At 31.0% G+C, this 71,607-nt stretch overlaps 4 protein-coding genes and 1 long non-coding RNA gene across 6 annotated transcripts; 1 reads left to right on the top strand and 4 right to left on the bottom strand.

The window, feature by feature from the left end:
- Positions 1 to 22,909: 22,909 nt before the first annotated feature.
- XK-2 (xylulose kinase-2) lies at positions 22,910 to 26,681 on the top strand. The gene is made up of 11 exons (XM_083077159.1): positions 22,910 to 23,134; positions 23,214 to 23,868; positions 23,986 to 24,074; positions 24,415 to 24,479; positions 24,693 to 24,748; positions 24,969 to 25,089; positions 25,198 to 25,272; positions 25,337 to 25,390; positions 25,486 to 25,577; positions 25,667 to 25,841; positions 26,310 to 26,681. Exons 1-11 carry the CDS (start codon positions 23,076 to 23,078, stop codon positions 26,540 to 26,542), a joined length of 1,674 nt encoding a protein of 557 aa, XP_082933285.1. The 5' UTR covers positions 22,910 to 23,075; the 3' UTR covers positions 26,543 to 26,681.
- Positions 26,682 to 28,309: 1,628 nt separating this feature from the next.
- On the bottom strand, positions 28,310 to 30,027 carry LOC109797116 (tubulin alpha chain). Of its 2 annotated transcripts, XM_083077160.1 has the most exons (4): positions 29,836 to 30,027; positions 29,146 to 29,751; positions 28,617 to 29,075; positions 28,310 to 28,531 (listed from the first exon to the last, which is right to left on the bottom strand). In XM_083077160.1, the coding sequence occupies exons 1-4, from the start codon at positions 29,926 to 29,928 to the stop codon at positions 28,358 to 28,360; spliced, it is 1,332 nt and encodes a 443-aa protein (XP_082933286.1). In that variant the 5' UTR covers positions 29,929 to 30,027; the 3' UTR covers positions 28,310 to 28,357. The 2 variants fall into 2 exon arrangements, with proteins under 2 accessions (XP_082933286.1, XP_020212626.1); XM_020357037.3 differs by having other exon boundaries at positions 28,310 to 29,075.
- A 7,349-nt stretch (positions 30,028 to 37,376) lies between these two features.
- On the bottom strand, positions 37,377 to 38,342 carry LOC114915863 (uncharacterized). The gene is made up of 2 exons (XR_003804052.2): positions 37,869 to 38,342; positions 37,377 to 37,781 (listed from the first exon to the last, which is right to left on the bottom strand). It is a non-coding gene; the product is annotated as an uncharacterized LOC114915863 (long non-coding RNA).
- Positions 38,343 to 50,619: 12,277 nt separating this feature from the next.
- Positions 50,620 to 54,338, bottom strand: XIP1 (Leucine-rich repeat transmembrane protein kinase family protein). The gene is made up of 2 exons (XM_020357490.3): positions 51,632 to 54,338; positions 50,620 to 51,280 (listed from the first exon to the last, which is right to left on the bottom strand). The coding sequence occupies exons 1-2, from the start codon at positions 54,123 to 54,125 to the stop codon at positions 50,886 to 50,888; spliced, it is 2,889 nt and encodes a 962-aa protein (XP_020213079.1). The 5' UTR covers positions 54,126 to 54,338; the 3' UTR covers positions 50,620 to 50,885.
- A 13,388-nt stretch (positions 54,339 to 67,726) lies between these two features.
- On the bottom strand, positions 67,727 to 71,328 carry LOC109796995 (Leucine-rich receptor-like protein kinase family protein). The gene is given in 3 exon segments (XM_020356874.3): positions 67,727 to 68,065; positions 68,067 to 68,401; positions 68,491 to 71,328. Coding segments are annotated over 3 exon segments (2,976 nt in total). The 5' UTR covers positions 71,051 to 71,328; the 3' UTR covers positions 67,727 to 67,984.
- Positions 71,329 to 71,607: the final 279 nt, after the last annotated feature.

Here is a 71,607-nt window from a genome sequence, read left to right as displayed (position 1 = left end):
CCATGTCCATTCCCTTGCCACTACTTCCCTTTCAAATGAAGCTTCTGTCGATCTATCTATAAAATCATAGATGGATCGAGGATACCACACGATTTGCATCCCATAGGCAGGGAGAGAGGCTAGGACTGCATTTCCTAATGCATTTATTCAACAATTTACTCTTCTGCACGTTGAGTTTTGAGTTTTACCTTATCCATCATATCAACAAAGTCGACATTCATTAGCTGTTAACAATTTTATTTTTAATAATTAATGTGGATTACAAATTTTATTTGTAGTATTTATATTAATTATTTATATTTAGTTGAACTCAATAAAAATGATCTAATTTTAGTGAACCTTTAGATTGTCAATAAAAAAAATGGATATGGATCCAAATAAGTGAAAATCAGATTTGACCTGTTAGGGGTTAATGAGAACCCTAACAGGTTTAAAATCGTAAAGATAGTCATGGTTTCCAATATGTCAAATCAGAAACATACATTTCTCTATCTCCCCATCAAAAAAGGAACATCAAGTCCCATTGAAGAATCCAATGATTTGGTTGGGGAAGACCATTATATCAAAAGGCTATTTCGCTGCAACCTTCGATCAATGTCAATAGATACAGGTATGTGTTACTAACCTTAACTTTATAATCTGACACAACACTTATTAATATTGATTAATGAAAAATTTCTATTTGCCTTAAGAAATTTATCCCAACAAATGGTATCAGAGCTGTCATTGTCGTTAGGTTATGAGGTTCTAAAGCGTATCATTACAATTTTTGTGTGTGATAGAAATTGAATGAATCAATCTTTGATTTGTGCTTTGTTTACATTATTTGATTTCATATATCAAATATAGTTTTTTCTATTTTATTTTTTTCATTGACAATACGTGTATTTGAATGCGTTGGTTGTATGATAGCTTCAATTTAATTTAATTGGTTATATGGAAGGATCGATTAAAAATTAATTTTTTTTATTAATGGGATTGATTAAAGGGATTATTTTAATTATTGCATTTTTTTTATTCTGATCCTTATGTTCACAACCCAATTGGGGAAATAAACATATAAAGTGATATGAAGTTATAATTCAATGGTTGAATTTACAAATTTATATTTAATATAAAGTTATTGAGTGATATAATATTTAGTAAAAGTTACATCGGTGTCATTTGAACCCTCCTCTTTATATATATATATATATATATAAGAGATTTGTTTACTTCAAGTAGACTTACTCCATTCGATAACTTTAACCATTTATGTTTTACATCAAATTTTAATGATTTAACAGTTGAATTTAAAGTTCTTAATACATAAATTAAGTTTGCAAATTTTTTAAAAATTTGAAGATTATTTGATACTTTGTTTCATTAATTCAAATCAATGTATAAAATGATTATTCATCAATTTAAATTAATGAAACGAAGTATCAAATAGTCTTCAATTTTTTTAAAAATTTGTAGACTTAATCTATCTATTAAGAATTTTTAATTCAATAGTTGGATCGTTAAAATTTGATATAAAACTTGAGTTATCAAATGAATTAAATTCTAGATAAATTTATTCTTAGAATAAACGAATCTCTCATTTTATATATATAATTTTATAATGAACAATAGTTAATAATTATTAATACTAATATTTATAATTATTAATAATTACTAACCATTAATAAATAATACTAATTACAGAGAAAATATATTATTATTACATTTATAATTATTATTCAAACAATTTCAAGATATATTTATTATTATAATTTTAAATCCATAATATATACATTCATTAAAAAAATATATATTAAATTTCATATTTTAAAAAAAAAAAATTAGAGTTATCATCATCAGTCATATGTTTATAATTTTTAGATTATGATTTCATTTTTTATTTTTTTAATTATTACTTTATTATATTCTTATTTTATCATTAAACAGTCACGAATTGAAGTTGATATTTTTAACAAAATTATATATTTATTACAAAATATAACCAGGATGACATAAAACTCGTAATTTATTCATATGCATGCAATCAATGTATCTGAAACGAGCTTGGTTGTCATAGATTTGTGTATACATAATTATGGAGGATTGTGAAGATGGTTTGGTCCGCTGGGAACTTTGCGGTCAACTTCTTCTTTTACTTGCTTCGAGTTACTAATCTTCATGAACTTCAAAGAGGATCGATCAGCAGAAACCTTTCTCACCGATCTCTGTTTCAATTCCTCATTGGTGTCTAAACGAGATGTGGAATCTTGTGTTAAAGACAACAGAACGATGACAAGTAAAAAAAAGGCCCAAAATTTTGGAACTCCCATGATTACAAATTGAAACAAAAAGATATTGTTTTTGTGAATATGTGAAAGAGTACAAATCTGTATACGTATATATAATTAGAGTTCTCAAAGTGCATTACGATTTGTGGGCCTATCATTAATATATTGTTTTATAAATAAAAATAAAATTAATGTTGAATAACATAAAATTGTTATAAATTTATGGTTTAATTACAGTTTTGATCCTTCAAGTATTGCAATTGTGCAATTTTGATTCCTAAGGTTTTAATTAGATAATTTTAGTCCATAAAGGATTGAAGTTGTGCAATTTTAGTTCTTTAATTTTTAATTGAACAATTTTAGTCCCTCAAATATCATAATTGTGCGATTTTAATCTCTCTTATTAAAAATTTAATAATTTTAAAATTTTAATACATATATATATATATATATAATATTTTAAAATTATACAATTATTTGCTTATTTAAGTTAACGCATATTATAATTTTTTGTTAATATAGCAAATAATATATATTTATTATTACTAAATAAATAAAATTTATATATTATTAATATTTTAATATTGCTAACAAATTAATATCAATAATATTTTTAGTATATTTATAGATAAACTAATAATTTGATAAATATAACTTAGTATATATTAATATACTTTTATAAAAATATAAATATATTAGATAAGATATGTATATTTCTAATTAATATACTTATATTTTTGTAAAAGTATAGTAATATATAATGTTATATTTATCAAAGTATTAGTTTATCTATAAATATATTAATAATACTATTGATATTAATTTATTAGTAATATTATAAAAATAATATATAAATTTTATTTATTTAGTAATAATAAATATATATCATTTGATACATTAATGAAAATTATAATATATGTTAACTTGAATAGACAAATAATTGCATAATTTTAAAATATTGTATATATATATGTGTATATATATATATATTAGAATTATTATATTTTTAATGAGAGAGACAAAAATCGCACAATTGTGATATTTGAGGGACTAAAATTGTTCAATTAAAAATTGAAGGACTAAAATTGTACAATTGCAATTCTTTAAGGACTAAAATTACCCAATTAAAATTTTAGGGATTAAAATTGCACAGTTGCAATACTTGAGGGATCAAAACTGCAACTAAGCCTAAATTTATCTATTTAAATTTTTAATGATGTTTAATATGAATAAATAATTTTTTAATATAAATAAATAATTACTCTAATGAAAAGTATCTTTTTATTTTGATTATTTAAAGTTGTGCACTCTTTTATATACAATACTTAATTTGACAATTTTTACTTTAGATTAGAGATTATTTTATATTAAAATTTATTTTAAATTACATTTTCTTAAAAAAAAAATTAGGTGGATTGATGTACTAGCCTATTTAGCCCACCAATTCCTGATAAATTGGAACAAATTAGAGATTTTTAAATATTAAAATTAGTGGATTAAATTGGGTTAACTCACTTAAAAAATGGATTGCGATGAGTCGAACCAAACGAGTCAAATTAACTCGTTTTGACAACCCTATATATAATCCTACGTAATATAAAATATAAAAAATAAAAAAACATGAATATAGTTTCTCGGAGATGAAATGATGAAATAGAATTAAGATAATATCCTAACAAATAAAAAGAAATAAACTTTTTTGATTTACACCAACAAAAAAAAGAAAAAAACTTTTAAAACAAGATAAATAATGTACTCAAAATTTCTTCTAATGGTCACATAATTTCTTATCTCTAACAATTAAATAATTTATTTAAAATTTAATTTATTATATTTAATACTGATAGTAAAGAATTTTCAAACATTAATCGAGTATTTAATTAGTAAAGTCAAATATGAAAGAAAGCATTTCATTTAACTAGTCGCACTATAAAAAAAATTGTTAATGATATATACTCTATAATAATACAATATTTGTCACTAAAAATTACTTTTACCTACACTATAAATACAATATATGTTGATATATTGTTAAAAAGTTTAAGTATAAGTTATAGTAACACATGATATGTATTATTAAATCTCATTCAAAATCAATATTAAAATTGTATGTAGTTATATGTCAAATAAAATTATACTTACATATTATATATTTATATATATATATATATATATATATATATATATATATAAAGAGGATTATAATAACACTGATGTAACTTTTATTAAGTATATATTACACCACTCAATAACTTTATATTAAATGTGAATTTTGAAAATTCAACAGTTATATTGAAAGTTCATATCTCTTAGATCATATATATCAAATTTTATATTAATCTATGATGATTTAATACTTCATTCTCATAAAACAAAATTGACGTAATATATACATTTTAAAATATATTAAAATATGAACACTTTGATTATCTTCAAGTTATTGTTCAATTTTAACAAAATTTGACATATATGATCTAAAAGATATGAACTTTCAATCTAACGGTTGAATTTTCAAAATTCATATTTAATATAAAGTTATTGAGTGGTGTAACTTTTACTAAGTGTTACACCACTCAATAACTTTATATTAAATATGAATTTTGAAAATTCAACCATTAGATTGAAAGTTCATATCACTTTATATGTTTATATCAAATTTTGTTAAAATTGAACAATAATTTGAAGGTAATCAAAATATTCATATTTTAATATATTTTGAAATGTATATATTACGTCAATTTTGTTTTATCATAATAAAGTATCAAATTATCTTGGATTATCATAAAATTTTGTATATATGATCTAAAAGTAAAGAACTTTCAATCTAACGGTTAGATTTACAAATTCACATTTAATATAAAGTTATTGAGCGATGTAATACTTAGTAAAAATTACACCGGTGTTATTATAACCTTCCTCTATATATATAGTGTCATAGTGACACCTTTTGTATATTATTGTAATATTTCTTATGTCAAATTACATGTGCGATGCACGGATTTTTAACATAAAATATGTTATATTTTTATGTTAAAATATTTAAAATTCTCTCTAAAAAAATAATTCGAGTTCAAAAATATGAATTCATTAAAATTTCTTCTAACTGTCACATAATTTCTTATCTCTAACAATTAAATAATTTATTTAAAATTTAATTTATTATATTTAATATTGATTATAAAAATTTCCAAACATCAATTAAGTATTTAATTAATTAGTAAAGTCAAATATGAAGAAAGTATTTCATTTAACTAGTCGCACTATAAACCCTAAACCCCAAACTCAATAATAACATAATATTTGTCACTAAAAATTATTTTTACTGACACTATAAATACAATATATGATAAGATTATCTAATAAGATCCTTCAACGCCCTTGTAGATTGATGTCGAATGATACAATCTTTATTCCTCGTTCCAAATGGAAAACGTACTTGTGAAAAGGACTCTGATAATCAAGTTAGTTTAATTTCCTTAGTGTTCCCCTTGTCATGTTATACATACATTTTTTTTTCTTGTTAACTGTAATTGGAAATTTACATCGATTTTATGACGGTTATATTTGATGTGTGAGTACCGCGAATGAGGCTGCAAAACATCCGTGCCAAGCACGAAACTGACCTAGTGGCGCTGCGTACCGCGAATGAGGCTGACCTAGCGGCGCTGCGCGCCGAGAACGAGCGTATCCGCGCCTAGCTTCCTCGGTGCCTTTCTGATTAGCCCCCTCAACCGAGTAGTCAACACGAAGAGGAGGGGCACTCGGTCTCTCAACCCCCAACCGCGCCTAGGGCACCGACTCCCCGACCTGCCACACATCGGTCTCACGTGCCAACGAACAGGTCAGCCCATGAAGTCAGCAACAATCCGGCTCAAGCTCCTAGAAATCGGACGAGCATTCGCTACCATCCCTTTGTCGACGGCATCATGGAGACACCTCTGCCTTTCGGCTGGAAGCTCCTCCACGTCGACCGCTATGACGGCATGACGGATCCTGATGAACACATTGACTTATACGTCACACAGGTAAACCTATACACTAATGAAGATGCTATTCTGTGTAGGGTTTTTCCAACCTCGCTCAAGGGATCGACGCTCGCTTGGTATACTCAATTGCCAATGGGATCAGTCGATAGCTTCGACACTCTGGTAAGGAGATTCACGGCGCAATACGCAACGAGCCGACCTCATCACATCACATCCGCCGCCTTGGCCAGCCTCAGACAGGGCGACGAGGAACCAATAAGGACATTCATGGAGCGCTTCGCTGGCGTCTCCGTCAAAATCCGCAACTTAAACCCCGAGGTTGCACTGCACTCCATGCTCATGGCGTTGAAGCCAGGACCTTTCGTTGACAGCCTTTGCCGATGACCTCCTCCCAACATGGACGAGCTCCGAGCTCGCGCTACTGGGTACATCCAGATGGAGGAGCATGCCGAGTTCCGCAAGGCAATTCACGACAAACCACAAGGAAAGCAAGACCAAGGTCAGGCCACGAACATTTAAAGTTGGCGACCTTGTTTGGCGATTACGGGGAAAAGCAAGAACAGACCCCTCCAAAGGAAAATTTGGAACTTGGAATTCCACCCACCTCAAATTTTATTTCTCTTAACTTGTAAATTCAGGTGATGTAGTCTTTTTCCTCCTCAGCCTTTTTTCCCACTAAAGAAAAGGGTTTTTGGCCAAGGAAGGTTTTAACGAGGCACACCTAAGAAATAAATCAATAAAGCAACTCCATTCTCATACATTTTCGGTATTGGCACATTAACCATGACGACTTGCCAAGGTCGAGTTTGAACCTTGATGTTAAAGTCGGGTTCGAACCTTCAAATACAAATTACGTTGCCAAGGTCGAATCCGAACCTTGATACCAAGGTCGAGTTCGAACCTTGAGATCACATTTTCTTAACCAAGGTCGAGTTCGAACCTTGATATGCCAAGGTCGAGTCCAAACCTTGAGATCACATTTTCTTAACCAAGGTCGAGTTCGAACCTTGATATGCCAAGGTCGAGTCCGAACCTTGAGATCACATCTACTTAACAAGGTCGAATTTGAACCTTCAAACAACAAATTTGGGAACTCCTCAGAAGCCCCTTTGCTCTTACATCACTCGGTGCTTGGGGGGCAAGTGTACTGGCCAGCCGAGTTGCCGACTTGTCCCTCACTAATCTGCTGACTTGGTCAAAGGTTTACCAGCCTAACCAAGCAGTAAACTCATTATTGCCGAACTCCTTAGCCCGACCATGAAACATGGACATCGGAACACCACATCAGCCCAAAGAGGCCACGTCATCAAACAAATAAAAATACAATCTTGACACCGCGCCGCCCACGTGTTATGGGAACGAGGTGACGGTTATGACACATGGCGTCATGACAAATAGGCGTACGCGAAAAGTCACGACCCCTTGTCGAGCTCGGTCTTAACTCCTCGACCTACGGTCTTCAGAGCTCGGGGGCTAGTGTATTACTCGTACCGCTATGCCGAGCTCGAGCTCGGCATCACAGCGTGGAGTGACCTCGAGCATGCGCTAGGCGACATCGGCTCGCTATCCAATTAGGTCATAAACTGATCTCGGGCCCAAGGCCCAACAAAATCCTAATACACACAAAGGTACGTGCATTACTTATACGAGACTCATACACCCACAAACACTAACTTTAGCATCGGAGTCTCTTTTGCAGGTACCACCCCCATCTTGGAGCAGCAAGCGTACCAGCGAAGGAGGCTCACCAATCTTACCCAACAGATCGTCCCCTACGACCGATCTCCGGTAAGAACAGTAGGTATTCTCTAATTATTAGTGGAGGTCTATATCAAGTCAATGATATTTATAGTCGAGTTCACATCTGCATATACACTTGGTAATGTGTATATGGTCGAGTACTCATTTGCTCGGCTAAGTTGGTACACTTGTCTAAGAGTAAAACTGGCTTTACATTTATTTAATCTATTTAGAATTTTTATATAGTTTTGGATAATTACACCAAATTCAGTTAAGTTTGATTCATATTAATATTGTGATAAACCCATACTCAATTCATTTAAAATGTGGTTGAGTCGAAGTTCTTACTTTCGATCCACTTTACTGCCTTGTATAGAGCCAAGGCTTCACATTGATGAGCATGAAGTAATAACAAGAGAAAATTATGAGAAGAGATTTCAATAAAATATAACCATTAAATTTTAAAAAAAATTAAATATTATATGATGTATATATCAAAACTTATTTAAATATTAAATAAATATTTTTATATAAATTTCACAAAGTATATAACTCACAATGAGACAAATTTAATGATTGATAAATTATAATTTTAAAATAATTGTAATAGATTTAGTATGTAATAATCTCATATAAGTAATTATATTAAATTATTATTATATATATTATGAATTCAAATCTTGATTTATTATTTTATGGGTGATTAATTATTTTTTATCAAGCCCATCCTTTGTCCAGTGTTTAAATTAGATAAACAAATATTAAAAGAATCAAGAGAGTAAATTTGAGAAAAAAATACATTGAAATATAAAATAACATAATACAATTGATTTTAAAAAAAAAAATGCTTGTGGTGGAGAAAATTTCCGTAAACAGTGTACCCGCTAGATAATAATTCCAAATTAAGCCAATATCTTACCTTATGATTGATCTAAATGCTTTCTATTCTATCAATATAAGTTGTATGACATAGGATCTTTCTTTGAAGATGAAACCAAACCGACAGATTAAAATTAACATTTGCAATGTAAAAAGTCTTTAGCAACTACGAAATTTTGGACTAGTCAAATGTGAGAAACTGATGATATTTATTAGGATAATATCTTGAATGAAACATCCATGATGACATATAAAACTCGTACTTTATTCATAGCATATATCATATATGCATGCAATCAATGTATCTGAAACGAGCTTGGTTGTCATAGATTTGTGTATACATAATCATGGATGATGGTGAATAGGGTTTGGTCCGCTGGGAACTTTGCGGTCAACTTCTTCTTTTACTTGCTTCGAGTTACTAATCTTCATGAACTTCAAAGAGGATCGATCAGCAGAAACCTTTCTCACCGATCTCTGTTTCAATTCCTCATTGGTGTCCAAACGAGATGTGGAATCTTGTGTTAAAGACAACAGAACGATGACAAGTAGAAAAAAGGCCCAAAGTTTTGGAACTCCCATGATTATAAATTGAAACAAAAAGATATTGCTTTTGTGAATATGTGAAAGAGTACAAATCTGACATTCATGCTGTCCTCTAAACGTATATATAATTAGAGTTGTCAAAGTGCATTACGATTTGTGGGCCAATTATTAATATTATTTTTTTTTATAAATAAAGATAAAATTAATGTTAAATAACATAAAATTGTTATAAATTTATCTATTTAAATCTCTAATGAAGTTTAATATGAATGAATAATATGAATAAAATTAATGTTAAATAACATAAAATTGTACACTTTTTTAATTAAGTTTAATATTATATATATGATACTTAGTTTGACAATTTTTATTTTAAATTAAAAATTATTTAGATTAAAATTTATTTTAAATTAATTTTTTTAAAAAATTAGGTGAATTGATGTACCGACCTATTTAGCCTACTAACCTTATGGTAGGTCAGATCAAATTAGATATTTTTAAATATTAAAATTTGTAGATCAGATTGGGTTAATCCACTTAAAAAGTGAGTTGAGATGCGTTGAACCAAACAAGTCAAATTAACTCATTTTGACAACCCTATATATAATCCTACATAATATAAAATATAGAAAGTAAAGAACATGAATATAATTTCTCGGAGATGAAATGATGAAATAGAATTAAGATAATATCCTAACAAATAAAAAGAAAGAAACTTTTTGAAAAGAAAAAAGTTTTAAAAACAGATAAATAATGTACTCAAAATTTCTTCTAACGATCACATAATTTCTTATCTCTAACAATTAAATAATTTATTTAAAATTTAATTTATTATATTTAATATTGATTATAAAAAATTTTCAAACATTAATCGAGTATTTAATTAGTAAAGTCAAATATGAAAGAAAGTTTTTTATTTAACTAGTCGGCAGTCGCACTATAAAAAAATTGTTAATGATATATACTCTATAATAACACAATATTTGTTACTATAAATTATTTTTACGTACATTATAAATATAATATATGTTGATATATTGTTAAAAAGTATAAATATAAATTATAGTAACACATATATTATTAAATCTCATTCAAAATCAATACTAAATATGTGTGTAGTTATATGCTAAATAAATTTATACTTACACACACATACACACACACACACACACATATATATATATATATATATATATATATATATATATATGTATGTATATAGTGTCATAGTGACCACCTTTTGTATATTATTGTATATAATATTTCTTATGTCAAATTACATGTGCGATGCACGGATTTTTAACATAAAATATGTTATATTTTATGTTAAAATATTTAAAATTCTCTCTAAAAAAACATTTCAAGTTCAAAAATATTACTAGTGTAAAATATAGAAATTACGTCAGGATTTTCTCATCAGACATACAAATATGCGACGTAAAAAAGACGCGGTGACAATTTTGAAAATAAGTTCAACTTTTTTACGTCGGACTGCATAGGTGTCCAACGTAAAATTTGGAATCTACGTCGGACAGAACTCACAGCTGACGTAGATTTGAAATTTTACATCGGACTCCTATGCAGTCTGACATAAAAAGGTATTTATATTCCCTTGGGCGCGCCTTCGTCTTCTTCGTGCGTGACCTAGGTTAATATTAGAGGTGTTTGGGCGATTTCTGGCGAAGTTGCTCGAGTTTGTGGTGGCGTTTTGAGTTCTGGCGAAGGGCTTCTCGTCATCGGTGGGTGATTCTCCATCTTTCTGACTGATTGGATTCCAATGACGTTTTTTGGGTTTTCCGGCGAAGGGCTTCCTTTCATTGCCAATATGAATCATCTTTCATTGCCTTTATGTCACTCTTTTGTCTTATCTTCCCATCAAAGTGTTGTTTCCTTTCATTGCCTATATATTTACTTTGATGAACAAGTAGAAGGGTTGCGTGGGTCAGCATTCAGCATGTAACCCTTTCTATTGCAGTCTTCACTTTCAACTTTAAACGACAACATATTATACGTTAAGAATATAAAAGAATGATTTCACTACAATGAAGTTAAGAATGTACTTTAAAAAATAAAATACACGGTTGATAATCATATTTTTTTTTAAGTATATCAGTTATTTACTTTAGCAGTATATACTAAAATTAAGTCAATGTAATGACTAGCATTATATTGGATGTTAGCTGTTAATTAAATGAGTGGCCAAAGTGGAAAAGAAAATAAAAGGTAGACATGACTTGTATGCAAATGGAAGTAGTGTTATGCAGCAGGCAGAAATGGCTGAATCTCATTAATAAACAAGGGTTTACCAATGAATTTTATATCTTCCACCCTAGACTTTATCTATTTATTAAAAAATAAATATGTAGAACAATAACAAATTATATAATATTTATCAAAGTAATATATTTTATTATGCTTTTAAGAATATCTCTTCCCCAATCTTGATTTTTTAAAAGAGATTATATATATACACACATATATATATATATATATATATATATATATATATATATATATATATATTATGCTGCTGAGAAATCGAGATTGACCATCTAAATTTTTCACAATTTTTCTCTTATTATTTATTTATTTATATTCAGTTTTAAACTTAAAATTTAAAGATTAATCTGTAAAGATAATTAAATAATTAGTAAATAAATTATTAGATTAATTTAAATTAGGGCTGTTCATTGAACTAAATTAAATTACATTTGAACTAAACTAAACTAAAATTATAGTTTGATTAAATTGAATTGAACTAAAAAATAGTTCCAAAAAATTGAACTATACTATTTAATTTATAATTTATTTATGGTCAAACTTATGATAAAAATAAATAAATAAATAAATTTATCATAGTCCATGATTATTATACTATTTTTTAGTAATTTAATTTTTTGACGAGTTCATAAACTAGTTTGATGTTATAGAACAAAGACTATGAACAAAAGCAAAATATCTTAATAAAGGCTCTAATTTTTAGTGAATTTACTGATTTTATTAATTATTAAATAAAAAATTTAAAATAATATATAAATATTACATGTAATTATTGTTTTAGTTAATGCGTTCTTTACAAAATAATATGACTTTTAAAAAATATTATAAAAATATATGCAAATATAAGTAATTGCATGGATGAGTGACTCAGGAAGACATATATATATATATGACTCCATATATTAAAGGGTTAGTTTTTTTTAATTTGTTTTTTAATCATGGTAATTTTATAACTTATACAATATAGGTCCCATTGGCAGTTAATTATAATCATTTTTAAGGATTACACTGTGGTGTGGTTTTGTTCACTACATCGAAAATCAAGCCATGAAATGAAAAGCCAATTACAAAGGGTAACTATAATTTTTCATTATGTTTTAAAAGTGTAACTATATATATTGGCTAACATATGTTTTATTTCAATTAATTAGAATCATGTCTAGAACTAATATTTTAAGTGGAAGAGCCAGATCAAAGACATTGCACTCCATATACCCTAAGGTTAGCAAATTATTTAATAGAGGCAATAATATTTGAATTTATCAACTTTGTGGAAATAATATTGTTATTTGTTTCTCATTTTAGTGTAATAAGCAACAAGACTCGTTTGAATGTGTCTATTACATCATGTATTGGACGAGAGCCATAGTTTCTACGGATATTACTGATTCTTGGGTGGAGGTAATTCATTTCAACATTTATTTAAGTATATTTACTTTTATGAGAATTAACATTGCATGTTAACAACAGTTAAATTAATGTTTCAATTCTTTCAAGATCCATCTCCATTGGCCGAAGAGGATATCACAAAGATAAGAGACGAATAGGCAACTGTTTTTCTTCAAAGTATAAAATAGTTAGATTTCTAAGTTTAGTTGGTTGGATAGTTAGATATTATGTTCATAGTTTGATAGCAATAGGTAACTTATGTTCTGTAGGTTTTTTAGGATAGTTGGATTTATATTCTCTTAATGTATGCTTTTTATTTATACATTATTTTCTTTTTAAGTTTAAAATTTGAAATATAAATTTTGAGGTTATTCTGGACTGCTTGGGTTATGCGTACTGGTTGAATTTGTATTTTGGACTATATGCAGGTTCTGAGTGTATGAATAATAAAGCCAATTTAAAAAAAAAACTCAAAAATTTAAGTCAGACTCTACCATGTCCAACGTAAATTTACGTAAGTTAAGAACATACCTGACGTAAATTTACGGCGGATATGGCATAGTCCGACGTAAATTTGTGCGTCTTTGTTATTAATGTCTAGCATATTTTACATTGGTTCTTGGTGAGGGCCGACGTAAATTTACGCCGCCTATCACAACCGACATAAATTTACGACTCCTATATTAACTTTGGTCTATTTTACGACGTAAAAATCCTAAAATAACAGACGTAAAATACATTTTTTGTACTAGTGTATGAATTCATTAAAATTTCTTCTAGCTATCGCATAATTTCTTATCTCTAACAATTTAATAATTTATTTAAAATTTAATTTATTATATTTAATACTGATTATAAAGAATTTCCAAACATTAATTAAGTATTTAGTTAATTAGTAAAGTCAAATATGAAAGAAAGTATTTCATTTAACTAGTCGCACTATAAAAAAAATTGTAACTGATATATATTTTATAATAACATAATATTTATCACTAAAAATTACTTTTACCTACACTATAAATACAATATATGATAAGATTATCCAATAAGATCCTTCAACGCCCTTGTGGATTGATGTCGGATGATACAATCTTTGTTCCTCGTTCTAAATGGAGAACGTACTCGTGAAAAGAACTCTGATAATCAAGTTAGTTAGTTTCCTTAGTGTTCCCCTTGTCATGTTATACATACTTTTTTTTTCTTGTTAACTGTAATGGGAAATTTACATCGATTTTATGACGGTTATATTTGATGTGTGAGTAAACTTCCTTTTGTGACGATTATCTCTTTTATACAATGTTGAGTTGATAAACCAACTTAATTGTAGGTATTCTCTAATTATTAGTGGAGGTCTATATCAAGTCAATGATATTTATAGTCGAGTTCACATCTGCATATACACTTAGTAATGCCTATATGGTCGAGTTCATTTGTTCGGCTAAGTTGGTACACTTGTCTAAGAGTAAAACTGGCTTTACATTTATTTAATATATTTAGAATTGTTATATAGTTTCGAATAATTACACCAAATTCAGGTAAGTTTGGTTACTGTTGATGTTGTGATAAATCCAAACACAATTCATTTCAAATGTGGTTGAGTCGAGGTTCTTACTTTCGATCCACTTTACTGCCTTGTATAGAGCCAAGGCTTCACATTCATGAGCATCAGGTAATAACAAGAGAAAGTTATGAGAAGAGATTTCAATATGTACCAACATGGCAAAGCTAATGACCTTGGTTGCACCAAGAGTGCATGGTGCTCCGACCTTGGCGGGTACCCAACTCGGCCTAGCTCGAAACGTGCCAGCCAGGCCACATCAGCCTGTGAAGTGATAGGTCACCTTTTGATTAAAACAAAGAAAAGATAAGATGAGATCATAATGTCGTATCATAACAACCACGGAGTGAGTAATCGAGATAACCTTAAATTTATCCAGGTACGTGCATGATATATAAGAGGCATCCCTATCAATAAAATTTAACTTAAGTATCAGAGTCTCTGTTACAGGTATACCACCTCCATCTCGGAACACCCCACCCGTAGGAGCGAAGGAGATTCACCAATCTCACCAAGGAGATCATCATCAGACCAACTTCAGGTGAGAACACAATAAAATAGCCATTATAGTCTCGAAGACACATATCCACTCCAAATCAACCTTTCGTCAAGAAAAAAAGTAGTGTTTAAGTCACATTTGAGTCCACCAGCTACTGGAGGGAGTCAAGTTTGCTAATGTTGGAAGGTTTCAATTTGATGAAATTCCCTAAAACAATGGCAAGCACAGGTCCATTCCATGAGAACACTTTTGGCTCTAAGGACTATCTTTGTTGAATTCATGCCACTTCATCCCAAAGTTTTTTTTTTTTTTTTTTTTGTCGATTGGCAAGCTTCATAGTAACAAAGTAAACTCCAAAGCTCTTCATCAACATTCTAGTATTAGAGCACAACAAAAATCAAATCCTTCAAACTCTCCATGTTGGTAAGTAATGGTCTAAGTTTACTACCAACCATGCAAACATCCTAGCATTTTTGGGCAAATTCACAACCTAAAAAGGAGTGCCATGCATTGTTGATATGATTCTACACATACTGCAAAGACTAGAGTAGTTGACACCTCTAGTTTGAAGATTCACGACAAGTACACCAGATGGAGGTCTTAATTTTAGCATAAATGATTAGTTTCCAAATACTACTCCATCCACCCTCCATTTTCAAATGCTCAATATTTGCAATGTGGTGTATGAATCCCTGATAAGTAGACTTTATCGAGTAGAAACCATTCTTACTCCACCTCTAGATTAGTTGGTCAACTTAAATCTAATACAATAAGATCACCCACTCTTAAGCCCAAAAGATCAATCCTTCTAGTGGTGTGGATCATACAACTTTTATCTTTGTGTCTCAACCAAGCTTCTCCCCACACCTAAAAACTATTTCTCTTACCAACTTTTCATCTGCTGCCTTCCTTTACTAGTTGTGGCCCAAGGAGGTAGACAAGAAATCACCATTAGGGAATGTATTTTGCCATGAGAATTCAACTAATAAGGGAGCTCGAGTTTGTCATGAGGTTCCATGCTTGCTTGCCCATCAACATCAAGTTGAAGGCGTTGAGATTTCTGAAACCTAGACCACCAAAGTCCTTCATGATTACAAGCTTGTCCCAACGAAGCCAATTGATTGGTCTATTTTGTCGTGAGTTAAAACTCCACCAAAAAGAATTTATCATCTTTTCAATCTCTAAGCACAATAAGTGGGGAAGGAGATATATGTTCATTACATATGAAGGAACTGTTTGAAGAATTAATTTAATCATCACCTCCTTACCTATACCTTAGATAAAGTTTTGTTGCTCCAAGATTGAATTCTTGTCCAAATACGATCTTTAACAAAACGAGAAAACCCCTTCTTATTACAACCCACCAACTAGCTAGGGAAATCTGAGGTAAGAGCCCATGTTAGAGTACTCATTGACACCCAATATATTGATGGTATTTGCATGAGAAACTGAAGAGGTATTCTGTAACGACCCGTCATGGTCTCTACACTTAGTGGAATTGCACTACTGCTAGTGAAACTAAGAGAAATATTAAACTGGATAACTCATACATACATGTACAAATAAAAATGAAATAACTAAGTTTCTGGTTATAAAATAGAATTCCATATATGTACAGTCATCCCAAAAATAATATTCCTTAGTACCGGTCAAGCACAGACAAAACCGTTATCCAAAATAGTAACTCTAACACGAGGATCAAAACTCCCCGTCTCGTAGCGAACACCTCAACTCCAAGCTAGTCCTGACCTACTCTCATACCAAGTATGATCATCACAGTTCCACCACATGGAAATAGAAGGGTAAGCTAGAGTTCAAAACTAATCATACAAGTACAAAAAAAAATTATACTACACATCATTCAATTATCAATCATGTTCATAGAGTCACACCATACACTCTATCCAATACTACTAATGCATAAATACAATCCACCAATCATGAAGTCAAACACCATACTTCATCATGTTAATAATCATTCAATAAATGCATCTCATGACAGATATCAATGCATATCAATCATCTAATGCGTCATCACGCATACACCTAAGAGATCTCCCTAACAATAAAGTTGTATAAGTGACATTCCATCCTACCGAAACCACCCCAACCGTTTTCACGCCCAATGCGCCCGCTCGGTCACAGCTAAACAGGATATAATCCTCACTCGGGTTTACTCGGATGATGTCAGTTACACAATTGGAAGTCCAGATCCATCGTCAGGTATAGCACAACTATGTATGGGCTTACCACGACCTTGGCATGCATAACCAAGTCAATTGTGGAGTTCGCCCACCGACTATCCGCAAGGATCCACGCAACCTTCCCGAGTACTTGGTTAAGGGAATAACCCTTGACCTCATACCCCGCTCCAACACTAGCTAAGGACTTAGAGGAGACTCACCCAACCTAGTGGCCTATCTGAGCACCACTCTCCCAAATCCAGTGGCTTCCCTGAGCACCACTCTCATATATCAGTGGCCTATCCAAGCACCACTCTCAAAAGACTCTATGTGAGCTCTTCTAGTTCGAAAATATTTTTCCTCTCCTCAAGTCCTAGGCTAGACTCATGCCATAAGGCATCACATGCAATTATGCATCATACATCATACATGGTATGCCCACCATCATGATCAACAATCATACACATGTCATAAGATATCACATGCAATAATGCATCATACATCATATATGGTCTACCCACCATTATGATCAATAATCATACACATATGAACATATACTCATGCCATATCATATTTAAACATTCATATATATCATCACTATGCATACATATGAATCACACCTCACCATACGTCATATATCATACATACATGATCCAAAACTTCAACTTAACATGCATAAGCATCAATTTAAATCAATTATTTATAAACATATTCACGCACAGCGCAGTCAGCTTGCGCCTGGCCTAACACCAACCCAAGAGCTCTAAGCTTTTCCACGCCCAGCGCGCTCAACCTGCGCCCGGCACAGCGCAGTCAGCTCGCGCCTGGCCTAATCCCAGTCAGAGAGTTTCAAAACTCTCATCCAAACCAAAAAATCCAGCCACATGCAACACAAAACACAATGCATAGGCTCCATACAATTCAAAATAAACTTAAATCTCACATGCATCCAACCTATGCATCAAAATCCTCTTTTTTCTCAAAACCCCAAAAAATGAGATTTTCTTCAATCCATCTATGGATTCTCAACATTCATGCATCAATTGAGTTTCTAAACTCACATGCAACCTAACAACAAACATTCTAGCTTCCCTCACCCGAAGATTGACTCAAAATAGCCAATAACTGAGAAGAAGTAGAATTCCCTTTCGAAGCTCAACCCGGAATTTCAAGCCTCCCTAAGCAAGCTTCCTAATCTGAATTACAAGAAAAGATAGAAGGCATTAGTGATCTAGAGGAGAAAATGAATCATACAAAGAAATTTGAGAGAAAAAGGAGCTCACAGACCCAGAGTCCTTCTCTCTAAAACTTCTCTCTAAAAACTTCACTTTTTCCTCAACCACAAACCCCTATTTATAGAAGTTCCGGAGTGACCAGAAAGGCCTGTTCCGAATATGGAACGACCCGTTCTGCACCCCTTCATCACGTTCAAAAATCACATGCAGAACGACCCGTTCTGAAATCAGAACGGTCCGTTTCGGGACTCATCCAGAACGGCTCGTTCTCCAACCAGAACGACCCGTACTCCTTCCAGAACACCCTGTTTTGGGGTTTGGAATGACCCGTTCTCCCTCTAGAATGACCCGTTCTCAGCTACGTTTTATAGGTCAATTCAGTAGCTTGGAACAACCCATTCCAGTTTGGGAACAGTCCGTTCCAGTTTGGGAACGGCCCGTTCTGGGCTACTGAATCACCCATACTGGGCTTTTGGGCCTTTTGAAATAATTTGCTACGTTACATATTCCTACCGAAAAAAATTGCAAATTTCTCTAAATTGATAAGCATTTTTGTAAGTTTTTAGAATGTTTGCTATATTCTCGGCTTCACAATTTTGCACCCTGAAAAAAATAAAACAGACATCAACAAACATAAGATGATTAACACTTGGAGCTTGTCTACAAACCTAAATCCCATGAAGTCTTGAGAAACCTTCCATATCGAGGATAAATAAGGTGATAAGGGGTCTCCTTGTCTAAGATTCTTATTAAGGAGAATAAAGTCGTTTTGATCTTTATTTATAAGGGCATGATACTTTTCAAATTCAACACACATAAGCACACATTGAATCCACTTGTTGTAGAACCCGAGTTTGTGGAGAACAACATGAATATATGCACAACACATTCTACCGAAGGCTTTACTAATATCAATTTTGATGGCAGCTTCCAACTTCACCCCACAAACTCAACAATGAAAGTTATGGATAATATTTTAGGCGACTAGAATGTTGTCTGTGATCAACCTATTTTCAATGAAAGTCGTTTGTTATGTAGATATACATTTAGCAAGCAGTGGCTTAAGCTTGTTAGCAAGGGTTTTAGAGGGCAATTTATAAAGTACATTACATAGTGATATAGGACGAAGTTTCTTCATCATATTCGATTGATCGCACTTAGGAATAAAGGCTATCAGGGTCTCGTTCAAAAGAGGAGGGCAAAGAACCATTGGTAAACCAAGATTCACAAGATTTGAAAATGTCTTCCCCACATAAGTCCCAAATCCCAATAGTGTTTAAAGAAACTGAAATTAAAACCGTTCGAGCTCAAAGATTTATCACTATGCATTTCAGAAAGTGCATGCCTTGGTTCTTTAGAGAGGGGGAGATGAGAGACGCATTATCGTCTTCGGTGATGACTGACTCGAGGGCATTGATGACCGGTGCAACATCCAAATGGTCAACCTTATATAAGTCCTTGAAGTAGTTAAGAGCAATGTTGCCAAGGGTCAACTTGTTTAGTGGCTCAGTTGTCGTCTGAATCAATCTAGCAATGAATACGGTTATGCTCACATCTCGTTGTGGCCGCCGCATGAAAAAATTTGGTATTAGCGTCACCTTCTCGGAGCCATTGTTGCTTACCTCGTTGTTTCCAATAACAGTCCTCCTGCATGATCAAGTCGCATAATATACGCTACTTAATCAAACTTAACATACTATAAAAAATAAAATAAAAAAACCAAACAAACAAACTTAACACAGAAAAGTAAAGGATCGTCTTCAAATAAAAAATGAACAGTTTGATTAGGCTCCAATAGCTTGTCTGTTACGAATTCATATCGACCATTAGATATATAATACGCTAGTTTGATTATTGTTACACTTAGTTGTGATTTACGTGGTTATTACTACCTCACCTCTCTTTCTATGTATACGAAACAACCGACAGTTTTATTCTGTTTTAATTATAAAACAGATAAGTTTTATTTTTATTTTTATTATTAATTGATAATTTTCTTTTATATTCTAAATTTATTAAAAGTCTATTAATGAATTATCTACTTATTTTTTTCTTATGGGAACTAAACGTATTTATTTAACAACAAATATTATAAGACATGTTTAGTTGAAAAAAAATATTCTTTAATTTTTGAGTAGTATCATTAAATATAATTATCATTTAAATTATTTAATTCTACAGGTAATTTTAAAATATAATTTTAAATTATGGCAATATTATTTATAACTAATTTAATTATTTTTTACATGAATTTTTCTTCATTTATATAGTACAAGTGAATTTTGATTTTGATCCTAGTAAAAGAATTTCTTTGTTTTGTTATCCTAAAAAATTTAAAATTATAATTTTTAATCCTTATTATTATGTGATTGTTTTCATCAACTACTTGTGTTATTAAGAGATTAAATAAGCATATTAACTCCAATATATTAAACATGGATATCAATCTTGTACAAGAATATTTTTAAGAGTTTTTCTTAGATAAGAGATTTTTAGAAATTCTTTTAATATTTTATCTAAATTGACTTTTATTTATCATAATTATTTATGAATTAAATTTTAATATCTTTAAAGTAAATTATCAATAAATAAAACAATATTGAATAACAATATAAATTATTTATCATAAATCTAAAATACAATTTATATTTTTAAAAATATTTATTTATAAAATTTTAAATATGATTTATATATTTAAATATAATATTTATTTATATAATTTATTATGAATTTTAGTTATATATAATAAATATTTAGCATGTATATTGTATAAGCTAAAATTCTAGTTATGTATATTGCTAGAAATACCATGTTAACACATGGTACCTTTAATTTATTTTATAAATCTTTAGAACATCATTGAATATTAAAGATAATAGTTTTAAATTTAAAAAAAAATTGTAAAACTAAAATTTATTCATTTGACAAGGATAAAAACAAAATCTACAAAATTTAGAATGATGAAGAAAAAAAAAATTACCATGATCAAAATTAAAACAAATACATTTTATAAAGACCAAAACATATTTAAATCAAATAATAAATATGTTTTGTTAAAAAAACAAATTTAAAATCATATAAATTATGATTAAAAACTTACAAAACACGATTAATTCCTAAAATAATATTTTCATCATTTTAAAAAATAAAATATAACTTGGATTTTTTTTTGTATAAATATAATTTAATGTAAAATTTATTTATATATAATAAACAGTTAATCTATAAAATGTACATATCATAATTAATATTAATTAATATTATAAATTTCTTTAGTACTGTATTGGATTCTCATGTATAAAAAATCATTATAAAATGATCTTTAAAATATTAATATAATCTATTTTTACATATCAATTTATATATATTAAATATGAATCACTTTTTAATTATAATATAAATTATTTATTATAAATTATTTATTATAAATTTAAAATATAATTCATATATTTAAATATATTTATTTATATATTTTTTAAATATAATTTATATATTTAAATATAATTTTTATTTATTTATATATAAAAATATATTATAAATTTTAATTATATATAATAAACATATATATCCATTATACATGCTAAAATATTAGTAATATAATAAAAATATTTTTTTTGACAACTCATTTTCTTTTTACTATATTATTCTTATAATTATTTCTAAATTATTATTTTACTCACAATTTTTCTTATTCTTTCTAGTCTCTTTTCTACTCTCTTTATACTTCTCACAAAATTTAATTAACTAATATTTTAGTTTATTAACTAATATTTTAGTTTATGCAATACATATCATATGCGTATTTATTTTATATAATTAAAATTTATAATAAATTATATTTAATAAAAAAATATAAATTATATTCTTTATACTAAATATATAAATTATATTTAAAATTTGTGTAAAAAATATTTTTAAACATAAATTATATTTTAGGTTTATGATAAATAATTTATATTGTAATACAAAATCAATTTTATTAATTGATAATTTATTTTAAAATATTAATATTTAATTAATAAATAATTATAATAAATGATAAATAAAAATAGATTAGATAAAAAAATTAAAAAGAATCCGTATAAATTTTTTTGTCAAATAAATTCTTTTAAAAATATTCACGTATTTAATATATAAGGGTTAAGTTTTTATTTTAGTATTTTTTTATTTGAAAAAAATTAGAGAAGCATGGTCGCATGACTCCGTGTTAAAGTTAATATTTCAATTCATAATGTTGAAAAATTATTTAATGACTCCTATTTTAAAAACTAAATTAGATAAAATGGTTTGTTTGGAGCACCAACCAACGCAAGTATTTAGCGGATAAGTACCGTTTGATAGATTTAATGGTTCAAATTTCGGGATGTTTCATGTTTATCCAAATCTGTTATCATCCAATTCAATCCAAATCAGCGCTGTAAAATTCTTTTATAAATAATCACAACAATGCAGCCACTTTCCCTTTCTACGTCCAAATTCAGCACTGCAGTGAGTGTCGTGGATCGCTCCAATGGCCGAATTTTCTCTTCCTCAGGACTCATACTTTCTCGGATTCGACAGTTCCACCCAGTAAGTCCATTTCTCACAATTTTTCACTTTCAATTTGATGCAATCCCAATTTAAAATTTCAATTTTTACTGGTTTGAAGGTCGTTAAAGGCCACAGTGTTGGACTCCAACCTCAACATCGTAGCCTCGGAGCTTGTGCATTTCGATTCCGACTTGCCACATTACAAAACCAAAGATGGGGTTTACAGAGATCCCTCTGACAGTGGCAGAATTGTTTCACCCACCTTGATGTGGGTGGAAGCTCTTGACCTAATGCTTCAAAAGCTCCACGAATCAAAATTTGATTTTTCCAAGGTTGCTGCTGTTTCTGGCAGTGGCCAACAACATGGTAGTGTGTATTGGAAGAGTGGTAGTTCTCAGATATTATCATCATTGGATCCTAAGAGGTCATTGTTGGATCAGCTTGAAAATGCTTTTTCCATAAGGGAATCCCCAATTTGGATGGATTGTAGCACCACTGCTGAGTGTAGGGCAATTGAGAAGGCTTGTGGTGGAGCTTTGGAGTTGGCTCGTATCACGGGTTCGCGTGCTTATGAGAGGTATACTGGCCCTCAGATTAAGAAAATATTTGATACTCAGCCAGAAATTTATGACAGCACTGAGAGGATATCGCTTGTTAGCTCCTTCATGGCGTCTCTTTTCGCGGGTGCTTATGCTGCCATTGATCATACTGATGGTGCAGGCATGAATCTAATGGACATAAAGGAAAAGGCCTGGTCTAAAGTTGCACTTGAGGTTGTTAATGCTATTGACTTGCCCTTAATTAGCTATTGTTGAATTGGTTTTTGATGTTCTTCCAAGTATGACCTTAGCTTATTGACTAATATTCCCCTTAACCAATCATTGTTGCAGGCAACTGCCATTGGTCTGGAGTCAAAACTTGGGGATTTAGCCCCTGCTTATGCTGTTGCTGGAAATATTGCTCCATATTTTGTAGAGAGGTTTGTTGGACTTTTTTTTATAACTTGTTTCTCTTTTGGAATACAAGCAAAATTAGGACCGTTTGTTATATACTGATGTACTATATGCATGCTATCAATTTCCTATGGAATAATGGATTTTATAGTTCACCAACTAGATTCACAACTAATTGAAACTCAGGTAACATACTAGTATAGAACCTAGAGGGTCAAATATTATATGCTGGAGTTGAAGTTTATATGTACAATGAGAAATTGCCTATTTTAAGTTTTGAAATAATTATGGATAGTATGTCAATTGGATATTCACCATTCATATGTCAATTGGATTGATGACTGATGGTAATTTATTGTGTCTTAGGTATCACTTTAACCAGAATTGCTTGGTTGTTCAGTGGTCAGGAGACAACCCTAATAGTGTGGCAGGTACCATAATTTCTTCATTAACATATTCTGCCATTTATCTCTGATTTTATGTATTCTTTCTAGTGGGATTTAATTATATACTTTTGTCAAGGTTTAAAAATGATGAAAATCACCCCCCCCCCCCCCCCAAACCTGTCTAAACAGGAAGTCCCAAAACCCCATTCCTATAATGTTAGTTGTTAAAATAAATTAACCATTTTGTTGGATCTGCAGGTTTGACCCTAAATATTCCGGGAGATCTCGCCATCAGTCTTGGCACTAGTGACACTGTAGGTTAAGATACATAATGTTAACTTTGTTGGTCTGTCCAAATTTCATAATGTTTTGAAAATGAAGGCAACTGCATATTCTGTCAATGGAAGAATAGTAACTATTTTATAATTAGATCCCATTTTATGCTATCCCTTCTAGTATCGAAGCTATATTTAAAACAAAATGAATATTAACACCTTTGCTTTTAGTTGTAATTCGTTCTGGCTTATCTCTCAGGTATTTATGATCACTAAAGATCCTAATCCAGGATTAGTGGGACATGTGTTCCCTAATCCAGTTGATGTAGAAGGTTACATGGTTATGTTGGTGTATAAAAATGGATCCCTTACCCGAGAAGGTGCTGTTGTTGTGACTCTTTGTCCAATCATATACTGTTTGTTTGCTTATAAACCCATAATATAAATGGTTCTTGTAGTCTCTAACTCTGGACTCTTTCAAATATCAGATGTGCGCGACCGCTATGCAGAGAAATCTTGGGATGTTTTCAATAAATTTCTTCAGCAAACACAACCTTTAAATGGTGCGTATCACAAGCTCTTCTGTTATATTCTCTCTTTTCTCACAATGTTTGTTTTTTTTAATAGGTGGAAAGTTAGGTTTCTACTACAAGGAGCATGAAATTCTACCTCCTCTTCCAGGTGTCTGCTTAATTTTTCCACCCGTAAAGTATTTGTATCGAATAACATGTTGATTTGGCCTCAAGAAGTTACTAACTAATTTTTAATGGTCTCAGTTGGTTCCCACCGCTATGTCATAGAAAATTTCTCAGACACACTGGATGGATTGAAGGAACGGGAAGTGGAGGAGTTTGATCCTCCATCTGAGGTTAGGAAACTCATGAAAATTTCTTAGGGTAATTGAACTTTAAATCCTAAATCAAAAATATTTCTATTGAACAATAAGCTAAATTGCAGGTACGGGCATTAATTGAGGGTCAATTTCTCTCAATGCGGGCTCATGCTGAAAGATTTGGAATGCCTTCTCCACCAAAGAGAATTATAGCCACTGGTGGAGCATCAGCAAATCATTGCATTCTTAGCTCAATAGCTTCAATTTTTGGCTGTGATGTGTATACCGTTCAAAGACCTGGTAAGAAAAAATTAGCTATCTCAGCACGACACACTCTGAATGCTGTTGTGTCATGGATTCCTATAATGAAATATTAAGTTTGAGCTTCTTTTAAAACAAAATTTTATCCAAGTTATTGAGTTTGAAATTCATACTGCATTTCATTGAAACTTGAAAGAGGACAGTGTTAATCCATTGTAAGATATGGGGCTTGAATCTCACATTGGAAGTATGAGATTCTAGTGTGGAGTTTAAAGGTCTTGGCCTCTTCAATTATAACAGCTAGCTTTTGTGGTGCGGTTCTCTTAAGGTTCTTATAATGTTATCAGATAACTAGTGTTTTTCCTTTTTTCAAAACATAAGCATGTGTATTCACATTTCCATTGCAAATACTTTTATTTATTCATAAAATGGTGATTTTGTTGTTATCCTTGTTTTTAAGTGATGAACTGAACTATTATATAAAAAAAATCTTCAACTTGGTAACAGATTCAGCTTCACTTGGAGCTGCATTGAGAGCTGCTCATGGATGGCTCTGCAACAAGAAGGGCAGTTTCTTACCCATATCTGATATGTACATGGACAAATTGGAGAAAACGTCTCTGAGCTGCAAACTTTCAGTAAATGCTGGTGATCAGGAGTTGTTTTCCAAGTATGCTTCCATCATGAAAAAGAGAATTGAGATAGAGAATCGGCTCGTCCAAAAGCTTGGACGCTATTGAAACATTGAACTTGCTATTTTGCCTTAGTTCTCACATTGAGTTGGCTGTGAATAGAATAAAGTGGTTACAATAGTTTAAGCATTACTTTCAAGTCTGAAAATTGAACCCAAAAAGAAAAGGCAAATTTCTGTTTAATTTATGATAGTGCCCTCCTAAATTTTTTTTTTTTTCCTATTATGATAGTGATGTTTAATGTTTATTCCCTACATAATGTTTTTTTCAGTCTGGGCATGCTAACTACCGGACAATATATACCACCACCAATATTCTGTATTTTTTTTATCCTATCTCCTTTAATTGTTTGGAAAAAATATTATTCGAGCACCTCTTATACATTATTTAACTATTTTAATTATTTTAAAAAAATATTACGTTGTGAGTCCCTATAGAAAAGTTAGTGTTACTATAAACCTTAAAAATAGCAGGTGTACTGAAACTTTATAAAAACTTTAGGAGTGTTAATATAATTTCCTCATGATAATAACATCAACAGCCAGGAATATATTGAATTTAAGATTAACTCTATGGCCTTACACGAAATACGTGAGCTCTCTTTCACTGTGAACATGTGATATAACTGTTGTTACTAGGGATCACAATAATGGTTGACCATAAAATTTAACATTTGTCATTTTAAAATTTAGAGTTATTAATTCCTGCTTAATAATATAAGAAGTTATAAATTCTTGCTTAATCAAGGCCATATGATATGATTGTTGCATAATAACTCATTAGGGGGTTTATTTGTGATTTTATAATTTCAAATGAAAATTCAATTAATCTTGGATTAATGTTTACCTACCGTAGCCAGTTATTTTTTTTGGGTCACAGATGAACCATTTGATCCCTCGTTTTTTGACATAAGCCATTCTTTCGACACACGTTTCAGGCAAGAATAATTTATTCCAGCAGTTATTAAATTTAATTTAATCTCCGTTCGGTAGTTTAGGATTTAGAGTTTAATAATTATTAAATTAATAAATTTAATTTCGGTTCAGCAGTCCAATCACAATTAAACCATTTTATATTATATAATTTGATAAATATTATAATTGAAAATTGATTATTTTATAAAAAATTTACCTTTAATTTTATAATTAAAACATTTCTATAAATTTCATCTTTGGTTCCATTTAATGGAATTGACAATCCAATTTTTCAACCACATTTCTGCCTGCTCTTGGTATTTTTTTTTTAAAAAAGTTATTTTTTACTTTTACTATTTTTTGTTTTAGGGTTCCGTGTATCGTTTAATAATTTGAGGTTTAAAATTCCCCACCAAAAAATTGAGATCCCACCAGCTAGCATTTCTACATTGTCTCTAGAATTGAGATCTGATATAAAAATAAATAAATTTTTGCCTCTAATTTTTCGCAATGATGCCACTAGAAAATATATAGCCTGTGTTCATAGAAAGGAACTAAACAGGTGAGAAATATAGTAGAAATATTTAAAGTAAAAAAAAATAAGTAAAATTTTGATTGTTTAATCAAACAAAAATATATAAAAATATATGTAAAAAATAAGATATATATAAACAAAACTAGGAGATAAACAAATAAATAAAAAAATAGAACTGACCAGCCTTTTAATTTTTCTCCACTATATTTTTCTTATTTTCAGTCTCTCCATCTTATTTGTTTATCCATATAATGAATGAGTTTAAACGTGAATCCACCCAAACATTAGCATTAGCAGCAACCATTAACACAATGCGAGAGAGAGAGAGAGAAATAAAAATGGAAACTATGCCGCTAGAAACTCGTGTACTATATAGAAAGCACATATATTGATAATGATAAGAACACGCAACATTTAAAAAGCAGACGTAAAACATAGTCCGGAAGAAAGGGAAAAGGCAAACACACATGAGAATCTAATAATCATCATCTCCTTCAACATCATCTGTTTCACCAGACTCGGCCCCAACCTCCTCATAATCCTTCTCAAGAGCAGCAAGGTCCTCACGAGCCTCTGAGAACTCACCCTCTTCCATACCCTCACCCACATACCAATGCACGAAAGCCCTCTTGGCATACATGAGATCAAACTTATGATCAATCCTAGAGAAGACATCAGCGACACTGGTGGAGTTAGAGATCATGCACACAGCCCTCTGCACCTTCGCAAGGTCCCCTCCGGGAACCACAGTGGGAGGCTGATAGTTGATTCCACACTTGAACCCGGTGGGGCACCAATCCACAAACTGTATGGTCCTCTTGGTCTTAATGGTCGCCACAGCAGCATTCACATCCTTCGGAACAACATCACCGCGATACATCAAACAGCACGCCATGTACTTGCCGTGCCGTGGGTCGCACTTGGCCATCATGGAGGATGGTTCAAAGGCGCTGTTGGTAATCTCAGCAACAGAAAGCTGCTCATGGTACGCTTTCTCAGCAGAGATGACAGGGGCGTACGAGGAAAGCATGAAATGGATCCTCGGGTATGGAACCAAGTTGGTTTGGAACTCTGTGACGTCAACGTTCAGTGCTCCATCAAACCTCAATGAGGCAGTAAGGGATGAAATCACCTGCAATGCAATGAGGAGGTAGATAGTTAATGAAACCTAAAGCTGCTTGCTTGCATGATAAATGGGTTACCTGAGAAACGAGGCGATTGAGGTTGGTGTAAGTGGGGCGCTCGATGTCCAGGGAGCGTCTGCAAATGTCGTAAATAGCTTCGTTGTCGAGAAGCACCGCCACGTCGGTGTGTTCCAGGAGGGAATGAGTTGAAAGGACGCTGTTGTAGGGTTCTACCACGGAGGTCGAAACCTGAGGGGAGGGGTAAACGGTGAACCCCAGCTTTGACTTTTTCCCGTAGTCAACGGACAGACGCTCCAGCAGGAGCGAGCCCAAGCCCGAACCGGTGCCGCCGCCCACGGCGTTGAAGACGAGGAAGCCCTGGAGGCCGGTGCAGTTGTCGGCCAGCTTTCGGATCCTGTCGAGGCAGAGATCCACGATCTCCTTGCCGATGGTGTAGTGGCCGCGCGCGAAGTTGTTGGCGGCGTCCTCCTTGCCGCTGATGAGCTGCTCCGGGTGGAAGAGCTGGCGGTAGGCGCCGGTGCGGACTTCGTCAATCACGGTGGGCTCCAGATCCACGAAGACGGCGCGTGGGACGTGCTTTCCGGCGCCCGTCTCGCTGAAGAACGTGTTGAAGGCGTCATCTCCTCCGCCAACGGTTTTGTCACTGGGCATCTGTCCATTGGGCTGAAACACAAGAAATCAAAACATTCAAGCCCAAGCCCAAGCCCAAGCCCAGAGAAGGTGATTGAAAAACCAAAAAATGCATACCTGAATGCCGTGTTCGAGACAATAGAGTTCCCAGCAGGCGTTTCCGACCTGGATACCGGCCTGGCCGATGTGGATTGAAATGCACTCTCTCATTTTGGTGCTTAGAAATGAAATGGAATTGAAGGAATGAAAAGTTTGGGAGGCGTTTATGAAGACGCCTTTTCCCCTTTGATTCTGAGTGTCCAAGGGTTCTTGTTGGGCCTTATATACGCACAAATGCTGCGGCTCCCTAAATTTTAAATCTACGGTTAGGAATCTACTAGGGTTGGCTTAACCCTAACCCTGGTTTGACAACTAGGATTCAACTAAAACGGGATTTCCATTTTTTTAATCTTACGTTTATGCCATGCCCCACTTTTCCCGTCATTACCAACCGTTGCACTTTTTTTAATTTTTCATTTCATTTTCGTCTCCCCAAACATTCCAAGAATGCCATTGCTTTGCTTTCTCGCAACAACCATTCTCATTTCTTCTCATTCTTATCTTTTATATTTCTCATTCCACTTTCAGTCTAATTACAATCCCAAATGTTTAAAAAAAAACAAAACAACAACTCATCAATTAAAGTGTGTTGTTAAAAAAGAATACGCAAAAAATATCATAGCATACAAATGGTTCATTAAATATATATAATGAGAAGTACATAATATATTAGAAAAAGACATTTGATCTTAAAATATCATAACACAAAATTGCTTCTGTGCCTTATTTTCATTGGTTATTGGTTATGTCTCTGATGCTTTATTTGGGTAAGTGATTTAATAAAGGATGGAAAAGAAAGGGAGGAAACATTAAGGAATTAAAATTTACATATATATATATTTGGAAGAGATGATTTAAATGAATTTGTGAAGAAATTATTATGAGATTTATATAAATTTAATTCCATTCTTTTATGGCTAGATTTGTGTCAAAATTTTCAAAAAGTAAAATGTTTAGATAAGATAATTTCTGTATTATTATTTAAATAGTTAGTTTGTAAATGATAAAAATGTATTTGTTTAAATAATATATTTTTTACATTAAAAATATTATATGAAATACAATTTAATTAAAATACTAATCTTTTTTATTTCTTATATAATTTTATTCTCTCAAACAACTATAAATTTCACATTATTTTCTACCAAATTAATTCTCATTTATTCTTCCTTATTCTCTTTGATTTTTCTCCCTCTTCCAAACAAATCATGTAGAGAGAAAATCAAATAAGTAATACGTGTATGTCTTGTAGAATGCAAGAGGTTGCAATTTTTGGCTATTTCATATTTCGAGGGAATGAAGAATTTTTTTTGCATGAACCACTTTCACTTGTGCTTCCTTGTTCACTATTTTCCTCGTACTAAATAACTACCATTTGTTTCAAAAACTAAAAAAAAAATCATTATTGTTTATACTCCCCTCTCTCAAATTTTTTTCCTATTTCATTTCTATCAAATATATGCTTAGAAACGCATTAACATTTTTAAAAAATAGAATTTGTTGTAAAAATAAATAATTTAATCACCCTCCAAATTTTTTTATTTTTACTTATTCTTATGTTGTAAATTAAAATTTAAAGTTAAATTATTCATTTAATTTATAAATTTTTAAAATTTTAAGTGAGTCCATAAACTAAAAATAATACAAAGGAGTTTAACTCGAGTATACATAAGTTATTGTTTCGATTCCTATGAATTAAACTTTCTATAAAATTGTATTTTTTAAATAGAAGTTTTAAGTTATCATAAACTAAATCCCGGCTTTAATAAATTAATATATAAAAACTCAAGGACCTACTTTATTTTTTAGGGATCCAACTGAAAAAAAAAATAGCTTATGGACTTACTTAAAAATTCTTTTTAAAAAAATTAAAAATCAACTTAGTAATTTGACCTAAATTAAAATACATAACTCAAAGAGACCCATCTTTCTTTGCTCTTTCAATTAACCATTATCATCATCCAATACTATTATCATTTTTATTTACTGATTCATTTTCATCTCTATTTTGAATTTTAATAGTTTTTTTTTCAAATTTCAATAGTTAAAAAGTCTTATGTCATTGTTTAAATTTAAATTTTTAATGTTACATTAATATTTTTCTTCCTAATGCTAGACCAACTTTTGATCTTTAAAGTATGTAGTAAATATTTTCATGACAATGGTTAGTTATTCATTAGTATGTTGGACTAAAATTTCCAACACACATTTAAAAATTTAAGGATAATGATATATTCACCTCTTTTCATTTTATTTTTTTTAATAAGTACATCTCTTTTTTAAAAAAAAATCATATAATATTCATTTTTTTTATTTTTTTTTATTTTACACTCCCAACTTTCAATTTATTAATTTTTTTTCACATACATTTTTTCTTCTTTCATATAGTTTTCACATGCATCATCTTTTCTTTTTCGAATTTCTCATAGATAATTTTAGTTCTTTTGATTTTTACATTACTCCCTTGTCCCCTCACCTCTTACACTTTTTTACATGTATGCAGACCGTAGAATTGATATGTCGTAATATTGTAGGTAAATGTGATTTCCTTGACAGTTTCTATTGAATTAGATTCACATTTTTTCTTCCAACAATTTTTTTCCTTTCATACTTTTAAAAATCTTAACAATAATTTTAGTTCTATGAAAAAAAAACATTTCAAAATACTAATTTTACTATTCTAGAGTACTTTCCAGGATAGTGAAATCAATGATCTAAAAACTTTCCAAAGTTGTGTTTTTTACTTACTCTAAAAAGTATTTTTCAAAATAGTAAATTTAGTGTTTCGAAAAATACTTTTCGAAAGCATGTTAAATAACACACTTACAAAAAGTATTTTTCGAGACACTAAATTTAATGTTCTAGAAAGAACTTTTTGAAATATTAAAATTAATATTTTAAAAAGTACTTTATGGAGTATATTGTTTTATATATTTTTGAAAAGTATTATTTGAAACATTGAAATTATCATTATGAAAAGTACTATTCAGAAAAGTACTTTATAAAAGTATGTTAAAAATTTAATTTCAAAATATATTTTTTTGGAACATTAAAATTATTTGATGTTATATTTTTTAGGCATATAAATGGAGGAAGTGCTTGAAGAAAAAAAAAATACATTTGATTCATCACTTTCAACATTGTTAAGAAAGTCACTTGCGCTTAATATATTGTCAAAAATTAGTTCTATATTTCGGATGCATGTAAAATCTAACAGAGGGAATGAAAAATATAATAGTGAGAAAATTAAAAGAGAGACGAAAAAAATAATATAAAACTAAAGAATTAAAATTACTTACCGGAATAGATAGGATGAAAGAAAGACAAAGAAAGTACATCTGCAAATTGAAAAGAGAAGAGAAAGAGATATATGAAAAAAAAATATCAAATTAAATGTTGAAAATGTAAAATTAAAAAATTTAAAATTATAAAAATTAAGAATATTTTAAAAAAATATACTTATAAAAAAAAGTATTTATATCATGATTCAAAATATAATCCACCAAGCCAACTCACCATGCGACGAGCCTATTAGGCTGGCCGACCGAACTCAACCGTTTTTATTATCTCAAATAATTTTGTTTATAATTAAAGATATTTATGTTATAAATAAAGGTATAATGAGATCGTTAACTTTAAATTATTTTAAACATTATACCAATGATAATTTATAATTAAATTACACCAAATGGAAAATCTTCTCGATTAGTGATTCGTTAATCGGTGTTTTAATGACTCTTGAATCTTGATCTTATGGACATTTAATTTTTTAATATTTTTATTTTTATTTTTTGTTGTCCAGGTTGGGTAAAGTACAACTGTACAAGGATATATGGCAATTGCTGGGCCCAGATTCAGGTCACATGCAATATATCATCAACTGTTGGGCTGTCAACATTCAGTAGATCCTACATTTCTATTGCGGACCCCCCAAGTTTTGATCACTTTTTACTACTAACCAAATAAAAATGAACTTTACGGCAAAAAAGTTTTTTTTTCTTCATTTCTTTAGCTAAATTTTTTTAGTTTATTAAATTATTATTTTTATAATTATAACATGTTCTTCTTCATCTTTGATTAGAAAAAATGCAATTTATTTTTTTATATTCGTGCTAGTTATTATTGGATATGCCAATAAGGAAAATGATATATAACTAGATAAACAGTTTATATTTTTTAAATAACTTTTTTTTAAAATTAAAATTATTTATACTATATAATTTTTTTTATGAAGCAGTATAAATTTTCGTTATTATTATTGCCAAACATAAAAATATGAATACTGCTTAAGTTCTATACCAATATATGAATATCAACAGTTGATGATATTGCATGTGACCTGAATCTGGGCCCAGCTCGTGAAAATTTGTATTTATTCATATTTTTGTGTTCTAATTAAGACTACCTAAGTTCTATATCAAATTTCTATTAATAAAATAAAGCCGATGCGGGAAAGTGGGAAATTATTTCCAAATTATCAAAGATGATATTTCCCTGAATTGTGTACAGTGAAATGTCACGTAAGCGACAGACTACATTCAACTAATGTAGAGGGAATAATGAAGCTTGCATATTTGTCAGATGTATCAACTTCAACCATTTGTTAACAAAAAATTAAAATCAATTATTTGCACTTTGTTCGAATATAAAAAGCGACAGCAAATTTTGTAGTTTGTTGGACCAACATCATATTCATAGGATTGAGAAGCTTTTCGGTGCTTCATAAGATATGGATATGAAAATGCTTAAACAAAAAAAGAATAATTATTTATTATAGCATGGGAATTTTTTTATTAAAAATAACCGGTGTAACGCGACACAAAGATAGAGAAACTAAGATCCAAACCAAAATTTCAAAAAAACCACCAAAAATGTAAAATTTGAAGAACTTAGCATCCAAATTTTGGAGCCTTGTAACCTAACTGGCCCATAAACCTGGACCCCAGAAGCGTCCAGAGCAAATGGGACTGGCTCATGAAGAAAAAATATGAGCTCACATGATGTAGAAAAAACAAAATTTATGTCGACAACATGATGTTTAAATGGCAAATGCTTACTAATTCCATAACGTCGAGGAATTAAAATTATTATTAATTCACTTTTACCATGATTTTCAATACACCTATAACATAATTTCTAATAAGAAAAATCTATTCATTGATTCCTTACTCTATTTAAATTCAAACTAAAGAATAAAATATTTTCACGAGCTTGGTGAAGTGGAAAATGGGCCAGTGTCTCTGTCTCATACTTGATAGGTTGCATATTTAAACCCCACACTCTTTTCTCTTAGGAATAAGAAAAGTATAAACTTTTTTTAATAAATACTTTGAGCCCTATAGTTTTCCTGCAAGTGAGGCATCATCCTCTCTGAAATTTTATCTAGCTAACAATGAAATTCTGCTAAGGAAAAAATAAACGTAAAGGCTACCCAACAGGACTCACATGTGATATTGATTTTCATGTGACTTCTTCCTAGCAGGTTGGATAGTTAACCAGAGTCATAAAGCACTAGAGAAAACTATTAATTATGTGGAGGCTAAAATCAGATGAAACGCAAATTTGTTGGCTTTTTCCCGTACCACCTGCACGTTATGTTGTAGAGAAGTTGCGAAATTTTAATGGAACGTGGTAGCAGGCAGAGAATCATATAAACTACTGAATGGTGAGTGAGGAGTGCCGAATATCATAAACTTTGCCTAGATAAACAACCAAGTTTCAAGGTAACCGAATCATAGAGAAATTTGTAAGTACTAGATTTCCCCATGTGCCAGAGACAGAAAAATTGGGGAACAAAAACGCAGCAAATTATGTCGCTATGAATATGATAGATTACCGTGTGACGTGCAATGACACGAGGAAATTTTTTAAGTATATTGGTTAGAGAGAAGATTTCTGCACCCAGAAGCTAAACAGCATAAGTGAAACAGAAAATTTCAGCTAACAGATTATGTTTGTTACCACAGTTAATAAGAGAAAATAGCGACGGTAGCAGCAGCCAGAAAGTGCATGCCACATTTCCAAAACAAGAAGACAAGCTAGCAGGACTCATTCGAAGCTGTAAATCTAAAAGGAAAAAACGACTTTTCAGCGGGAAGAAGAATTATGCTTTCATCTTCATAAGATCCATTTGCTGCTTTAGCACACAAGAATGAAAAATAGTATATGAAACTGTTCAAAATTGAAGCCTGTGCACATTCCCAATACAAAACAGCACACTACCGATCTAATTTATCAATTACTGCCTAAAGGGCTCCTGCAACCAGTGTCAGAAAATGCACCCTACTTCATAGACAAGGTGAAGAAATAGGAAGGAAGGAATTACTTGACAACATGTAAAGAGCCGGTAGTCATTTTGTGTGCTAAAGATTAAAGTCAGTAAAACTAAAAATACTCAGAACACAACAGAAAGTTTCAAAGTAAAACTTGAAGATTTTGATGGAAAATTGGAAATATCTGCCTTAACAGTCATGAGACAACTCACCTAACATGAACAGAAGAAGTCATAAGGACTAACATGCGGATAAACAATCACCGAAGCAAATAGTGAGTCAAGGACAAACAAACTGTTATACTGTGATTTCAATTAAGGAAATTGAAGTAATAAAACAGAATTTACTTTAGGAGCGAGCACATGTATTAAAATTGAAAACAAAATCTAACTAACCACAGAAAATTTCACCTGACATCCAATAATCAAGGAAGGCTCTTGTTTGATAATGTATACCCGAGAAATTCATGTGTAGAAACGCACCAATTGCCATACTATCCTAAGGGTGTTCATACATTTGACAAATGCACATTTATTATAAGAACTGGAGTAAATGTCAACTCCTGTCATAGACATTATGTGTGTGACTATACTAAAACAGAAACATTACCGCAGGAAGCAAATAATTTCCTCAAGAATGAATGAGGTACAACTATAGACTATGATGTGTGACGAAACAAAAACATATACAGGACTCTAGCTAATGCAATTGCAAATAAGAGCTATTAAGGACTGCGAAATTGGAACATAAATGAATTAAAAAGGTGAGTGAAACTGTGAAAGTAATAGTGAATAGTGAATAGTCCAGTCAATGTTTGCAGCCAAAGAAAGGTTTCTATTGTTAGTTTCTTTCAAAAGGTGTTGGCCAAAACACTGTAGTCCAGCGAATCTTTTTCCGGAGCTCTTGCATTTCACTTATTGTGTTCATAAACTACATTGCTCAAATCGGCGAAAATCCTAATCACAAACTACTCACAAAAACCAGGCCCCACTAGAGTCAAATCATGCGGCAACCGCTGCATCAGCAAAGAATAAAGGTTGGAAATGTGGCCAAACATTTCAACTCAACACACAATGCTCCCTGACATTCTTGGACCACATTAGATCAACTGTTTTTTTTTTTTGTTTTTCCTCTTCCCGTACATCATCTCCCACAGAACATAAAAAAACTAAAAAACAGTGACATCTCATGGTTTCAAAGTTATTGGATTCAACATTGATTTTCTCCACCCCAAAGAAAGCATAAATGCAAGAAGACAAACATGACAAATTGACAACTCAAGAGCAGGGGAAAACAATTTAATCTATTAAAAAATGGAGGAAAAGCATAAGTACATGATGATTGGTAACGAGAAAGAGTAGAACCTTAAGGATGCATAGACATTAGAAAGAGAAAAGGCATGATCCTTGAAATCTCACAAAGAAAAAGCATAAAAATGAGAGAGAAAGGGGGCTGTCGCAGCAGCTTTTGATGAAAACCCAAAAACAGAAAGAAGGAAAAAAAAAATGATATATTTGGAGGAAAATATAGAGATAGTGATAGTATTTATAAAAATGATATTTTGATATAATGTTGATGCCTGGCTCCATCCTGTCTGCCTTTTTGGACGCAATGGGAGAGACAGAGAGAGCTACATTGTACTGCTCACTCTCATTCTCATCTATCAAAGGAGAGGTGAACAGGTACCTGTTTCTGTTTGGGAGAAAGGGCATAAGGGTCATCGCATGATGTCCAACAAATGAGAAGATGAAGAAGAAGAAGATGATGATGATGAAAAACCTCCATTGCAGAATCAATCACAAAACCCTTCCTTGCAGCTTTGTCTCACTCTCTGAGGTTCCAAAATGGAAACTTTGATTGGTTGGTTATGCAGGCATTGAGGCTTTTGGTTTTGGCCGGTGAAAGGCCATTTTCAACTTTCTCTTTGTTTCTCTTTCTGGTAATACTCACCGTTTTGTCTCTCCTATGCTTTGCACCTCTCTCTTTTATTTATAATTATTTCCTCGTCTCCTCTTCACAGTTCACACTGCTTATGTTAATGTTATGCTGTCCTCTGACCTCTCCTTTTATTTTTAATTTAAATTACCCATTTTTATTATTATAAAATAAAATTAAAAAAAAAAAAAGAAGAAAATAGGCCAATAGCGTGAGGTGAGGGGCATTTTGGGCTTCCACAGTACTGCGTCGTGCTTGTTTGGCCATTTTGACTGTGAAAGCGTGAAATGACGTGAGATCAGTGTCACACCAATTTTTGACTTGTTTCCCAAATTGTATCCATTGCTCCAACATTTTATTCTCTCACTCTTTTTCGTTTTACTACCTCTGTAAATTGTTGGAAATTAGGGTTCAATCTTCAATGTTTACATTAATTTTTTTTTTTTTTATCAATGAAAGAATCTTTAAATAAAAACACATGCGCGAAACTTGAAACAGGATTTGTACTATGGAATATGGATAATCAGCTTCGTCAAACTAAAACGCCTATTTATTTGTGAACCCAGCCAGCAATAGCATGATCCACATACATTTGTGATTTGTGGTCCACTCGTACAATGATTAAATGACAATGCTGTCTTTATTTTCAGACTAAGCAATTCATTATTTGAATGGTTATATTTGCTTAGCGCCCTATGAATCATTATTACAGTTAAATACCTGATTTGGAATATAACATAACATGCCTATAGATATGAAGAATTCAGAATCGGTTGGAAGAACATATCTTTCCTTTTCGGGAGAGAGGGAGGAAACTTTAAGCTCCAGTTAATTCCAACTATGTAAATAACACATTGAACCCTAAAATTCAAGTAACTCAAATAATAATATCTACCATTTTTATGTTTTGTGATAGCATCGTCTTAAGAGCACATATTTTATTTTACTCATATTATCATAAAAAACAGTTAGATGGACTAATATAGAAGAAAGGGTTTAACTCTTGCAAAATTTTAGATTACGACTCGAACCATCCTTATAAACAAATTCATACATAAATATTTGTTCCTACATTTTCATTTTCTTGAAAAAAATAAAAACAAATTCAATAATATTAAGTTTTATTTAACAATTCACATATAAAAAGTAACAAATAAAAATAAAAACAAATTCAATAATACTCAATTTTATTTATGTTTATTTAAATAAATTAATTTATTTGGTCTAAAATCCTTTTTCAAACAATTTAAAAATTTTGACATTTTTAAATAGAAAGAAATACACAACTTTTCAATAGGAATATAAAAATTGTCCAAATATACACAGTTTCATAAGAATGACTTTTTATTTATTTGTTCCTTATTTTCTCTATCTCTCTTGTATAATATACTTGAGGGACAAGATCAACAAATAAGTCATAAATCTGGATTATGACATTATATATGCTACTAAGCTAGAGTCTTTTTAATTAACTTCAGTTTCAGGTAACTTTTTATTACAATGATATATTATATATAAATAACGTATTTAAATTATAATTATCTGTTTTGTTGAAATTGTACACACAAAAGATCTAAAAATAATAAAATAATTTATATATTTAATTATGTAGCATCCATGTAAATAAAGTTTTATACTAGTATTTGATAACATTTTAACAAGTTAACATTCATCATCTTCATTCTAGTTAATGAGAAAAATGATATAATAACAAATAACATGTTTAAAAATATTATATTTTCTATTTTTAAATTTTATATATTAAACTTATTGATGATTGTTTTTAATCTTTATATTTTATTTTTTTCGCATATATGATGATTATTAGTTTTTATTCTTTTAAAAAATAAATTGTCCCACACATCTAAGGTTTTGGATCTGCCACTGATTAGACCCTGAATCTAAGTGTTTATGACTTGATTTCTCAAGCAATCTGCACAATGGAAAATCCTAAATTTGACACTCTCTATACTAAAAATATTTTCTTAAACAAATGGATTCATGCATGGATGACGATTTAAAATAAGTCTCATAAAAATCTTATGTTCCTTGAGGAGATTCTATCACATGAAAACATTTTTTAATGAAACTTTAGCTTTAACCGGGTCATGTTAAGAAACTATCAGTTTTAAATTTTAAAAAATAATTTTTTAATTCCCTCAACAAAATATTAAAACAATGACTATTTCATTAAATTAAAAGAAGTTATTGTTAACAGCAAAGTTCAACACACTTATAAATAGTTTTTTAAAAAGATACTAATAGAGGATGGGTTTTGAAACCATGCCTATGAAAGAAAGTTATTTGTTATAAGAGAAATACAAATAGAGATATATAACAGCTAAGAGACAGAGTCTGTTATGACTCTCTTACACTCGATATTTGTTGGTTATTCAAAATCTGTCAAATGACATTGTGTTGTTTTTTAAGAATTTCGTTTGATTTTGGGACAGCAAAGTAAAATGCTTTTCAGGAACTGAAAATTTGTTGGAGAAAATGGCGTGAAGAAATCACAATTCACACATGGTGGAGTATTTTTTTGTTCGTTACAACTATATTTTTAATTTCATCTTTCTTCTAGTTTCATTTACTACTACTATTTTTCTTCGACATCTAAACATGCAGATGAAAAAGATGCTCCATTTAAAGAAGCGTTAGAAGGTAGATGTGTGTAATTAATTAATAGTTAAATAACTGATAAATGTGTTGGTAACAATAAATGAAATAGCCGTCCCCTTATATTTATGTATGACAGACTTATAAAAGCTGTTTTGTTTTATGCTCTGTTGTGTGACTTGAACGCCATGATACACTCCCACCACTAAACGATAACAAACAATATAATAAAACATGGCAATAAAGCTATTTCGTTCAACTTATATTTTCCCAATTCTACATTTTTAAATCAATAAAATAAATAAATCCCTCATTTTAAGTTAAAAGTTTTAAATTACTGTCATATCCAGCTTTGATTAAAATAATCACTACACCAAATTGTTGAATATAATTGTCCAATTACTATATTGGCCAAAATTAATGAGGAAATTATCATTGGCTTCACAATCAAACTTAACTGTAGTTTATATGTAATATTATATTCTTTTACGATACTTTTTTTTTACCAATCATTTTAACAATTTATGAGAAAAAATAATTAAAAAAAAGTGTAATTATTATTTTTAAAATATTAAAATATTTTAACATTTTCTTCGCATAATAAGTGAAAACAACAATGAAAATAGTGTAAAAGGATTAAAAGTTATTCCTAATTTACACTCTCACATTTTTTTTTTTTAATTTTTTTTCTTATGTTTTGGTTTTACGGTTGTGAGTATTCAAATGTATATAGAGTTCATAGCAACATGACTTTAGCTAACAACAAATTTATCAAAGACAAAATTATTGTTAGTCAATTCATAGGTAAAATAATGCGAAGATCAAGTCAAAACACAATAATTGAAACTATTTTTTAAATTTGTGATAAATGTTTACCAAATTTACGGTTTTAAATTTGTGTTAAATTTTAGGTAAGTTTAGGCTTGAGCACATGGCTACCCCCAACTTAACTAATGAAAATCTTGGGACATTTTATATGTAAAATTTGCTTTTAAATTAATATTTTCTTAAAAAAATTGTTGATTATTTTTTTCAGCTTGAATATTGATTTTAAATTAAAATTTGTTTGGAAAAAAATTAAAATAATAAATCCGACTCTTTTAAGATAATTTCACATAAAAAATTAAGTGTAATAATAATTGTTGATTGAAAAATCAACTATAAATATTATAAGTAATTTTAAATTTTATTATTATACATGTATTTTCTTTTACCATAATTTTCAATTGTTGAATTTTTTAATTAACAGTTATTATTATATTTTATTTTTTAAAGCACATCCTTTTCTTTAAAGGAAGCAAATCCTGAAAGCATAACTTTATTTAAAATCAATTATTTTGTTCAATGAAAATATATATTTAAAAAAATTATATAAAAATAATTTAATCTATAGAATTTTATTTAAATAGTAATAAATAAAAATATCAAAAACATTTATATTTTAATTTTGAAAAATTTTAAAATGTCAAAATTTATTTTAGTTATAAAAAAAAATTAGTGGTGATTTAAAAATAATTTATAAAACAATAATAATCAAAGAAACTTAAATATTGCTTACAAATTATAAAATTTTAAAATTATTCTTATTGTTAAATAATAATTTAAAAAAATATTAAAAAAATAGTAAGTTATTTAGGTAGAATTTAATAATTCCAAAGTATATTAAAAGAATATGAGTGTTGTGTGCAGTATCAGTATCAGACCAATTAACAACGATATTAAAAAAAAAATACATATCAAAATTTTATACTAACATCATATTTTGAGTTAAGTATTTTTTATTAATATAATAATTTTCTTTTTGGTATGAACAAACACGTGTTTCATTTTTAGCACAAATATATCCGTCAAAATAATATCTATGTCTATGGTCATTCTTAATTTTGGATAGAATATTGACAAAATTAATACCTAGAGGTATTACAAATTTCCCCCATCAAACATAAAGTATCTAATAAATTCTTAGCAAATTTACTATTTTATAACCGATTGATTTTCTAAATTTATTTTGAATATGATTCAATTGGTCTGACCCCTTAATTTTTTCTCGTCCTTTTGCCACTTTGTCTAGGTATTTTTCATTTACCTAATGTTATCATTATGATTGAATTCCTAATTTGATTCAATTTTTATGGTACACAGTTGAAGTAGTGGTTTTTTTAGTCACATGTTCAAGTTGTATACCTACAACAAGTGCTCATTCATACTTGATGTCACTATATCTCTAAATATGGATTATTGTTCATCACAAATTCCCATCCATGGTATTGAAATTTCTAATATTTTACAATTTTCGGCAATAGCATAAAAAATTAAACAAATTGAATTATGTGATGAATATGCTACGAAAAAACTAATACTCGCTCACTTTACCATTTCATCATGGAAAATCAACTTTAGTAGTACACTTTCCATTTTTCAATCTCACGTTTATTTTTTGACTCATTAGTTATTTTCATGTAATCTAATTTGTTTTTAAAATATCCATTACCAAAAAAATTTACTACGTGCGAAAAAAACATCCATTTTATTTTATAATGCGTCAAAATTGTTTAATGATATTCATATTAAATAAAAAAATGTAAAAAAGAGGATATCAGATATTGTCGGTAGCATGTGATTTTATTTTATTTTTCCTCTATATGTATAATATTGATATTGGTGGACCAGAAGTGAAAAGATGGAACGTGAAAAATAATTTATGCTGTACAGTGACTTGAATAAAGTACCAACAGTGTTGTCTAGAGAACTGCATTTAATTCATGAACTATTTTTCCTTCACAATAATATTTTTTGGGTGTGCAGATTCCACAGGCAGGATCATGTTGTAGTTTTCAATACTTTAATTAAACAACTGCTATACTCTAGTGGTGGAGATATAAAAATGAACAATTTTATGGGAATATAAAGGAAATAATTAAATTTTTCATTTTTTATATAATAAATACATTTTAAATATAATATCTTGTATCATTAACATCAATCTTAAAGTTGTTAATTACACGGAATATGGTAATATTCACATAATTTCAAGTTAGAATTATGATTTTATTATTGTAATTTCTACGAGTAAAAAAATTGTTAATTCCTTTTAGAAATAAGAAAAAAAATTACATGTCAGGTATTTAACATCAAATTATTATATAAGATAATATTTTTATTATATTTATCTTTATAAAAAAAAAACTTCACACTAATAATATTTGTCTATTAAATTTTAAAAATAATATATGAAATAAAATTCTTATACTATTAACATTTTAAAATATTACGTGTATACATGCATGTGTACTATAGATAGACACACATAAAGAGAAAGAAATGACAAATACAAATTAGTTTTGCATGTTATGTTATAGTTTGTTCAATAAATTAGCTGGGTGTCAGACTGACAATTTTATACCATTAGTTTTTAGTCATAATTGGTATATAATTAAGAATCATTTTAGGCACCGATAAATCCACGTTGAGTAATATAGGAGAGCAAGAAATTTTCAATTTTTTCATACGTCAGACTATATAGGGATTTTAGTTTTTACTACTTCAATCAACGTAAATTACAATTTATACTATTGCAAGCAAATAACGAAGTAAATAAATTATCATAATTTTAAAATAAATAATCAAACATAAATCCATGTTTTGTGAGTCAGGAAAAAAATCCAGTTCCGTAAATTTTACCTCACTTACAAATAATTACAATGAATTATCATTTTTTTAATTTAGTTCCTAATAAAGTTACATTAACTTAATTAGTCTTTCTATGAAATATCTAGTTAACTTAATTAAGATTTGACTATTGTGTTTAAAATTATTATATCCATTTTTTATATAGACCAAGACAATATCTAGTTAACTTATATTGAATCTTTGATACATCATGGAATAGGAGAGTGTTTGAAAGATTTCGTTTAGAGTTGTTAAAACACTTAAATTGTAGAATTTAACAAGTAAAAGACTGAGTATTTGTAACGGTGTATGTTTTTATTAATTATTATTATTATTATTATTATTATTATTATTATTATTATTATTATTATTAATTAAGTGTGTTGTGTTTTCAGGTGTGTTGTTAAGGAGGTCTAAAAGTTAAAGAATTTTTTAGGAACTTTTAGAATGTGTTTAGATGGGGAATTTAAATGGAGTAATTCATTTATTTGAAGAATTTCAAATTCTTTGAGATGAAATACTTTGTTTGGATGGAGAATTTACAAAGAATTTGAAATCCAAGCGTTTGTGAAATTTCTTGAAATAGTAGAATTTCAAATTCTCTCAAAAAAAGTAAGAATTTGAAATTTCTCATTTTTTTTTTTCTTATTTCACTTATATATTTTATCTTATCTCTTCATATTTTTAATTATTGAATATTCAAAAATACTTTTAAAATTATTAAATATTATCTAATATTAATTTTTAAAATTATTAAATATTTAAAAATTGGCTATTTATTTTTATAAAATTTTAGTTAAAAATCTCAACATACAAATATATTTTTAAAATCAATTTTACCATGGTTAAATCAAATTATCATATCCAAACTAACAATTTAAAATTTAAGGAATTTGAATTGACTTATCCAAACAAAAATTTTTAAGAATGTTAGAAATTGGAATCAAAGTAATTCAAATACCAAGAATTTCAAATTCCTTAAATTTGTAAAATTCCTCATTCAAACACACCATTAGGTATTTAGAAGGTTTTTCTTTGTAGAGGTCTAAGTTGACTTTGAAAGATTAAGTATATAAGGTTTATTTTAGAATTGAGTTTCGTAAGTTCATTTTCAGGATTCCTAGAGAAATAAGTTTCTAAAAGGGACTCTGAAGCTCAAACTCTTTTCCCTTTTTTCTAGATTTCCCTAACACATAAGGATCATTGTTGGGTGTTGATTCAAAGCCAAAAAGCTAAGAATCAAGGTTCTGTTGTATAGAGTTTTTGGGGAGGCTCGAAGCTTGCTCTTCTTGTTCTCCCATGTTCTCTTCAATTTTGAGATAGGGGAAGCTAGAACTTTGATTCTTATTGAGTTGTTGATCTATATGTTGATTGATTTCATCTAGAAATGTTGTTGTGATTGTGTGATTCAAGTTGAATGACCTGAGTTGAGATATATTGCTAATGAAACATGTTCGGGATGAATTTGTTGACTTGATTAAACTATTGCATGTTGGATTTCTGATTATTAGAATATGAGTTGTTGATGATGTATATGTATGTTATATTGCATTGCATGATAGAATTTTCTAGTTTTCAGGTGAAGAGAGTGACTTTTGTGAATCTATAGGTGTAGAATTTACTATCACACCAAACATGTCTTCATGATGTTGGATGTGACTCGCATCAAGGATCCTCTATCTTATTCATGCAGGATGCAAGATTGGTGGCACCCAACATGGGGTGAGAGAATTGACTCTACTTAAATTGACACTGGACATCAATGAAGTGGTGATGGACGTGAAGTGAGAGACATGTCTTTGTCTGAAATAGGGTCAGACATGGGTTTTCCCATGCTAGGTGTGAGAGCCTAAGGGTTCTCTACCTCATCCACGCCAAGCATGGGTTGAATGGTGTCGAGCGTGGACGAGGTAGAATGTTCCCCATCTCAATGGCGTCAAGCACAAGATGTGTAGCATTGGGCATGGTTAGCTTTGTGAAAATTTTTTATTTGAATGATTATATGGTGGGCATGAATAGGTTAGATGAATCTAATGTATGTTGTATGTTGATGGGTTTGGTTGGTTCTATGTATATTGATTTGTGATAATATGCATAAATGTTTATGATTGTTGACTTGTTGAAGTGTTGATACTGGGAATGTTATAGACATTTAGGCATGTTGATTAAATTAGGACTAAGGAGAGTATGTTTTTGAAAGTTGGATATCTCATAGTATGGATATTGGTGTAGTGCTCTATGAGTCTAATTGTTTGAAAACCCTTATTGAGTAGACGTTGTCTCTTGAAGTAAAGTATTGAGTCTCTTATAGATTCTTAGTTAATGTTTGAGTAAGATATGAAATTGATGGCTACAACCCTTAATTGATTACTAGAAAGGTGTGTGATATCGCGAAGATAGTTAGTGGGCTAATCTATAGGTGACTTGGTTAATGTATATCAATGTCGTGGTACGCCTATACCTAAGCTATGATATACCTGGCAGTGGTACTGAACTTTCCTAGTTTAAGCAAAAACATTCAAAAAATCATGTTGCAGGAATTGGTATCCCAATTGGTTGTTGATGTAAGAGGTGTAAAAGGATCAATTAATTTGGTAGAGTCAAACCACTTAGACTATTCGCCTTAATTGTAGGAGATCTTCATAAGTGAATGTATGACAATGCATTAGTTGAGGCATTATACATATGACATGGTGTGTTTGGTGCGTTCATATGCTTGGTTGATGATGTTGTTGAATGACATTGGTGTGATGAATTATGAACTTTCATATGTTATTGAATTGCTTACTTTTGTAAGGTTGTTGAATGTCATGTTGAGTTATTTAGTATGCTAATGTGGGTAGTATAGTTGTGTTATTTCTATACTTATTTTATGTTGTATTCTTTAATACACTAGATTATCCTTACATGTTTTCTTAGTAATGGGGCTACGATGATCATGTTTTCTTAGTAATGGGGCTACGATGATCATGTTTTCATAAGAGTAGAGCAATGATAAGTTTGAGAAGTCAAGTGTGGAGAGTCATGTTGTTAAATGATGGTGTAGCTGGAAGGTACTTTTTTATAGGTTTTTGAGTTGCTTGATTGACAACTTAAAATTTTATTATTTTGTAATGCTAGATTATTATACATATATATGTGTATGTGTGTATATATATATACTTGTATATTTATTATTTTGTTAGTTGGTGTACATTTATAAATATCATGACAGATATATCCAGGTATTATAATTATATTAATCATAGACAATTAATTATTTATGTTATTAGTAATTAATTTGTTGAATGTAGCAATCTTGACGAATTATTACACTATAAATAATTAAATCCCTTTTTATTTTGGATTTTGTAATGAATAAAAGTAATAGAAATAGCTTTTGTTATGGATAAAAAAGCTCTCTCTAAATAGTTAAATACCTTTTTGTTTTAGGCTTTGTAATTTCAGTTTTCCTTGAAGGACTTAAAAAAAATTAAATTTGATTTAAAGCTGGACTGGGCCCTAAAGTCTTCCAGAGAACGTTGGGCTATAATATCTAATTAAGCTAGCCCAAAGATATGGGCTGCACAGTCAAAAGTTTTAGTGGTTTGGTATTTTTTTTATCAGCTTATTGACTTGTTCTTACTTCGTTCATAGAATTGTAAAAGATGTCACCAACTTTAAGCACGGACTCCGAAATTGACACCATACACGAGGACAAAACTAATGGTCAAAATGTAGAACATGGAGCCAAAATGTAGGGATATATATATATATATATATATATATATATCATAAATTTAAATTAATAAAATAAAATATTAAATAATTTTACTTTCTTAAAAAATTTATAGACTTAATCAATGTATTAAAAATTTATAATTTAATAATTAAATTATTAAAATTTGATATAAAACATAAGTTATTATTAGATAAATTCTTTATATATATATATATATATATTATAATGACTCTTAAAATATGAATTATATTCTTAAAAGTTAAAACAAATATTTCTTATAAAAATGAGTTTTAAGATAGATAAAAAAATGCTATTAGCCTTATAATATTTATAAAGAAGTAGATTTTTTTTACAATGACAATGTTAAATAAATGTTTAGTTAAAAACAAGTGTACACTTAAAGATGTTAAACCTATGTCAAAAAAGTGTTTAAACTAAAAAAATATTTTTTTTAATTCTAATACGGTGAAAAAGTGTTAGACACATGTTAAAGTATATTTGACAAATGTCATATTTGAAACGTGTCGTCGAACACACCGATACAAGTTTCTATAGATGCATCAATAATCAAAAGAAAAAAAAAATGTCACCTTCAATGCTCATGATGCTTATTTGCTAATAATATGAACATCTTCAAGTACTCAAATATTGGAGATTAAACTTGAAAAAGAATCGCATGCCATTGGAATTGAAGGAACCCTAATCCAAATAGCAGTTAACATTTGATGCATGATTTTCGTGGTAATAGAGACCAAATCTTCGACAATAGCATTAAAGGCTTTGACCTTTTACAGCAGAAGACAGGATAATCCCTGACAAGTGACACAAACTGTTCCATAAAAATAAAAAAAATCACTGTGAACATCATATTTTTGAGACTTTGCAACTGGGACAAAAAGATATTGAGAAATTATTTAAAACCCATTTTAAACCCTCGACGTGGGTGTGCCACTAATTTTTTCTACTCCAAGATAAGAGGTGAGTACACACTTGGCACATACAAATTCCGAAGTGCCCAAGATTGGCAATGTTCCCAATGATATCAACAATGACAAATTGATCAATCAACCATTGGAACTAGAAATATAAAGCTATATCATATTTGTCTTACTATCTACGATTTTAGACCCTCGTGGGGTACACTCATTATGTTAACAGATAATGTCATGTGTAATATTTTTGTGTTGGTCGACTTGACAATTATTGCCTTTATAGTGCATCATTTTGGTTTGTCTGGTAATGTACAGTTGCAAATTTATCATGAATTGGGCACACCCTCGAGGCATTGGAGTTAAATTCATATTTAACGATCCTTGGTATGTTTTTCTAACAAACATGAAATACTTTTGATTGAGTGAAAGTCGTGTATTCCAGGCTTTTGGGACTGTTGATGAGTCGAGACAAGAGTAGATATTTAGAATATATATACTTCTGACCTTTGTGATGAGTTATTGTCCATAAATCAATAGAATATGCAGTGATTATTAAATCTGTTGCTGGGTATCCGAATGTCTCATCTGAAATCCTTTGGTTCCTATCGTACTTAAGGAGAACATACCTGTCCTCAATTTAGCTTCCTCTCACAGCCAAGCATGCTTTGGAAGTTGATGCCTTGTGTCTTTTTGTTTAACAAAACTATTCTTATCGAACCTTCTAACTTTTTTGCTTTATGGCCTCTCCACCAAGCCTAAAGAAATGTTGCGTTTGTGAATCTCATTCTTCTTGGCTGACCCCGCCATCCACTCATAAAGCACATGAATGTACAGAAACTCAGAAATAATTGTACGCACACGTGTGACTCACTCTTCATACATTTTTGCAAACAAGGTAACAACCATGTGCAAATGATTTTGTGCTGCTTATATGTTTTTCCTTAAAGGTTTCATTATATTGTTGTTTTCTTCCTTATTTTAGAACACACCAAACCTATGTTTCTTGTTACTACATGAATATGATCATCTTGTTGTATTATTATATACTTAAAATATTGTAACAGTTTTGATTGCTTAAGATAGTCCTAGCGATGAGTGATGAGGGGTGTCTAGAATGGTTTAATCTAATGAAACACCTAAAAAAAAATTCCTTTCAATTAGAGGGCATTTAACTTTCAACTTGTGAGTGGAGAGGTTCATGGCTCACTTCCTACGGTTAAACATGGTTGATGCTTTTCTCCATTCCAAAATGCCTCATTCTAACAAAACAATAATCTCTACTAGAAAAGGATTCAAGAGGAAAAAGGAAAAGCCTAAATGGTGGTGCTTTCTTCTCTTTCCCTGGCTAAAATGGCAACAAGATGCTCTCATCAATCAATCATTCCATTCATCTTTATTTTCCAGTGGATATAGCTTTGGTAAGGGGACCCCCCACTTACAAATAATGCCATAATATTGTATTCAGAATCTGGAACCCATTTTGATTTTTTTTTGTGCAAAATATTAAAAAAGAGCTATTTGCGAATCACGACCTTCCAGTCCTCACAACATATGCTCCTTTTATTGGAGCCATCTTGCATCGCTCAAAATAAAAGCGTTGATAGAAGAGGAGAAAAACCAAAATTCCACAAAGCAAGTTGGCAAATGCTTTCAAGTGTGGGCCTATGAAATATAGATACTGTACATTACCTTAAAGCTTGGATAGCAATCTGACTGCAATTTTTTTTACAAAAAGTCAAAATTCAAAGATAGTAAAAGGGAGCAGCAATATAGAGTCAAAGATAGAATCTACAAACTACTTGTCTAGAAAAAGGATTACACTAATTTCTTCTCTATTCTACAATGAGTCTCTCATTTACATCTTGAGAGACTGCTTATCTTAGTTGTCATATATGCTCCCTCTCACTATTTATGCTACTCAAATTATAATTCATATGGTTTCTTTAATACGGTGACATTTGATACATCTTTGGTAGACAACTTGCAAGAATCCGAATCGCGTGGCTCTGCCTCAATCAGAAGCTGAACAACCTCTTTCATGGTTGGTCTACTTGCTGGGGCTTTGTAGGTGCAGCGAATGGCAATCCTTAACACTTTGATCATATCATCCTTGAATGAACATGATAATCTTGGGTCAAACACTTCACTTGGTCTAGCCCCTTCCTTGCCTTCTACTTTGTTGGAAACCCAAAAAACAATATTTCTGTTCTCTCCAAATTCTGCCTCCACAGGCTTCTTCCCAGTTAACAGTTCCATCAAAATCACCCCAAAACTGTAGACATCGCACTTGATGGTGGCCCTTGATGAATATGCAAATTCTGTGACAGCCATGAAAACAAGTAGAAATAAATATTCAACATATAGAAGTTACCACATGACTAATTGTCCAACCCCCAAGTACCATCTATTATTTTTTGGTACAAAGTACTACTACTTATGTTTAAAATTTATAAGGTGTCCTCAATTATTAACATGGTAAAAAGGCAGCATTTATTAATCAGTACAAAGAGAATATCCAAGCAGTACTTTTGGCTTCACAAAAGGCAAATGCTATACATAGTCAACATTGATCAATATTGGAAAACATAACATGGTAACTAAATTGCATACATTAATTCTTTCTTGAGATTTAAATGATGATTATAATTGACTTTGGTGAGAGAAGCTACCTGGAGCTAAGTAACCATATGTTCCTGCAATAACAGTTGTTGTGGAATCCTTGCCTCCTCTTGCTTGCAAAACCTTGGCAATCCCAAAGTCTGCAACCTTAGGCTGGTAATCAACATCCAACAGGATATTAGTTGACTTAATGTCTCGATGGATAATAGGGAGAAGCAAATCATGGTGGAGGTATGCCAAACCCTGTGCAATCCCCAGTGCAATTCTATAACGAGTAGGCCAATCCAAAAGGATCCAACCTTTGTGCAGGGAATCCCAAAGATTACCATTTGGCATGTACTCATAAACCAACAAACTGCAATCCAAACTGGAGAAGCAGCAGTAGAGTTTCACTATGTTCTTGTGTCTTATGCTGCCTAATGTCTCCACCTCTGCTTTCAACGCCTTGTCCAGAAATAACCGATCCTCAGGAGCTGAATCCTTGGACTTGCGACTCCACAGCCTCTTCACTGCAACTATATCACCACTTTTCAACTCAATCTTGTAGACTGTCCCAGACCCTCCATGCCCCATAATGTTCTTATCCACCAAGGACTCCAGAATCTCCCTTTGGTCAAAAGAGATCTTATGGAAGCTCTTAACATCATAAGAGAAGAACGACGAAGACAGCGTGTCCTCATGTTCCACTATAGCCGTGTCTTTGCCGCACCTTCGTTTGAGAAAAAAGGCAGAGCCAATAAAAATCAAAACCACTGACACCCCAGCAATCCATATGGTGTTTATCCTCTTACTCTTGTAGGCACTTGCACATATGGGAAAGTTTTGATCCGATGAATTAGCATACACAGGCAACACACACAAACCAGGATTCCCTGAAAAGCTTTCCACCAAACCTCCTTTGATCAGTTTGGGAGGAATAGGACCCGAGAGAAGGTTGTGAGAGAAGTTAATAGAGTTTGGTAGCAGCACAGAGAGGCTTTCAGGGATGCCCCCAGTTAAAAGATTATTGGAGAGATCAAGAAGGTTGAGAGACTCCAACGAGGAGAGTGAACTTGGGATGGAAGAACTCAACTTGTTCCCTTGCAACATAAGCAAATTAAGCCTTCTCAGCTTGCCAATTTCAGAAGGAATTGGACCAGACAGAAGGTTGTAACTGAAATCAATCTTGACTAGGTTAATAGCTCGGGAGATAGTGGGAGTTATGACACCTGAAATCTTGTTCCCCTGGAGGAACAGTTCAGATAAGTTTCTAGAATTTCCGCTAATCTCAGGAACTGGACCGGTCAAATTATTGCTACTCAAGTCAATGATAGAAACGTGTGGCAAACTAAGGAGCCCCTCGGGAATGGAGCCCTCCAAACGGTTGTTACTAACTCTAAACCTCAACAGCATCATGCAGTTGGCGTAACTTTGTGGTATCTCACCAGAAAACATGTTATCAAGAACGAGAAAGTACTCTAGCGTACCACCCTTGCAAACCTCGGTTGGCAAGGGACCAGATAAACGGTTCTCCGACAAGTCAAGAACCAACATCCTCGAGAACTGTCCCAATTTCGTGGGAACATGTCCTATAAGGTTGTTGTCGTAGAGAGACAACATTCTCAAAGCTGTTGAGTTTTCAATCGCACCTGGGATTTCACCACTGAGGCTGTTGTTGTAGAGTTGCAAGACTTGAAGCTTGGGAAGCCTACACACCGAGGCAGGGATGCTCCCAGTGAACTTGTTCACTGACATGTCCAAATCCACGAGCTCCGTGAGGTTCCCCAACTCTTCTGGAATGTTCCCAACGAGGTGGTAGTTGTAGTAAAGCTCAAGCTGTTGCAGGTTCTTCAGTTGTCCAAGCTCCTTCGGAATTTGTCCCGTGAGAAAGTTCCCACTGAGTTCGAGATCTATGAGGGAAGTTATGTTCCCTATGGACGCAGGGATTTGGCCATGCACCATGCACGTTGTGAGCACCACGGACTTGAGGTTTCTGAGTTTGTCTATATCATTTGGTAACTTCCACAGGTTGAAGCCTCCGTTTTCGTTGAAGTTAAGCACCTCGAGGTTGGTGAGGTTGAACACCGACATGGGGAACTGGCCTGTGAAGAGATTATAGGACAAGTCGAGAATTTTAAGAGACTTTAAGGAAGAGAAATCTGGGAGTGTGCCGGTTTGGTACATGTGGTTCATGTTAAGCTCTTGCAAGTGGGAACAGTTGAGGATGGTGTCTATGGGGAACTTGAACCTGGTGTGGCCGAGGCGTAGAACACGTAGTTGTGGGAGGTAGGAGCATGTTTCTGAAGGGAACTTTCCGGAGAGTGATGACCAACCTGAAAGGTCGAGGTTGATAACGTCACCCTCGGTGTTGCAGGTAACCCCGGTGAAGTCGCACACTGCTTTGGCTTCATCCCAGTTCAGAGGGTATTTTCCCGTGAGAGAGTCCTTGATGAGAGAGAAAAAGTGTGTCTGATTGTTGGTGGTGATAGCTTGTGAGACGGTGGTGGTGGAAACAATGAGTATGGTTACTATAGTAGCGAAGAGGGTGGTGAAGGGGTGGTTCATTTTGAGAGTGGTTAGTGTAAAGGGTTATTGCAAGGAGGAGAAGGGTGTAAGAGATGTATATAAGATGGAAAGGGTTGAGTGGATGAGTTGGGAGAAGCAGTGACAAGGGTTGATGATGAAAAAGCAGGTTCTTGCTGGCTCAAGTACTGCTGGGAGAAGTGAACATCTTTGGTAAAGAGGCTTTACGTTTATACTCCACTACCACTACTTCTTCATCAAAGAATAACATCACTGCATGTATATTATACTCTCCCAGGACATGTAACAGTGTACTCCCCCTTAACATACATTCTTTATTATCGCTTTCTTTTTCATTTCACTTTATTATTTCATAACCTACACTTTTAAAAGCTACTCCTATTTCCATCCATACTTTTTACACTATTTTTTTAATTTCGGACACCGCAGAGATATAAAATTTAAAGCTATAAATACATTTTCTAGCTAATATTTGTATGTGAATTGAACTTTTATAAGCCACATTTTAGGTTCAAAATTTGTTGCTTTAAACCGAATCAGTTTATCCAATTTCTTTTCAACCCACGCACCCTTAAATATTTGAGTATGTTTCGACAATTCATTGGGTTAGACAGTTGGACTTGACCATTTTTAACACCTCTATTGTACATATCATTTTTATTTTTTTAGTTTCTGATGTCTATTTGGCATAATTAAGGAATAAAAGATAAAATTTATAAAATTACAAAAGAAACAAAATGACATGTAAAAGAGTTAAAATGAAATACTTTTAACTATAAAGATTAAAAAAATAAAATTTATAAAATTAGATAAATATTTAAATCAAATATAAAGAGAAAAATATGATGTAATTAAAATGAATTTGATTTTCGAAAGTAAGAAAATTGCGTTTTATAAACTATAGTATAATAATAATCATTAATTAAAAAATTAATAATAGATAATATAATTAATTTTAAATTTTATTATACATTGATTTTATCACAATTCTCAATTGTGAATGTACTTTATTTTCCAATATATATATATATATATATATATATTATATATATATATATATTATTTTAGAAGAGTACTTAAATCCAATTAAAATTAAAAATGAATGGTAATCTCTTAAGACAGATAAATAGATAGAACTGATTAAAAAAAAGTGTTATAAAATATTGTTGCAATTATGGTGTTATTTATTTTTTTTTTTTTTTAACTTTTTAGCAATGAAATTATAATAGTGTTATACTATGAAGAAATGCATTCTGATCCTGTATTGCTATACACACTTTCGTCGTACACTAGAGCATGTAGAATGAAGTGCATCTGATCCCAATCACCGTATGCACGAGTGAGCAAGACCTTTTGATGCGATTACGCTTTCTTTTGGAAGAAAATAATAATTTTCTTCTCCCAGGTGGTGTGATCCACATCTTTGTCATGGATTCCAATTCTAGCCAATTACAAAGATATATCAAACTTCAATAATAAAAGGAAAGATGGAAACGAACAAATGCACTTCTAGTGCTCGATCATCAACCTTAACTTATTTCTTTTCTTTAATTCTTTAAGCAAATTAGAACAAATTCACATCATTAAAATATATTAACAGAACGAAACGTTTGCTCACATTAACTCTTATTAGAGTGTGAGATTGAAATGAAGCCCAAACTTGTATTGTTGACTTTTTAAGTGTATTATTCATCTGCTTACGGTTTAGCGTGACGTACGAGGTCGTAAATAATGAATTTAGAGTAATAATGCATTAATTAGAATGAAATGGCTACTGTGAGCAATTTGGTGTTTATAGACGTGAAATGTCCACAGTTTGTAGTGGGGTCTAAGAGTATGTTATCTCATCCAAACGTGAAACATGGAAAACTCGTTGATGCCTACAGATTTGACTTTGAATTTAAAGTATCAATGTTAATATGAACACTTCATAAGATGTATAACGGGACACAGAAAAGATCGATACCGGAGATAATGCACTGAGATGCATAAAAGGGTAGATTAGCTTTTCCTGAACCATTAATTTCAGTTTAGTAATAGGATTGGAATAGTATTTATAAGATGTTAAATTTAAATTTTACTATTCTCATTGTAATCTTTTTACCGACCAAAAATACAAAGTAAGACCTTAGCTTCTACTTGCATAAGTGATTAAATTAGTCTCATGTTGCCTGTTTCAAATGAAAGGTTGGATGGAGAGTCTTGGCTTTGAGTAAAGTGTAAAGATGGTAATGATAATGATATAATAATGGACTAAACACGATTAGAAATAATAAGGTGGATCAACTTGCCTCATCTTATCATCAATCTACTTTAAGTGGGTAGAGTAAATTGACTCATCAATGGAAAGTGGGTTAAAAAATATAACATGTGTTATTAGTAGTCAGTAGGCAGATTAATTCGTCAAATAATAAAAAAATAAATTAATAAGTTATGAAATATTAAGATGTTAGTGAGTTGACTTGCCAAAATCCACCAAACATATACTAATTTATTTATTTATAACAAATTCTCGTTTTATTTTATAAATATAGATATAATAGCTTTATAGATTATATAAAATATAAACATTTATATATAATAAGACTTCTCAATTATTACATGATATTATATTTATATTGAAATGATTTAGTTAAAATATACGTTGTAATTTTAGTTTCATATTTTTGTAGTTTTCAACTTAATTATATATAATATTAAAATTTATTTGTTTGGATGCAATTAAAATTCTACATCTTTAAAATATAAGGATGAACATGGATTTAAATAAATACAAAGTCTTTATTGGTAAGAAACCTTTTGGGAGATAATTAAAAGCAAAATCATAAAGTTTTGATTTTAAAGAGAACAATATTTTATCTCACTAATATGAGTTAATGATGAAGTAACGGTGTAAAAGAGGTAAGTCATGGTTCTTTGTTTGAGAGGATAATTTATGATGCAATTAAAGTCTCACATCCTTAAAACATAAGGATGAATAAAGATTTTATATAAACACAAAGTCTTTATTAAGAGACCTTTTGAGAGATAATCAAAAAACAAAAATATGAAAGTTAAATTCCAAAGTGAACAATATTTTATTAATGTAGAGACATGTGTGTATGGTAAAAGCCTCCGTGTACAATAGTTGACTTGCCAAAACCCACAAAAAAATACCAATTGATTTATTTCTAATAAATTCTCATTTATTTTATAAATATAAATATAATACCTTTTTAAATTATATGAACTATAAACTTATTTTTATATAATAAGACTTCTTAATTATTACATGATATTATTTTTGTATTGAAATGATTTATTTTAAAATATATATTGTAATTTTAGTTTCATACTTTTGTAATTTTAGTTTCATACTTTTGTAATTTTAGTTTCATACTTTTGTAATTTTTAACTTAATTATATATAATATTAAAATTATATGTATTCTAAATATCATGTTAACTAAATTCCGCCACATATATTGTTGAGTATTAGTAGGATTAAATTTAAATTTATGGAGTTTAATATTTATGATTTAAGATTAAATTTAAATTTACATAAATAATTCGATCAAATGTTAAAGTCGAAAAGGAGTTAAGTTAAACTCATATAATCATCTTATCAACACATGTGAATATGTGATGTTAATAAGATAAGATGTTAAAAAAATGTTATTATATATTAAAATGATAAAGTTATTTAATTCTTATTTTAAGTAATGAATAATATTTAAATAATACATTTAATGTCCATTATTTGGGCACATAATGCATAGATTAAAAAAATGGATAAAATAACTCCCTCTAAAATTTTCTTGATTCTCTCAAACAATAAAAAAAATTTACATTGCTTCCAGACATGGTTGCTCCAACTGGATCACCCCTCAATTAAACAGATGTAGGGAATATAGAGAAATGAATTGTTGGTTAAAAAACATGTACTAGTTATTGGGCTGCACAGTAAAGTCCACTTATTTCTTATCCCATTCAATACCTAATTCATACAGTAAACTCCACTTACTTTCTACACATTAAGAATTCGATGTGTAAATTAGATATTTTTTTTGTGACACTAGATTCCACTCCCACATCTTATTTGGTATTTTTGAAGAAATGACAAGGTGTATAGCAATATGGATTTGTTGAGAAAGTGTACCACACACAAAGTTAATCATTCATATATTGTCAGTAACCAATCATATTTTTTAAATTATTTTATTTTATTTTTAATTTATTAAATAAATAAATGATATGACATTATTAAAAGATATGATTAATTGCTGGTATAAAAAAATCTTATACTAGCAGTGTATAACTTAAAAAGATTACCCCGTATGATCAATTTCTCAAATTCTCCCATGCTTCTATTTTATCTTTTGTTGAGATATTCCTTTGCTTTTGCGAATTTTAGACCCTGATAGAAATATAAATCCTGATAGGTTAGTTGTGCACAGAACATTTTACATCAAAAGGGTGGGGAGTGGGGACTATATTCTATAATATATTCAATCAAAGATACCAAAACAGGGGACCATGGCTCATATATTTTTAAGTGTATGTGCTAAGAGCATTCCCGTTTGTTTATGATCTATATGCGTATAGTTGGTAAAACAAATTAATGCATTATATCCGAATGAAAAAGAATAAGAACAAACAGGGATTGATACAGGGATAAACATGGACCGAGCCGCCAAACAGGTTCTTAGGGACGGAAAGGGTTTGTGTTTTGTTATTTATCACAGAACAAGTGAAAGTGGAGGAGAACTAAAGGCCTTTTCCTGTCGCTTTTACCGTTTGTCCTCTGTTTTTCCTCTTAAAAGTTGGTGAATAATTTCTTCTTCTTTTTTCCTTGATTGAGTGTATGTGGCTTTAGTGGCTTTCTCAAGAATTAGATCCTTCTTGCTTCACATCGCCAGATATACTTCGTCGTTTTGTTAACCAGTTATTTCAACTTTATATAATTATATCAATTTTCCATTTTTTAAATTATTAAAATCCTGTTTTACCTCAAATTTTAATATTCTACTAATTGAATTAATTTTTTTAATATATAGATCAAACTTATAAATTCTTTAAAATTTAAAAATTATTTAATATTTTATTTTATTAATTTAAATTGATAAATTTAAACAGTTCATAAATAACTAACTAAATTTTTACTCTAATAGTAAAATTTTAAGCAAATTTTACTTTAAAAAAATGTATATGATTTACCAATTTTTTTTCTTGATTTGGTGGTGCAAAAATAATTTTTTATTTATAATCTGCTGTATCTTATATATATGAAACTTCAATTTAAGATACCTTTGTATCGGGCGACCCTGATGAAAAAAAAATATAATATGATTACTTAAGCATAAAATATTTATAAGATATAGCGTTATTAGTGCTCTTAATAAATTGTTGGAGAAAAATAGTTTACTAAAACATTATTTTCAAACTTATCTAACTATTATTCAACTCTCAATATCAATATTAATTAAACCCAAAATACTGAACTCATGAAGCAACCTATCTCGGCATGATGTGATTCATTTACTGATTTGAGCATAGATATCCAACAAAATATAATAAATTTGAGTATTTGACCTTTCTATTAGCATGCATATACAATGGTTTATCTTAGTTGAGTAAGCACGTGAATTGTTATAATTTTTTTATAAAATTCAATTTTAATAGGAAAAATGTAGGTAAAATGAAAGTAAGATAATCTAGTTATAATTTATAATACTTGTACCAACCTGACTTAAAGCCGAGTTTAACCGAGCTTATGGTATAATTTGACCGAGGTAATAGTTTGATCAAACTAAGATTAATGTATGAAATGCTAAGGTGATGTGAAGATTAAATATATTACACTAGACATAGGACATTGGCAATACATCTCGACATGTTAACGACATCAGATACATCATTTATGATAATAACGATCAACTCAACCGCCAATCAATAACCTTCAGAAAATAACCGTATAACAGTTACACAGTTACCTCGGGAATGACCACATGGAATAGGTAATAATATAATGGAGACATGAAATGTAGACGGATAACTAACTTGATCGTCGGAGTCCTTTTTGCAAGTACATCCGAGACGCTTGAAGAGAAGATCAATCCAGGAGACCAACCTCGAAGGCCAACTTCGTACGATCTCTTACAAGACCAAGATAAAGAAGGTGACTAATCTGAGCTGAAGAACCGACATGATTCTGTTGAAAACAATATTAATACTAATGGATACATTGAAAAGAAATCTTACTTATTTAGACTAATAAAACATTTAGACTTACCTTATGTTATAATTAAGTGTTAATGAAAGTATAAAATTATAAAATATGTGAAGACCGGTCATAAGCTCTTCAAGATCATTTACAAGAATAACTCATGTAGTAGAACTTTCAAAAAGACACACCGTTGAATCCAATCATGACCAAATATTTGAAAGTTGTGTAGTTTTATTTATTTATTTATTTTCTCAAATTTGTTGCAATTCTCACATATCACACTTGCATACAATGATCAACAAAATACAATTACAATATTTACAGTATACATAATACATGAATTAATTAATATAAATATCACCTTCTATAAAAACAAATTACAGTTATTCGTTTCTGGCAAACCCTTATAAATATTCAAGAGTTTATTATCCAAACGCAAATAGTTTATTAAAATTTAAATTCTAATAATATAAATACTTATTTAATAAGAACTTATTAAAGAAAAAATTCGAATGTACTCTTAATAAATATATATTAAGATTGGATCTTGTTCAAAACTTTTAAATCCAAAACTTTACCCAAACACATTAAATTCTTAACAATCTAATCCGGTTAGATTTGTAAATCCCATTCAGCTTCATTTTTTGTGTCTGGTTCGGGTTAGGTTGGTTGCAACTCATAATCACCCTACCAGCAAGACAACCTAAGGAGTTTTTTTTATTTTTAAAGCTAGAAAATCGAATTTTATTTGAATTAGGAAACCTAGTAAAAAAAACATAACAACCTTCACCCTTTTGAGTCAATCGACATGCAGACACGTGGACGAACCGTCTCTTTTTTGTTCGTATACTTTTGACATTTTACTGAAAATTCTTTTAGTGTTACTTTTTCCTAGTATGAAGTGTTCTGGTTCCCTAACATTTGTTTTGTTTTTATTTTGTCAAGCTTACCAAATAAATCATGAAAACAAGGCGTTCACAAATCACGATGAAGAAGTCGAAAATCTAGTGGGCCCTTTAGTGAAAGCCCAAAAGGGGTTGATGAGCCCATATAGCATGAATGGGAATCTATGTATGCATTATGAGTGCTCAATGATGGAAGTGCAAAGCAACTAGCAAGCAAAGATGCCCACTCTCCAAAAGTTTGAGTGCCTTTTTTATTTTTATCTTTTTTTTATTTTTTAAAATCAACGATATCTCTCAAGTCTAAACCTAAAATCGGAGAATAATTACTTTTTAAATATAGAAATCACCCAAATAAATTTTATCTCCTTCTCCATATACATCACTAAGAAATAAAAAAAAATTCGGCATACTTGACGAATGAAAATATCTACTAATTATATTGGAGGTTAATTTGGCAAAAGAAGGATATTTTCCAAAATGTTGACATGTCAATTATTTACTAGCTGCTTTAATTTTGTTTTGCTCTTGCAACAAGGAAGGACAATTTCTTTTAGACGTGTAGAAAATTATTTTCCCTTAAAAGAAAAAAAGAAAAGAAAAGACAATACTTTGGTGACGAATAGACAGCCATTGTGGATGAATAATTCTACTCTATCAATATTCCTTCTCTAAACACAGTGGAATGTCTAAAACATTTCAAAGAATTTATATGCTAACATGTTAATAATGGCCACACCACTCATCAGCTATTTTTTCATGCTGCGGAAGGCCGCGTCCCAACACATTATGGCAAATATTCCAAAATAATTGTCCTTTGTTTTTACTTTAATATCTATGGTATAAGATTACATACAATCTTTGGGAAGAATACATTTCATTTCAATTTTTCAATTAGTATACTTGTGAGTTATTGGCCATACAAGTTCTATTTGACTTTATCTTCAAATCGTTTTGATGTCACTAAAATCTTATTTAATTTGAGAGTGTGTACGACTATATTTTACAACGATGTATTTAATTTGATTCCTGTAAAAAGAATTTTCTTAAAGAGATAGTTTACTTATGTGACTATGTCATTCTAATTCTTCACTCTAATAGTTGGGATTGTGAAACTTTCTCTCCACGGTTTTTTTTTTTTTTTTGCAACAAAAGGAAAAAAAAGAGTAAAGTAATTGTAAGTTGTAACTAATGAACTTACTTGTAATTTAAGTTTGTACAATAATATTTTGATCGAATCTTTACACAATTTCAACATGTCACCAATATCAAATTCATGTATAATTAATATAAATATAACCTTTAAAATTAATTATCGAAAATCCTGTACCATAAGTCCATCTTTAATTGAATGAAGGTATTGAAATCCTTTTCTGCACTTCAATTAAATTCTTAAAGGAGGTGATTAGAAAATCATAAAACTCGGTTCGACGGGTGGCACAAAGAGGCTCGTGATGTATTTGCATTGGATAGAATAAGTTTTATAATGGGCATAGTCTACTTGTAATCATGGTTGTGCCTGGCATAGAATATTTTTATAGATAGAACTAGATAATGGTGATCTTTGTCAGATAATTCCTATATCGTTTTGTGCGTGTGTGTGCTTCAATGCATATCTTTATATACATGTCTGTTGATTCATGAATATATACTAGTGGTAGCATCCACCTTAAAATATTATTTTTCTGAAAACAAACGTGGAAATAACAGTGATGGAATACATGCTCTCTGCCCTTCGTTTCTATCATCTGTTGTTGTAATGTCTTGTCAAATTATTTCTTTTCACATAGATTGGATGAAGGGATAAGTTTTGATTAAAATCGCTACATATTATTGATGGGAAAAGAAAAAAAAATTTAACCTTGATTTTTTTTTTAAATAAAAAGACAGTCAAAATGAATAAAACGTGGCATTTTTAAAAATGAAAAACTGTTTTCATTCCTATCATGCATGACTAGTCCAGAAAGTTTTGTAATGGATTTGATAAAATGCAGTTAATAGGAATTTTAAATCTTCAATTTGCATTTGTCCATTTCTATGAGGGCTGAACTTTTATATATTGTATTTCAAAGCCCACTCCAAGCCCAAATTAAGATTACAATACTATATTAATTTATGAAAAATTAAGTTGACATTAACTTTGGTTTGGTCTCTAAAAGATAAGTGATATTAATTTAGATTTTAAAACATAGAGGGTGACATTAGTTTAGTTCTCTAAAATTTTTAACATTAATTTGATTCCCAAATGATGAAAATAACATTAGTTCAGTTTTTCAAGGTCAAAATCAATGTTGTTCGTAAAAATAAATAGGAAATAGTATAAATTTGGTATCTCAATCTCATTATTCACATATGGAAGGATGAATTTGATATTTTTTTTCTTCTCACGATTGAGAGTCGAAACTGATGAGTTATATTTCAAAATAGATCAATATCAACTTAAATTTTAAGAAAACAAAATTAACATCAATTTTATTCTTTCACAATTTAATGAATATGCTAGCAAAATTTATTAATACGTGTTCCATAAGGATAATATAACTAATTAAGCTCTTTCCTCCTATTAGTTAAGACATGAATTCGAATACTTTGTATCATTCTATTTGGATTTGTATATACTTTAATCTAAACTTATCAAAATAATAATAATATATATAATAAAATTATAAATAAATAAATAATTTATTATAAAAAAAATAATAAAAAAAAACTGATCCTTGCACACAATTACGGCATTGGCATCTTGTAGCAGGGCCCAAACCCAAAGAGCAAGATAGCAAAATGTATTGGGTTGCAGACCTACTGGGTCCAAAGTTGTTAGGAGAATAGTTGTGGTAATTTTACTGTTTTTGGTATCAACGTACCAAGACAAAATTGTGGATTTGAACATGAGCCAGACTCCCACAGTTTTCATTTCTGTTTGGGTTTCGATTTCGTCTCTACATTCGGATATATTATTTCTATATAAATGCCGTTTCATTTTTGGTCTACAAAGAACTTGGGCTTCAGATTGTATTTGACACTCTTGTCAAGTTTAGGACCCACACTATTATAACTTTGTAGAAAATGGTCAGACCCTTTAGCAAGGAGGAAGAATTTCAATTTAAAAAAAAATAATATTTATTAAACATGCTTTTAAATATTTTCTAAAAGTATTTGTATAAAATAGGTCTTATTAAAGAGTGTTTAATATATATATATATATATATATATATATATATATATAATATATATATATATATATATATATATATATATATATATATATATATATATGAGTTCAAACAATATCAATGTAAAAACTAGTTATTTTATCATTTAATAAATTTATATTAAATGTGAATTTTATTTACTTAACCATTGAATTATCAATTTGTATGTATATATTAAATTTTATTAAATTTGAACAACAATTAGAAGATAATTAAAATATTTATATTTTAGTATATTTTGACATGTATATATTATATTAATTTTATTTTATAAGAATGAAGTATCAAATTATCTTTAATTAATATAAATTGTTATATATATGACCTAGGACTAAAGAATTTTTAATATAATGATAAAATTTTAAAAAAAACATATTTAATTAAAAATTATTGAACGATAATAATTAATAAAAATTATATCAATATTATTTAAATCTTCATATAAATATATATATATATATATATATCTTTAAAGATTAATTTAGTATAAACAAATTTATAATAACTTACACACCTTAGTTAATCGTAATATGAAATGTATTTTCTTAAATACTTCTAATTACTTATAAAAAAAACTAATGAATACTTTTGAGAATTTCATATAATAATACATTGTACTCTTGTGTTTTCAATGCAAATTGGTTAAGATTTTCCTTATAGCATAATCTAAAAAATAATAATATTGTTATTGGTGTGAATAGTTTTAGGTATGTGGAGTTGTAGACTAAACATGCTGAGTTTACATGAGTCCATTATTAAATTAAGTAACTTTTTATAGGTAGATATTTAAATAAGCCCGTGTTGGACATATTCGTATAATTTTGCAGTTAAATGGGCCAATTTAGACCTTGCCCAAAATGGTTCATGGACCATTTTTAAAAGAATTATAAAATAGTTACCGTATCTTTTTTTATAAACAATACAAGTGATTGAGACATATTTAACATACAATTTTTTTTTCTTCAAATAACTATATCTATTTTGAGGCGTAAGATATTATTTACAAGATTTTGCAGATTAGAGTAATGACCATGAAAATGGAAAAGAATTGTTCAATCTATATCATACGTCTTTAAAAAATGTGATCAAGAAAATAGTTGGTATTTTAAAATTAAGGTTCACAATTTTTAAGTCAATACACTTATTTATAATTAAGACACAAGTAAAACTTATGTTAGCATGTGCAACACTACATAACTTTCTTTGTAAAAAATGTTGTTCTAATAAATTTTTAATTGAACCGATAGACGAACCTTCATCTTCAATATTATCGATTAATGAAAATCATAATTTTGAACTTATTATTCAAACTCATGAGTAAGAGCGAGAAGATGCTAATGTTTGGAAGACTAATATAACTATGAATATATGTGCGAATGTTATTTAGGAGGGCATAATATTACAGGAAATTATTATTATTATTATTTATCCAGACATGGTTGTTTCTTTATTATCATTTTTGTCTCTGACTCTTTTTAAATTTGAATGTATGAAAAAAAATCTTAAACTCTTATTATATGTCAAAAATCCACGAAATTCTGTAAAATCCACAAAGTCTTATAGAATTCATTAAAATCATAGCTTAAAAGTCTTGTAAAATTCATTAAAATCCTGATTTAAAGTCTTGTTAAATCTTGCAAAGTCTTAAAAGTCATGAAAATTCTACAAAATCTTTTAAAATCCGTAAAACCTTTTTCAACTAAAAAAGTTCTTATAAAAAGTTTTTTTTATAAGAATAAAATTATACCCTTTTTCATTAAATGTTTATTGTTTGTGCCCGAGTGTGTCAACATATATGAATATGCACGAATTATTACCCTAACAAAAAATATTCATTTTTTTCTCTTTGTGTGACATTGTATATATTTCTTTTAAAATTTAAAATTTAATAATATTAAGTAAATTATTTTTCTATTGCATAAATTAAATAATAATTCACAATAATATATTTAAAAATAGATTTGTTAATTTTTTTATAAAATTATATTTATTAACCTAATTAACACTGTTAAAATAAGTTAATAGATCACATCATATCTATAAAAAAGCTTATAAATAATAAATTAAACTTAAAATTTAATTTTATAGAATTCGTTCAACCTATATATATATATTTAAAATATGATATGACATAATATGTTTCTACCGGTAATTATTTACCAATATATTTTCTTTTAGGACTAAACGCAAATAACTGCAAACCAAAATAATATTTCTTTTAATAACTGTAAACAAAAAGAGTTAAAGAAGGATAGGTGCAAAAAGAAAGAGTTAAGGATAAATTGGTTTTAAAAAGTCATTTTAAAAAAAATTAAAATACACATAATCTTTTTTTTTTCTTTTTCTGTCCGCTTTTTTAATAAATCTCATTAATTGTTGCCTTAAAAGTATTAGTTAAAACATAAATATTTTTTTAAACTATATTGAAAAAATGAATGAATATATTAATTATACAATTTTATATATATATATATATATGTTCCAGCAAAAGGATAGCAGCCGGAGAACCTTTAGTGATGTAAACCCTAAGAGAATCTAGCCGCCGTTCTAACCTAAAACATTTGATGAGTGTAACCTCACATTAGTAAAACCATTCTTCCTTTATATATATGGGTGTCATATTTAAGGATACGAATCTTTTTCTCCCATCTCAATCCCTTGAAATAAGCCTTCATTTTATTTCTCATAATGAGCTTATAAATCACATTTATAACCGTAATCAAATATGTGCGAGAATCATGGAAATTACTGCCTTAATCAGTCTTAGAAAATCCGTGAGTGATCTTGAATTCGACCTGCTCGGTCGGATGGAGAGTTGGAAGGTACGTGACCTTCCATGCTTAATTGTTAAAAGTGTAAAGAGTCTTTACTCGGTCAATTCGGTCAATTGGAGATTTGGAGGGTACAATATAGAAAATCTTTTACAGGTGTTTTAAAAGCATTTGTTTGCCTTTTAGTTAATTTATCCAAAAAAAAAATTTAGTACTTTACCATTAATAATGGCCACGTCTAGAATCCACAAAGTAGACCGTGAATGAATGAAAGCAAAATATACTGAATTTAGCTTTCACATATCTTATTTCATAAAGAGGCCGATGATAGCGACAAATGATAAAAAAAATTCACAACATTCAATCTTAGATGCATGAACATGCTACTATTATTTGGAGTCAGGTATCAGTTATCTCACGATTTCATTTAGGTAAAGTAAGCATTCAATTTGCCTTATGACGTCTCACAATCATCTTTCAGTATCGAGTTTACGTTGGATTAAGGGTGTTCTAAATTGAAAAACAGAATAATATGAACAAGTTAAAACCATCTTATATTAGTAATATCTATGATACACGGAATCCAAAAAAACCAATTATTTGAACACCACTAGTTTCATTTAACTGGTAATTAGTAGTAAGAAAGAAGGAAAGATTTTGCTTCATTTTTTCTTAGTACTTAGGAGACCTTTTTACCACGCTGGTAGCCTGGTCTTCCACTTCAAAATACTAAAATTGCAGAAGCAATGACTAATATTTTACAATGTTCCTTCTTTGGAGCAAAATTTACATTAACTCGTGGAGGTGATTGGTTCCTCTTGATGATCCACAATCTTATTATTTGTCGTTGACCCCACTTTTCTTTTCACTGCTAATAACAATCCCAACCAATTTACAAGGCTCAGCATCCTCAAGTTTTTGAACCACTGCTCTCATGGTGGGTCTCAAAGCTGGAAGAGTCCCCGTGCACAAAACTGCAGTTCTCAACACCTTGCAAGCTTCCTCTTTATACATCTCCGGAATTCTCGAATCTACGACACTCCTAAGCCCCTCTTTGCTCCGTGCCTTGTTATGCACCCAACTCACTATATCCTTATTTTCCCCAAATTCCGGTTCCATTGGCCTCTTCCCAGTCACCAACTCCATCAACACCACTCCAAAACTATAGACATCACTCTTCTCATTCACCTTGTATGTGTATCCATATTCTACACCAATTCAAACAACATAATAAATAATAATAATAAATAATAAGAAAATTAAATTTGGCATATTTAAAATGATTAGTAATACTAACCAGGAGCTATGTAGCCGTGAGTTCCAGCAATGACATGACTAGAAGAATCTTTCCCAACGTTGGATTGAACAACCTTAGCAAGACCGAAATCCGCAATCCTAGGTTTGAGAAACTCGTCCAACAATATGTTACTCGATTTGACATCCCTATGAATAACTGGCCTTTCACACCCATGATGCAAATACTCCAACCCTTTGGCTGCACCGACCGCAATTTCGTATCGTGTTTCCCAATCAAGTTCCATTTTCCGACTGGTGTGAAGCCGGTCCCACAAGCTTCCATTGGGCAAATACTCGTACACCAACAAACTCGAATCCTCGCTTGTTATGCTGCAATAGAGCTTCACAACATTCACGTGCCTAATGGAGCTCAATGCCTGCACCTCGGCGTCGAACTCCTTCAACTTGCCACGCTTCAGCATGGGAGTGCTGCTCCACGATTTTCTCCTCGCGGGGAAGTCGCTGTTCCAGATATGCTTCACTGCGAGTTCTTTTCCATTGGAAAGCGTGACTCTGTACACGTTCCCCGAGCCTCCCGAACCTATCAGATTCTCCTGCTTGATGGAATCTAGAATCTCCCCTTCGGAGAAACTCAACACGTGGAACGATTTCACGTCCCATGATTCCTCCTTCAGAGAACGTTCCCCGTATCTTTTCTCACCCTCCTCTCTTCTCCTCTTTAACTGTAAGTAAACTGCGAGACAAGAGAGCAACAGCATCAACGCTACAGCGAAGCAAATGAGGAGTGCGCGCATGTCCTTGGACATGCCTGAGGAAGCAGAGCAACGTTTGAAGTAGCTAATTGCGTCCACGCTGCATAAATTAGGGTTTCCAGAGAGGCTTCCGTTGTAAGCTTCTAGTGTTAGAGCCTGCGGAATTGGACCGGTTAACCGGTTGTTGGATAAATCAAAGAGGCTTAACCTGAGGTACGCTAAACTTGCCGGGATTTCGCCTGAGAGAAGATTCTCTGAGAGGTTGAGAGAATTCAGAGCGGGGAAAGAACCCAACGAGGAGGGGATTTTACCAGAGAGTGAATTCCTCGACAGGTCAATGTCGTTTAGTGATTTACAGGAACCTAGAGATTCCGGTATCGAACCTGTTAATTTATTGCTCTGTAAATGAAGGCTACCTAGTTCTTTAAGCTCGCCTATCCCTTCTGGAATCTTCCCCGAAATTTGATTCTCGCTTAAATCCACACTCACTAACGATGTCGCTTTTGAGATTTCTTCAGGTAATTCACCGGACAACCGGTTCTTCCGGCCGAATATTGTTGCCAGCGTTTTCGCGTTTTTGATATCCCAAGTGATCGAACCTTCCAACTGATTCAGCTCGATATCGATTATTTCCGCGTTTGGCAATCCCCAAACCATTGGAGGCACGGTTCCCGAGAGCGAGTTGTTGCTCACTCTGAATCGCTTCAGACTCAAACAGTCTCCGTAGGTGGCCGGAATCTCACCGGAGAGGTTGTTCTGAAGGACGAGCAGCGCGGACATCTTCCCCCTTTTGCACATCTCCGGCGGGATCCTCCCTGTCAGAAAATTCTCCGACACGTCGATGTAGTCAAACTCCGACCAGGAACCAATTTTCTGAGGAATAGGACCCGTTAACCTGTTCCTGTACAGAGAAAAAGCCGTGAGGCGTTTGAACTCGCCTATCTCAATAGGAATCTGCCCCGACAAGTTGTTCTCGAAGAATTGCAAGGAAACTATATTGGTTAAGTACTTCAACTCAGAGAGATCCCCTTCGAGCTTATTCATTGACCCGTCCAAATTCTCAAGTCTGGTGAGGTTTCTCAAGCCAGTTGGAATCTTTCCAGTGAAGGAGTTATTGAAGAATTCAAGCTGCCAGAGCTTGCGAAGGTTGACAATCTCCGCGGGGAAGTCGCCGGTGATGAAATTATCGGAGAATTCCAATTCCGTTAGCTCCGTGAGGTTGCCGAGTCCCACCGGAAGTTTCCCTCCGAGGGTGCAGTTGGATAGGTAGAGCCAATTCAAATTCTTGAGACTCACAACCTCTTTGGGAAACGGCGTGAAGTCCAGAGGGTTGTCTCCGACGCTTAACTGTAACAGAGAATCCGTCATGTTTAACAGCGACTGCCACGGGAAAGTCCCCGAAAATCCACTTTTGTTTAGGAAAAGATGCTGCAGTTGGTTGAGCGGAGATATGTCAGGAAAGGGACCCGAGAAAAGGTTGTTTCCCAAGTCCAAGTAGCGTAACTTGACGCAGTTTCTTAAATCCTCTGAAACGTTGCCGTTTAAGTTGTTGAAGCCCAAGGCCAGTTTTTGGAGCGATGGAAGGTTGCAGAGCGAGTGGAAGGGGAGAACCCCGGAGAGGGACTGGTTGGAGAGGTCGATTTCGGTGACCGAAAGGAGGGAGTTGCAGGTGACGCCGCCGAAGGTGCATACTGAATTGGTGGCATTCCACGTGTCCAAGAGTTTGGGATTTGATTTCCCGAGGGAGGATTTTAGGGTGAGAAGAATTTCACGCTCGTCGTTGGTTTGGGCATTGGTGAGTGGTGAGAAGAGTGAGAGAAGAAGAAGGAGACGCAAGGCGGCGAACATGTTGGGTTTGGTTTGGACTTTGGAGAGTGGAAAAGAAAAACGGCTGCGAGGTTGTTTTATTTGGGTCTTTCAATTTCAACTCCCACACGTTAAGTAGTGATATTGAAGGAAAAAGAAATGGCGCTAATTGGTGTGTGGACCTGAGCCCTGAGGTCACGCTAAAGCAAACATGGGCATTCCTAAGTAAAACGACATCGTTGGATTATGGTTTAGTTTACTGCAACTGCAAGGTTCATATTTCTGTTACAATGGTCCTTTTCTCCTCCTCCTTCTTTTCATATTTTATTTTTTACCCGGTGCTGGCAGATAGATTGTTAATGCTACTTTTCCTAATGCACTACCCGGTTTTCTTTTCTAAATTGACCCATTGCCTCTAGTCTATGGGACGAGTGATCCAATGACGCTTTCCCGTGTGGATGGAGGCCCACCAAATCGCTGGATGTTAAGTGGCCAGTGTCAATGTATGTACATGCAGCCATTGACTTGGACTCAACACAATTATTGCACAAACAATTACAAAGAACGCCACCGTATTACCCTATACACAAAAAGAAAAA

This window comes from Cajanus cajan, chromosome 6 (assembly GCF_000230855.2).
Source record: "Cajanus cajan strain Asha chromosome 6, NIPB_CcT2T_4, whole genome shotgun sequence".
NCBI lineage: Eukaryota > Viridiplantae > Streptophyta > Magnoliopsida > Fabales > Fabaceae > Cajanus > Cajanus cajan.
Note: the sequence above shows the minus strand (reverse complement) of the source record. Positions and strands in the feature narration are given on the sequence as shown.

Bases quoted from the DNA above. Each gene is read 5' to 3' on its own strand.
- XK-2 (XM_083077159.1), top strand. From the start codon at position 23,076: ATGGCCGAATTTTCTCTTCCTCAGGACTCATACTTTCTCGGATTCGAC. The intron at 25,273-25,336 runs GTGCGTATCACA...TTTTTTTAATAG, and splicing joins GCAAACACAACCTTTAAATG to GTGGAAAGTTAGGTTTCTAC. The intron at 25,842-26,309 runs GTAAGAAAAAAT...ACTTGGTAACAG, and splicing joins GTATACCGTTCAAAGACCTG to ATTCAGCTTCACTTGGAGCT.
- LOC109797116 (XM_020357037.3), bottom strand. From the start codon at position 29,928: ATGAGAGAGTGCATTTCAATCCACATCGGCCAGGCCGGTATCCAGGTC. The intron at 29,752-29,835 runs GTATGCATTTTT...CTTGTGTTTCAG, and splicing joins GTCTCGAACACGGCATTCAG to CCCAATGGACAGATGCCCAG. The intron at 29,076-29,145 runs GTAACCCATTTA...ATTGCATTGCAG, and splicing joins TCAATCGCCTCGTTTCTCAG to GTGATTTCATCCCTTACTGC.
- XIP1 (XM_020357490.3), bottom strand. From the start codon at position 54,125: ATGAACCACCCCTTCACCACCCTCTTCGCTACTATAGTAACCATACTC. The intron at 51,281-51,631 runs GTAGCTTCTCTC...TGGCTGTCACAG, and splicing joins ATATGGTTACTTAGCTCCAG to AATTTGCATATTCATCAAGG.